At 52.1% G+C, this 68,311-nt stretch overlaps 5 protein-coding genes across 15 annotated transcripts in view; 2 read left to right on the forward strand and 3 right to left on the reverse strand.

Annotated features, from left to right (window-relative positions):
* The window catches only part of AOC1 (amine oxidase copper containing 1), a gene marked incomplete at both ends in the record, with an annotated part of 5,603 nt that extends 3,573 nt beyond the window's left edge, over positions 1–2,030 (reverse strand). Inside the window, one exon of the mRNA XM_081346295.1 lies at positions 494–2,030. Within this exon, the coding sequence (XP_081202421.1) occupies positions 494–2,030 (1,537 nt within the window). The remainder of the gene's footprint in view (positions 1–493) is intronic.
* A 21,102-nt stretch (positions 2,031–23,132) lies between these two features.
* Positions 23,133–27,107, reverse strand: LOC308679062 (protein HEG homolog 1-like; the record flags this gene model as incomplete). The annotated part of the gene is made up of 7 exons (XM_081346297.1): positions 23,133–23,201; positions 24,163–24,205; positions 24,986–25,114; positions 25,294–25,454; positions 26,522–26,580; positions 26,872–26,960; positions 27,101–27,107. The coding sequence occupies 7 exons, from the start codon at positions 27,105–27,107 to the stop codon at positions 23,189–23,191; spliced, it is 501 nt and encodes a 166-aa protein (XP_081202423.1). The 3' UTR covers positions 23,133–23,188.
* A 5,785-nt stretch (positions 27,108–32,892) lies between these two features.
* On the forward strand, positions 32,893–46,685 carry LOC308678100 (uncharacterized protein). 4 transcript variants are annotated; one of them, XM_081344948.1, is made up of 15 exons: positions 32,893–32,961; positions 33,122–33,228; positions 33,954–34,191; positions 35,288–35,425; positions 36,467–36,830; positions 37,186–37,534; positions 37,630–37,829; positions 37,962–38,204; positions 38,378–38,476; positions 39,697–39,890; positions 40,025–40,199; positions 41,890–42,046; positions 43,479–43,632; positions 45,164–45,275; positions 45,406–46,685. In XM_081344948.1, exons 1-15 carry the CDS (start codon positions 32,950–32,952, stop codon positions 45,582–45,584), a joined length of 2,721 nt encoding a protein of 906 aa, XP_081201074.1. In that variant the 5' UTR covers positions 32,893–32,949; the 3' UTR covers positions 45,585–46,685. The 4 variants fall into 4 exon arrangements, with proteins under 4 accessions (XP_081201074.1, XP_081201076.1, XP_081201073.1 ...); XM_081344949.1 differs by lacking the exons at positions 32,893–32,961; positions 33,122–33,228; positions 33,954–34,191 and adding an exon at positions 34,230–35,145 and having other exon boundaries at positions 37,186–37,269; positions 37,462–37,534; XM_081344947.1 differs by lacking the exons at positions 32,893–32,961; positions 33,122–33,228; positions 33,954–34,191 and adding an exon at positions 34,229–35,145.
* A 310-nt stretch (positions 46,686–46,995) lies between these two features.
* LOC308678111 (GTPase IMAP family member 2-like) lies at positions 46,996–58,796 on the forward strand. 6 transcript variants are annotated; one of them, XM_081344971.1, is made up of 5 exons: positions 46,996–49,296; positions 54,698–54,808; positions 55,234–55,303; positions 55,943–55,970; positions 56,904–58,796. In XM_081344971.1, the coding sequence occupies exons 3-5, from the start codon at positions 55,271–55,273 to the stop codon at positions 57,662–57,664; spliced, it is 822 nt and encodes a 273-aa protein (XP_081201097.1). In that variant the 5' UTR covers positions 46,996–49,296; positions 54,698–54,808; positions 55,234–55,270; the 3' UTR covers positions 57,665–58,796. The 6 variants fall into 6 exon arrangements, with proteins under 6 accessions (XP_081201097.1, XP_081201093.1, XP_081201096.1 ...); XM_081344967.1 differs by lacking the exon at positions 46,996–49,296 and adding an exon at positions 51,915–52,321; XM_081344970.1 differs by lacking the exon at positions 46,996–49,296 and adding an exon at positions 52,347–52,475.
* Positions 58,797–65,418: 6,622 nt separating this feature from the next.
* Positions 65,419–68,311, reverse strand: part of LOC308677646 (GTPase IMAP family member 9-like) — an 8,353-nt gene continuing 5,460 nt past the window's right edge. For all 3 annotated transcript variants that reach the window (XM_081344250.1, XM_081344249.1, XM_081344248.1), the window contains one exon: positions 65,419–67,436. In XM_081344250.1, coding sequence (XP_081200376.1) covers positions 66,775–67,436 — 662 coding nt within the window. In that variant the 3' untranslated portion in view covers positions 65,419–66,774. The remainder of the gene's footprint in view (positions 67,437–68,311) is intronic.

Here is a 68,311-nt window from a genome sequence, read left to right on the forward strand (position 1 = left end):
CCTCCTTCTGCCAGAGACCCTCAGATCTGTCTCACTCCTGCCCAGGCCCCCATAGGCACCCTTGATGCAAACGATGTAGAGCTGGCCACGCCCACCCAGTAGGCCACGCCCACCCTGGCCATACCCACCTGGCTCCCTGAGGGCAACCGCAATGCTGATGCGGCCCTCAATGAAATTGAGTTTGACACCCCTGCTCTATTCCATTCCATTCCATTCCATTCCATTCCATTCCATTCCATTCCATTCCATTCTATTCCATTCCATTCCATTCCATTCCATTCCATTCCATTCCATTCCATTCCATTCTATTCTATTCTATTCTATTCTATTCTATTCTATTCTATTCTATTCTATTCTATTCTATTCTATTCTATTCTATTCTATTCTATTCTATTCTATTCTATCCCGAAGGGTTTGGCCCCAACAGTGGAAATTCGGACTGGGCAGAATCCCCACCACCCCGTTGGTCTCCCCCACGGCTGAGCGAACCCACCTGCTACATCCAGGTCAACCTTGTAGTGCACCAGGTGGGTGTGGATGTTGCCCAGCAAGTGGGTGTGGAGACGGGTGCCATAAGCGAGCCCCTCCGGCGTGTAGAAGGAGGCGTGGACGTAGCCCGTGGCATGGACCTTGGTCTCCAGGACGCCGTTCGGGAAGAGCAGAAAGTCCCAAATGTAGTCATAGTTGTACACGGTGGAGGTGGCCCGGATTACCAGGGCATGGCCCTCCAGCCCGGCGTAGAAGGTGGACCCCCCCTGGAAGTTGCTGTCAAAGTGGCGCCGCAGAGGCACGCCGGTGGGTAGCTCAAAGATGCAGACGGCCCGGGGGTAGCGCACCGGCCCGTCGGCGTCGTAGTGGTGGTAAGCATCCAGGAAGGTGGCCGACTCCGGACAGTCAATGCCCGGGGCCAGTTCATGGGTGACGCTGCCCATGCCCCAGCCCACGTCAATGTACTTGGTCTGCATGGCGGCGGGCGAGCTGCCGCCGTAGAAGGCGACGGCCTCCTGCACGCTCAGCTCGTAGGCCACCCGCTCGCCGTTGAACCGCACGTCGAAGAGCTGCAAGCCGGTGGAGCTGCGCAGCCGGAAAGCCAGGCTCCAGCCGGCGTACTTCACCAGGTTGCCGTCCACCGAGTACTGGCGCCCCTGCGGCTCGCACACCTTGGCGCCGTGGTCGTGGGACGGGGGCTCCGTGCCGAACTGCCCGTGCGGCACGAAGCTGGAGAAGAGGGTCTCCTCCGGGTGGTGGACCAGCCGGACGGCGGTCACCTGGCCCCACGTGTACTCCTGCGCCAGCTCCTGCGGCGTGCCGAAATACCTCCCGTTGTACCACACCTTCTCGATGGACCACCGGGCCGGGTCCAGGTCCCGGTGGTTGATGAGGACTTCCAGGCCCACCGGGTGGAGGAAGAAGCCCTCGATGGCCCGCTGCAGCATGATCCAGGTCCGCCGCTCCCCGGAGGCCAGGCCCCGCGGGGCGATGTCGGTGAAGGTCAGGCAGCGGTCGCCGCAGTCCCCGAAGCCGAAGCCCGAGACGTCAGTCAGCAGCTGCTTCAAGGGGGCCAGGAGCTCCACCAACTTGTCGTAGAGCAGCTTGTACTCCAGCTGAGTCATGGGCCGGGTGGAGAAGGCCACCGGCTGGCCGGTCGGGCGGTAGAAGGTGGGCACGGGCAGCGGACCCACCACGTACTCGGTGACGTTGGGGCTGGGCCCGGTGCCGAAGAAGACCACCGCTCGGGCCCGTCGCCGGGGGGGCTGCACGCCGGAGGCCAGGTGGCACAAGGCCTGGCTTTTCTTGGGGGTCAGCATTTCGATCAGGAAGAGGCTGTTCTTGGCCAGGGAGCCCCCCTTGCTGGGCTGGAGACCCAGCTCGGGGCGGCTCATCAGGAACTTCCGGACGGCCCGGAGCTCCGTGGGGCTCAAGTCAGCGAAGATGGAGGCTTTCTCTCGACTCAAGGGCGGCAACGGGCCCCGGCCGGCCTGGACCAGGAGGCAGAGTGTCGCCACCGCACAGGCGAAGCGCATCGACATCGTGACGGGTCTGTTCGAAGGATAGAAAGGCAGTCAGCAGGGGCCAGACGGAAGGGACACACAGAGAGAAACACACACACACACACACACACAGAGAGAGACAGACATGCACAACAAGTGTTCCTCTATGGGCTGTGAACTGCCCGGGCTCTGAGGGATCTGGGCTGCTCCATCCACCTGGAGGGCTGAGTGGGGAGGGGAAAAATAGGGAGAGGGGAAGGAGGGAGGAAGGGGGAGAAGGAAGGAAGGAGGGAAAGAAGAAAGCAGAAGGAAGGAAGGAAGGAAGGAAGGAAGGAAGGAAGGAAGGAAGGAAGGAAGAGAGAGAGAAAGGGGAGAGGGAGGAAGGGAAGAAGAAGGAAAGAAGCAAGGAGATAGAAGGAGGAGAAGGAGGGAACGTGGGAGTGAGGGAGGGAGCAAGGAAGGAAATAAAGGAGAGAGGGAAGGAAGAAAGGGAAGGAGGGAGGGAGGGAGGTGAGGAAGGGAGGAGGGGAGGAAAGAAGGAGGAAGGGAGGCAGGTGAGCAGGAAGGAGGGAAGGAGAGAGGGAAGGAAGGAGAGAGGGAAGGAGGGAGGGAGGCCTTTCCGAGGGAGGGGGGGAGATCCACGGGGGAGGGGCTACTCAGGGACTGCCACCGACTCCTCCCCCCCTCCCCCCTCCCCCGGGGCTCCCAGCCCACTCTCGCCCCCCCCTGCACAACTCCTTTCAAGGGGAGGGGGCGTCTCAGCCGCTTGCCACTTTAGGGTGCTGACCCCCCCCCCAGCCAGGAAGGGCCAAGACCGCGACCCCCCCACACACGCACACACAACCCGCCCCTTCCCTCTCCGCCTGCCAGGCCTTTGCCCTAGGCTTGTTTTGCAATCCCCCCCCACACACACACACACAGAGACACACACACGCACATACACACACACACAAAGACACACAAACACACACACACAAACAGAGAGAGAGAGAGAGAGAGACGCTGTGATTCCTGCCAGGGGAGCAGCCCAGATTTATCAGAGGTGAAAGGGGGGGGCGCTCCCTCCCTCCCTCCCTCCCTCCTTCTCTCCTTCAATCCTTCCTTCGGTTCTTCTCTCCCCCAGTCTCCTTCCTTCCTTCCTTCCTCCCTCCCTCCTCCTTCTCTTCCTTCCTTCTTTCCTTGCCTACCCCTTCCTTGTTTCCTCTCTTACTTACTTCCCTCCTTCCTTCCTTCCCTCCTTCTCCTTCCTTCCTTCTTCCCTCCTTCTCTCCTTCCTTTCTGCCTTCCTTCCTCCTTCTCTCCTTCCCTCCTTCTCCTTCCTTTCCTCCTTCCCTCCTTCTCTCCTTCCTTCCTCCCTCCCTCCTCCTTCTCTCCTTCCCTCCTTCTCCTTCCTTTCCTCCTTCCCTCCTCTCCTTCCTTCCTCCCTCCCTCCTCCTTCTCTCCTTCCCTCCTTCTCCTTCCTTTCCTCCTTCCCTCCTTCTCTCCTTCCTTCCTTCCCTCCTTCTCTCCTTCCTCCCTCCCTCCCTCCTCCTCTCCTTCCTTCTTTCCCTCCTCCTTCTTTCCTTCTTCCCTCCTTCTCTCCTTCCTTCCTCCCTCCCTCCTCCTTCTCTCCTTCCCTCCTTCTCCTTCCTTTCCTCCTTTCCTCCTTCTCTCCTTCCTTCCTTCCCTCCTTCTCCTTCCTTCCTTCCTTCCCTCCTTCTCTCCTTCCTCCCTCCCTCCCTCCTTCTCTCCTTCCTTCCTTCCCTCCTTCTCTCCTTCCTCCCTCCCTCCTCCTCCTCTCCTTCCTTCCCTCCTTCCTTCCTCCTTCCCTCCTTCTCTCCTCCCTCCCTCCCTCCCTCCCTCTCTTCCAGGGGGGCCCGGCAGGGCCACCCCACTCACTTCTGGCTCTGGCTGGGGCGCCGTGCCTGCCGGGCGGGTGGGTGGGTGGGTGGGTGCGCTTCCAGGCACCCTCCCTGGGGGCTGCCCCTATTTATCTCCCCCCACGGGTGCAGGTGGAGGAAGGGGCCGGTCCCGGGAGAGCAGAGCGGTTGGCTGGCCCTGGGCACGGGGCGGGGGGGGGTGGCGCCTGGTGGGTGCCAGGCCTGGCAGGGCGGAGGGGCCGGGCCCGGCCTGGGCAGGCCCAAGTGGGGCAAAGTCCCTTCTTCCAGCCCGGCCTTGCCCAACTCCTAGTGTAGCCAGAGGAAGGGGGGAGGGGAGGGGAGGGGAGGGCAGGAGGGGGCTCCCACTCCCCCCACCCGCCCACCCAAGCCACCCCTCTCCTCACACTGGGGCAAAAGCAGAGGCTTGGGGGTCCCCGGCAGGCCGGGAGTTGGGCAAGCTGGGTTTGCCCCAAGTCACGCGTTCGGATCCTGCCCGGCCGGTGGGAACAAGCCGGCTTTGCCCTCCCTCCGGTGGCTGGCTGCAAGCCACGTTTGGGAGAGAGGTGGCGAGGGGGGGAAACCACCTGGGGACAGTGAAATCAGGGGCCGGAGCCCCCCCTGGACGGCACGCTTGGACTCCCTCGGATGGAGGAGGAAGAGGAAGAGGAAGAGGAGGAAGAAGCTGCAGGGAGGGAGGGGACAGGAGATCTATTTGCTATCTATCCATCTATCTATCATCTGTCTATCTATCTATCATCTGTCTATCTATCTATCTATCTATCATCTGTCTATCTATCTATCTATCTATCTATCTATCTATCATCTGTCTATCTATCTATCTATCTATCTATCTATCTATCATCTGTATCTATCTATCTATCTATCATCTGTCTATCTATCTATCTATCTATCATCTGTCTATCTATCTATCTATCTATCTATCTATCTATCTATCATCTGTATCTATCTATCTATCTATCATCTGTCTATCTATCTATCTATCTATCATCTGTCTATCTATCTATCTATCTATCATCTGTCTATCTATCTATCTATCTATCTATCTATCATCTGTATCTATCTATCTATCTATCATCTGTCTATCTATCTATCTATCTATCATCTGTCTATCTATCTATCTATCTATCTATCTATCTATCTATCTATCTATCTATCTATCTATCTATCTATCTATCTATCATCTCTATTTATCTATCCATATCTCTCATCCCTCTACCTGTCTATCATCCATCTATCATCCATCTATTTATCTATTTATGGATCTAAATCTATCATCTATCAATATCTATCACCTGTCTATCTATCTATCTATCTATCATCTCTGTCTATTTATCTATCCATATCTGTCATCTCTCTACCTGTCTATCATCCATCTATCATCAATCTATTTATCTATTTATCCATCTATATCTATCATCTATCTATCAATATCTATCTATCAATATCTATCTATCATCCATCATCTCTCTATCTATTTATCTCTATCTATCATCTATCATCTAACTATTTGTTTATCTATCATCTATCAATATCTATCTATCATCTATCATCTCTGTCTTTATTTTTATTTGTATCTTTCTATCATCTATCTATCATCTTTGTCTCTCTGTCTATCATCCCTCTATCATCTATCTCTCTATCTATTTATCTATTTCCATCTATCATCTATCTATCATCTATCAATATCTATCATCTATCATCTGTCTTTATCTATTTATTTATCTATCTATATCTATACCTATCTATCATCCATCTATCATCTATTTATCTATTATCTATCAATATCTATCTCAATATCTATCTATCCATCCATCTCTATCTATCTATCCCTCCATATCTCTCTCTGTCTATCTATCTATATCTATCTATGATATCTATCTATCCATCCATATTTCTATCTATATCCCTCCATTATCTCTCTGTCTATATCTCTCTATCAATATCTATCTATCCATCCATCCATCTCTCTCTCTCTCTCTTTATCTGACTCTATTTTTCTATCAATATCTATCTTATCTATCCATCCATCTCTCTCTCTCTCTCTCTCTCTCTTCCCTCCGTTTAGACTTTTTCCCGCAATCTCTCCCGTGGTAAGACGGATCGTTGGGCCCACCGGATTCGGACCGGACGTGTCCTGGCGCCGGTCGGAAGGCCACCCAAGCCCATCGGAGTCGTTGAAGCCATACAGGAGATTATCCATATATATATCCATATATATCCATATATATCCATATATATCCATATATATACATACATATACATATACATATACATATACATACATATATACATATATACATATATACATATACATATACATATACATATACATATACATATACATATACATATACATATACATATACATATACATATATATATATATATATATATATATATATATATATATATATTTTCTCCCACCGCAGGGAAGCGGATTCAATGGGGCGTCCATCGCTCGGCTGAGCAAATGGACCGAACGGCCGTTAAGCAGAACAATAAGGAAGAGCCGCAGGAGGGACTGGGGGGGGGAGGTCAAAATCGCCAGGCCTTGACGGAGCCTTCGCCACAAACGGGGTGGGGGGGGATTTCTGCGCTCCCTCAGGCTCACTGGGGTCGCTCCCAGCAGTCCTCAACTTACGACGCTTTGTTTAGTGACCGTTCGGGGAAAAAAGGAGACTTGTTTACAATTTAGGACCGTCGCACTGCCTTGGGGTTCCCGTGATCCAAATTCGGACGCTCGGCAACCGACCCGGACTTACGACGGTCGCAGCGTCAAGGACTGTTTGTCCGTCTCGAATCGGGAAGCGGAAACGAATCGTGCCATTTGTCTTAGGGAGGGGGGGAGCTCCCAAAGTTTAAAGAGAGTCCTCGACTTAAGACCGAGTCAAAAAAAAAAAAACCCAAACCCTGACGTCGCTAAGGGAGGGGAAGCGAGCCCTGCCCCGCTTTACGACCTTTCTCACCGCAGTCGGAAAGGGAACCGTGGCAGTTGGGGAGCTCGTCGCCCGGGCGCAAAGCGAGTCGGGCTCCCCCCCCGCTCCCCCGCGTTTGACTTTGCCCGTCAGAAGACGGGGAAAACTGATCACTGCGACCGTCATAACTGCGGGTCAGTCGCCGAGCGTCCAAATTTGGACCGCCTGATCGCGTGGGGATGCGGCGACGGTCGTAAGTGTCAAAAAAGGTTGTTCCTTTTTTTTTCCCCCCGGGGTGTCGGAACTTTGAACGGACACTAAACGAATTGTCGTAAGTCGAGGACTCTCTGAACTTACTACAGGGTGATTCTCTGATGTCGTTTCTTGGCTTAGTGATCGGTTACCTGGCTCTGGAGGGTTGAAGGAGAAAGAGAGAGACAGAGAGAGAGGGGGGGGATGGCTCAAAGTCTCCCCACCGGCTTGAATGCCGAAGTCAGGATTAGAACTCGCAGCCTTCCTGTTTCTCGCTGGGCTTCTCGGCTGCAAGAACCTGCCGGAAAAATACTCTTAACCTGCCTGGGTGGAGGATAAGATTGAACGGCAGTCCACACAAGGCAGCCACCTGCCTGAAATGGTCTCTAGGCCGGTCTCCTGTTCGAGCAGGGGGCTGGACTAGATGACCTCCGAGGTCCCTTCCAGCTCTGTCATTCTGTGATTCTGCAAGTGTCTCCCGCTCGAGCAGGGGGTCCGACTAGATGACCTCCAAGGTCCCTTCCAGCTGTTATTCTATGATTGTAAGGATCTTCTGCTCGAGCAGGGGGTCGGACTAGATGACCTCCGAGGTCCCTTCCAGCTCTGTCATTCTGTGATTCTGCAAGGGTCTCCCGCTCGAGCGGGGGGTCGGACTAGATGACCTCCGAGGTCCCGGCTCTGTCATTCTGTGATTCTGCAAGGGTCTCCTGCTCGAGAAGGAGGTCAGACTAGATGACCTCCAAGGTCCCTTCCAGCTGTTATTCTATGATTGTAAGGATCTTCTGCTCAAGCAGGGGGTCGGACTAGATGACCTCCGAGGTCCCTTCCAGCTGTGTCCTTCTGTGATTCTGCAAGGGTCTCCCGCTCGAGCAGGGGGTCAGACTAGATGACCTCCGAGGTCCCTTCCAGCTCTGTCATTCTGTGATTCTGCAAGGGTCTCCTGCTGGAGCAGAGGGTTGGACTAGATGACCTCCGAGATCCCCTCCGGCTCCCTTCTTTCATGTATTCCCAGGGGCTTCCCCCCCCAGGGGACCACAGCCACCCTCTTTCCTTCCTGGATCCTCTGCAAGGCCGGCTGCATCGCACACACACAAACACACAATAAAACCCCAGAAGAGTTACTCATTAATAATAAAGGTTTATTTATTATTATTATTATTATGTATTTATTCATTAACCACAAAAAACATCCCGCAATGTACACCAGGAAGGAGAGATCAAACTCCGGAGGACAATAAAATTGGGAAGCGAAAAATAGATGGAGAAGGAGATAGATCAGCTTCCCAGGGTGTGTTTTGTGTGTGTGTGTGTGTGTGTGTGTGTGACTTTGTTTGCCTGCATCTGTCACGTTTCACACGGGATTCCTGACCTGGAAGTTCACCCAGGGGCGCACCGTCTCCCGAGGAAATGCCCAGGGCTTATTCGGCGATCCATCGATTCGAACAGGATCGATCGATCCTTTGCGGGGGGCGGGGGGAAGCGGGGAGCAGAGATCCCCAGAGACCTTGGGGTGGAGAGCTGAGAGATCTGGGGATCTGGTCGGCCAGCAGGACGATGAAAAAGGCGCGGAGAGTAAAACGTGTGAAGGGCGGTTGCAGGAATTGGGGACGGCTCCTGGGGACGGAGGCGGGGTGGGTGGGTGGCGGACATGACAGCGGCATTCCCGAATTTGGGGGGGGCTGCCCCAAAGAAGAGTGTGTGAAACTTCCTAAGAGCGGGGAAGATTAGCCCGCGGAACCGCTTGCCACTAGAAGCCGTGGGCGCTCCGTCCCCGGGAGGGTTTGGAAGAAGAGATTGGACAACCTTCTCTCCGGAATGGCCTAGGGGTCTCCTGCTCGAGCAAAGGGGGTTGGACTGGATGACCTCCGAGTTCCCTTTCAACTCTGTTTTGCCAGGATTGTGTAAAAGGGGGGCTGGGGCTGGACTAGATGACCTCGGAGGTCCCTTCTAGCTTTGTCATTCTACAATTCTGGAAGGGTCTCCAGCTGTGAGCAACGGGCTGGACTGGATGACCTCCGAGGTGCCTTCCAACTCTGTTTTGCCAGGATTGTGTAAAAGGGGGGCTGGGGCTGGACTAGATGACCTCAGAGGTCCCTTCTAGCTTTGTCATTCTACAATTCTGGAAGGGTCTCCAGCTGTGAGCAACGGGCTGGACTGGATGACCTCCGAGGTGCCTTCCAACTCTGTTTTGCCAGGATTGTGTAAAAGGGGGGCTGGGGCTGGACTAGATGACCTCCGAGGTCCCTTCCAGCTGTGTCATTCTGCGATTCCGCAAGGGTCTCCTGCTCGAGCACGGGGTCGGACTAGATGACCTCCGAGGTCCCTTCCAGCTGTGTCATTCTGTGATTCTGGAAGGGTCTCCTGCTCGAGCACGGGGTCGGACTAGATGACCCCCGAGGTCCTTTCTGACTTTGTCATTCTACAATTCTGGAAGGGTCTCCAGCTTCAGCAGCGGGCTGGACTAGATGACCTCCGAGGTCCCTTCTCACTCTCACTCTCCAATTCTGGAAGGGTCAGCTGCTCGAGCGGGGGGGGGGGGGTTGGACTAGCTGACCTTCAAGGTCCCTTTCAAATCTGTTATGCTATGATTGTGTAAGGGTCAGCTGCTTGAGCAGGGGGCTGGACTAGATGACCTCCGAGGTCCCTTCTGACTCTCACTCTCCAATTCTGGAAGGGTCAGCTGCTCGAGGGGGGGTTGGACTAGCTGACCTTCAAGGTCCCTTTCAAATCTGTTATGCTATGATTGTGTAAGGGTCAGCTGCTTGAGCAGGGGGCTGGACTAGATGACCTCCGAGGTCCCTTCTGACTCTCACTCTCCAATTCTGGAAAGGTCAGCTGCTCGAGCAGGGGGTTGGACTAGATGACCTCCAGGGTCCCTTTCAACTCTGGCATCCTATCATTCTCTATGAGTCAGCTGCTCGAGCAGGGGGTTGGACTAGATGACCTCCAGGGTCCCTTTCAACTCTGGCATTCTATCATTCTCTATGGGTCAGCTGCTCGAGCAGGGGGTTGGACTAGATGACCTCCAGGTTCCCTTTCAACTCTGGCATTCTATCATTCTCTATGGGTCAGCTGCTTGAGCAGGGGGTTGGACTAGATGACCTCCAGGGTCCCTTTCAACTCTGCCATTCTATCATTCTCTATGGGTCAGCTGCTTGAGCAGGGGGTTGGACTAGATGACCTCCAGGGTCCCTTTCAACTCTGCCATTCTATCATTCTCTATGGGTCTGCTGCTTGAGCAGGGGGCTGGACTAGATGACCTCCAGGGTCCCTTTCAACTCTGCCATTCTATCATTCTCTATGGGTCTGCTGCTTGAGCAGGGGGTTGGACTAGATGACCTCCGAGTTCCTTTTCAACTCTGTTATACTATCATTGTGTAAGGGTCTCCTGCTCGAGCAGTGGGCTGGACTAGACGACCTTTGTGACCCCTTCCTACTACGTCGTTCCCTTGCTAGCCAGGCCAGCATTTGCTTGGCCTTCGGTTGCGTTAAGTTAGACAACCCAACGGGCTTTCCGTTGCTTCATCCTTCGACGAGGTCGCACAACGTGGGTCCAGAGTGTCCCGGACACGCAATCTTTTCATCAGACGCAGCCCGTCAGTTGTGTCCCGGACCCGTCGCCGACGCAACTCTGCTGACTTCGGAATTTGGTGTTCCCGTCGGGAGCCAAGTCCGCAGCCGGCCTCTTCCCCTTTTTTTTGTGACTTTGCCCCTTTGGGGGCTGTCAAAGCGTAAAAAATGTGACATGTGTGTGTGTGTGTGTGTGTTTCCCCAGGCTGTGCATCTGGCCACATCTGGCTGCCGTCAACATGGAATTGTCTCCGGATTACCCAAATTTGATCACCACCTTGCCTTCGGCTTTACTATTCCAACCTTCTAGGGTGTGTGTGTCTGTGTGTGTGTGTGTGTGTGTGTGTTTGTGTTTCCCCAGGCTGTGCATCTGGCCACATCTGCCTGCCATCAACATGGAATTCTCTCCGGATTACTTTCGTACGCCAAGGCGCCCAAATTTGATCGCCACCTTGCCTTCGGCTTTACTATTCCAACCTTCTAGGGTGTATGCTTGTGAGTTTGTGTGTGTGTGTGTGTGTGTGTGTGTGTGTGTGTGTCTGTGTTTGTGTTTCCCCAGGCTGTGCATCTGGCCACATCTGCCTGCCGTCAACATGGAATTCTCTCCGGATTGCCCAAATTTGATCGCCACCTTGCCTTCGGCTTTACTATTCCAACCTTCTAGGGTGTATGCTTGTGAGTTTTGTGTGTGTGTGTGTGTGTGTGTGTGTTTGTGTTTGTGTTTCCCCAGGCTGTGCATCTGGCCACATCCGCCTGTCGTCAACATGGAATTCTCTCCGGATTACCCAAATTTGATCATCACCTTGCCTTTGGCTTTACTATTCCAACCTTCTAGGGTGTATGCTTGTGAGTTTGTGTGTGTGTGTGTGTGTGTGTGTGTTTCCCCAGGCTGTGCATCTGGCCACATCTGCCTGCCGTCCACATGGAATTGTCTCCGGATTACCCAAATTTGATCGCCACCTTGCCTTTGGCTTTACTATTCCAACCTTCTAGGGTGTATGCTTGTGAGTTTGTGTGTGTGTGTGTGTGTGTGTGTGTGTGTGTGTTTCCCCAGGCTGTGCATCTGGCCACATCTGCCTACCGTCAACATGGAATTCTCTCCGGATTACCCAAATTTGACCGCCACCTTGCCTTCGGCTTTACTATTCCAACCTTCTAGGGTGTATGCTTGTGAGTTTGTGTGTGTGTGTGTGTGTGTGTGTGTGTGTTTGTGTTTCCCCAGGCTGTGCATCTGGCCACCTCTGCCTGCCGTCAACATGGAATTCTCTCCGGATTACTTTCGTACGCCAAGGCGCCCAAATTTGATCGCCACCTTGCCTTCGGCTTTACTATTCCAACCTTCTAGGGTGTATGCTTGTGAGTTTTGTGTGTGTGTGTGTGTGTGTGTGTTTGTGTTTGTGTTTCCCCAGGCTGTGCATCTGGCCACATCCGCCTGCCGTCAACATGGAATTCTCTCCGGATTACCCAAATTTGATCGCCACCTTGCCTTCGGCTTTACTATTCCAACCTTCTATGGTGTGTGTGTGTGTGTGTGTGTGTGTGTGTGTGTGTGTGTGTGTTTGTGTTTCCCCAGGCTGTGCATCTGGCCACATCCGCCTGCCGTCAACATGGAATTCTCTCCAGATTACCCAAATTTGACCGCCCCCTTGCCTTCGGCTTTACTATTCCAACCTTCTAGGGTGTATGCTTGTGAGTTTGTGTGTGTGTGTGTGTGTGTGTGTGTGTGTTTCCCCAGGCTGTGCATCTGGCCACATCTGCCTACCGTCAACATGGAATTCTCTCCGGATTACCCAAATTTGACCGCCACCTTGCCTTCGGCTTTACTATTCCAACCTTCTAGGGTGTATGCTTGTGAGTTTGTGTGTGTGTGTGTGTGTGTGTTTCCCCAGGCTGTGCATCTGGCCACATCTGCCTACCGTCAACATGGAATTCTCTCCGGATTACCCAAATTTGATCACCACCTTGCCTTCGGCTTTACTATTCCAACCTTCTAGGGTGTGTGTGTGTGTGTGTGTGTGTCTGTGAGTGTGTGTCTGTGTGCGCGGTCCTGAATGGCGTTGACCCATAAAAGAGAATATTGGCAGGTCCGGTTTGAAAGCGGCGCGCGGGGGGTGGGCGTTCCTTAGTGCTCGCCGAGATTAGAATGAAAGAGCGGTAAGGGACCCCGGGAGGTCATCTAGCCCAACCCCGCACCACCCGCTGCAGCCAAGCCTGGTGGTTTCCTTGCAGACGTTTCATGACCCAACTAGGGAACGTCATCAGTACTAAAAAGGTAGTTAAGTGGAGTACTGATTACCAGCCCTCGTTGAGTAGGGTCGATCAGCCGGTTACTAAACGAATCCACCCCGGTGGGGATGTCATCTGTTCCCACATTTTTTTTTCCACCAAGAAGGAGCTTGCGGCCTCCTGCGCGGACGTCCCGAGTACATTACACCCCGTAGTATCCTTTCAACTCTTCCTGCAACTCCCCCTCCTCCTCCTCCTCCTCCTTGATGGGGGGAGGGGTCTGGTCTGCTTGGGGGGGGCCTTGCTCAGCGGCCCCAGGGAGGACGATAATTAATTTAATTGACCGTTTATAATGGGAGAGAACCGGGAAGCGGAAGAAAGCGGGAATTTAATGGGGACACCGGAGTCTTTCTCCAGACTTCCTCACCGCCATTCGTTGAGTAATTTCCTCCGGCTCAGCCAGGCCGGAGAGGCTCCCGCTGCCCCCTGGTGGCGATCTGGAGTTTTGCAACCCACACCTGGATGTGTCAATCGCTGATAGGAGAATAGAATAGAATAGAATAGAATAGAATAGAATAGAATAGAATAGAATAGAATAGAATAGAATAGAATAGAATAGAATAGAATAGAATAGAATAGAATATAGAAGTACAGAATAGAATAGAATTATAGAATAGAATATAGAATTGTAGAATTATAGAATAGAATAAAATAGAATACAATATAGAATTATAGAATAGAATAGAATATAGAATTATAGAATAGAATATAGAATTATAGAATAGAATATAGAATAATAGAATAGAATAGAATAGAATAGAATAGAATAGAATAGAATAGAATAGAATAGAATAGAATAGAATATAGAATTATAGAATAGATAGAATATAGAATTATAGAATGGAAAATAGAATAGAATAGAATAGAATAGAATAGAATAATAGAATAGAATAGAATAGAATAGAATAGAATAGAATAGAATAGAATAGAATTATAGAATTACAGAATAGAATAGAATTATAGAATAGAATATAGAATTGTAGAATTATAGAATAGAATAAAATAGAATACAATATAGAATTATAGAATAGAATAGAATATAGAATTATAGAATAGAATATAGAATTATAGAATAGAATATAGAATTATAGAATAGAATAGAATAGAATAGAATAGAATAGAATAGAATAGAATAGAATATAGAATATAGAATTATAGAATAGATAGAATATAGAATTATAGAATGGAAAATAGAATAGAATAGAATAGAATAGAATAGAATAGAATAGAATAGAATAGAATAGAATAGAATAGAATAGAATAGAATAGAATTATAGAATTACAGAATAGAATAGAATTATAGAATAGAATATAGAATTGTAGAATTATAGAATAGAATAAAATAGAATAGAATATAGAATTATAGAATAGAATAGAATAGAATATAGAATTATAGAATAGAATATAGAATTATAGAATAGAATAGAATAGAATAGAATACAGAATTATAGAATAGAATAGAATAGAATATAGAATTATAGAATAGAATATAGAATTACAGAATAGAATAGAATATAATTATACAATAGAATATAGAATTATAGAATAAAATAAAATAGAATTTAGAATTATAGAATAAAACATAGAATATAGAATACAGAATTATAGAATAGAATAGAATATAGAATTATAGAATTAGAATAGAATAGAATATAGAATTATAGAATAGAATATAGAATTACAGAATAGAATAGAATTATACAATAGAATTTAGAATTATAGAATAAAATAAAATAGAATTTAGAATTATAGAATAAAATATAGAATATAGAATACAGAATTATAGAAATAGAATAGAATAGAATAGAATAGAATAGAATAGAATAGAATAGAATAGAATTATAGTATAGAATATTGAATCGAAGCTGGAAGGGACCCTGGAGGTCTTCTAGTCCAGCCCCCTGCTGGAGCAGGAGAACCTCCACCATCTCAGACAAGTTGGATAAGCCCTTTATGGAGACACACACAGAGACACACAAACACCCCACAATCGCAGCAAAGGATCTCTGAGCAGCCTCCTTTGAGGATTCAGAGGCCGCTAACAAACCCTCTGTGTGTGTGTGTGTGTGTGTGTGTGTAGTGGGGGAGTATCCCAAGATGTGCAACTCAGGTTCAGCCTGGGGGGGGGGCTGGATTGTGGGTGACAAGCAGGGGGGACAGGGAAATGCCGCTTCTGTGCCCACCCCCCCAAAAAAGCCACGTCCGAAAACCGAGCCGTCGGTCGCTGGGCTTTCTTATGACAAGTTGGGGTGGGGGGGGAGACCGGGAACGTCGCAAAGCGAGGCAAAGCTCACTCCATCCACGTCTCGCTTTGCGACCGAAATCTTAAAAAAAACACAAAAAAACCCGGTGGCCGGAAGACGAGGACTGCCCGTCTTTTTTCCAGGAATATTTAAAACTGAAAAATTTAAAAAACCAAGAAAACCTAGAAGGTTTTGTATTTGAAAGGCAGGAAAAGCTGCTTTTGTGTGTACCTCTGTGTGTGCGTCTGTGCGTGCGTGTGTGTTTGTGTGTGTGTGTCTGTGTGTGCTGGCTGGTCGATGAGTAACTCGGAAGGATTCGTCTGCGGTCAGACTTTGCCCCGGCGGAGAGGATCACCGAGCGAGGCTGCCAAGGACCTCGACCGAAGGGACCCGGGGAGTGTGTGGTGTGTGTGTGTGGAAAGGGTTGCCAGATCCAAAAGGTTGCGTGACTTGCTCCTGATCCCGGTTACAAGGTCAACACTGAAGGGTGGATTGTGCAAAAACCCGACAATAATCCACCTGCCGGAGGGATGGCAGGGCCCGGCCCTCGGATATCGGGAGGGGGGGACCCTCGGATTTGTCTGAATTTCAACACAGACACACAGACACACACACACACGCACGCACACACATAAACACACGCACACCATAATAGGACACAGGGTGTCCCCGACTCAGTTTGACGGAGCAGGAAGCCAGGGATTCAACCAGATCCAAGAATCTGGACTTGGGCCTTTATCTCTCTCTCTCTCTCTCTCTCTCTCTCTCTCTCTCTCTCTCTCTCTCTCTCTCTCTCTCTCTCTCTCTATCTATCTATCTATCTATCTATCTATCTCTATCATGTATCTATCTATCTATCTATCTATCTATCTATCTATCTATCTATCTATCTATCTATCTATCTATCTATCTATCTATCTATCTCTATCATGTATCTATCTATCTATCTATCTATCTATCTATCTATCTATCTATCTATCTATCTATCTATCTATCTATCTATCTATCTATAAAAAGACATTTCAGCGGAGAGAAGGGACGGCCGTAAAGCAGGACAGCCCAAGTGAGGCCCCCGTTAAGATTGGCGGGGATTTCTGTTCCCAGAATTCCCTGGAAGGAAGACAGGCAGAGATGGATGGGTGGATGGATGGATGGATGATAGATACATAGATGGCTGGCAGGTAGATAGATGGATGGATGGATAGATAGATAGAAAGATAGATAGGATAGATATAGGATGGATGGATATAGTAGATAGATGATAGATAGATAGATAGATAGATAGATAGATAGATAGATAGATAGATAGATAGATAGATAGATAGATAGATAGATAGATAGATAGATAGATAGATAATGGATTGACAGATAGATAATGAATGGATGGATGGATAGATAGATAGATAGATAGATAGATAGATAGATAGATAGATAGATAGATAATGGATGGATGGATAGATAGATAGATAGATAGATAGATAGATAGATAGATAGATAGATAGATAGATAGATAGATAGAGGATGGATGGATAGATAGAGAGAATGGATGCATGGATGGATGGATAGATAGACAGACACAGAGATAATGGATGGATGGATGGATGGATGGATAGATAGACAGATAATGGATGGATGGATAGATAGAGACAGAAAGACGGACGAACTGCTAGAGAGAGAGAGAGAGAGAGAGAGAGAGAGAGAGAGAGAGAGAGATGATAGACAGATTGATAGATGTTAGATGATAGATAGATAGATAGATGAAATAGACAATATACATAGATATACATCCATGATAAGATAGATAGATGCTTGAGCAGGGGGGTTGGGCTGGATGACCTCCAGGGGCCCTTCCATCTCCCATCAGATTGACAGGGGGGGCCCTCCCAGCTCCTCAGAGGCGATCCTGCTTGGCCGGCTGATCCGCTTCGCCGACGAAGACCAGGTTGCGGCAGCCCCCCGCTGTTGGCGGGTCGGAGGGAGGGGGACCCCGCGACCCCAGAAACGTCTTCATCCGGGGCTCTCCGGCTGCGGGTGGACCCTCCCTCTGCTGCAAAGCCAAGGGGGGAGAGCGATTGGACTCGGGAGGCGGGGATGGGGTCCCTCACGGGGGGGTGAGGGGTCTGAGACCCAAACCCCCCAAGCTGAAGGGGGGACCCCCCTCCCTCCAACACTCACTGGGTCAAAGGTCAAAGGGGGGTGGTCTTCCGGCTCCGGCAGGGCCCACGGCGGTCGCACCCGAGGGAGGCTGAGGACCCTCGAGCGGAGAGGGAGGGGCAGAGCCCCAGGGGTCTCCCGGCTGGGGGGAGCCCTTCTGTGGAGAGAGGGGGGCAGTGAGGGGCAGCCTGGAAGAGAGCCCCACCCACAGCAGGCCTCCTCCCACCATTTCCCACCCACCCATGCCGGGGGTTGGACTAGATGACCTCCGAGGTCCCTTTCAACTCTCTGATTCTAAAATTCGGGAAGTGCCTCCTGCTCGAGCAGAGGGTCAGACTAGATGACCTCCGAGGTCCCTTTCAACTCTCTCCTTCTATGATTTTGGAAGGGCCTGCTGCTCGAGCTTGGGGTTGGACTAGATGACCTCCGAGGTCCCTTCCAACTCTGTGATTCTTAAATTCGGGAAGTGCCTCCTGCTCGAGCAGAGGGTCAGACTAGATGACCTCCGAGGTCCCTTCCAACTCTCTAAAATTCTGGAAGGGCCTCCTGCTCAAGCAGGGGGTTGGAATAGATGACCTCCGAGGGTCCTTCCAACTCTCTGATTCTAAAATTCCGGAAGGGCCTTCTGCTCGAGCATGGGGTCGGACTAGATGACCTCCGAGGTCCCTTCCAACTCTCTAAAATTCCGGAACGGCCTCCTGCTCAAGCAGGGAGTCGGACTAGATGACCTCTGAGGGTCCTTCCAACTCTCTGATTCTAAAATTCAGGATGTGCCTCCTGCTCGAGCAGAGGGTCAGACTAGATGACCTCCGAGGTCTCTTCGAACTCTCTAAAATTCCGGAAGGGCCTCCTGCTTAAGCAGGGGGTCGGACTAGATGAACTCCGAGGTCCCTTTCTACTCCCTCCTTCTGCAATTCCGGAAGGGCCTCCTGCTCCAGCAGGGGGTCAGACTAGATGACCTCCGAGGTCCCTTCCAACTCTGTGATTCTAAAATTCGGGAAGTGCCTCCTGCTCGAGCAGAGGGTCAGACTAGATGACCTCTGAGGGTCCTTCCAACTCTCTGATTCTAAAATTCGGGAAGTGCCTCCTGCTTGAGCAGAGGGTCAGACTAGATGACCTCCGAGGTCCCTTCCAACTCTCTAAAATTCCGGAAGGGCCTCCTGCTTAAGCAGAGGATCGTACTAGATGACCTCCGAGGTCCCTTTCTACTCCCTCCTTCTGCAATTCCGGAAGGGCCTCCTGCTCCAGCAGGGGGTCAGACTAGATGACCTCTGAGGTCCCTTCCAACTCTCTAAAATTCCAGAAGGGCCTCCTCGAGCAGGGGGTCGGACTAGATGACCTCCGAGGTCCCTTCCAACTCTCTAAAATTCCGGAAGGACCTCCTGCTCAAGCAGGGGGTCAGACTAGATGACCTCTGAGGGTCCTTCCAACTCTGTGATTCTAAAATTCGGGAAGTGCCTCCTGCTCGAGCAGAGGGTCAGACTAGATGACCTCCGAGGTCTCTTCCAACTCTCTAAAATTCCGGAAGGGCCTCCTGCTTAAGCAGGGGGTCGGACTAGATGAACTCCGAGGTCCCTTTCTACTCCCTCCTTCTGCAATTCCGGAAGGGCCTCCTGCTCCAGCAGGGGGTCAGACTAGATGACCTCCGAGGTCCCTTCCAACTCTCTAAAATTCCGGAAGGGCCTCCTGCTCATGCAGGGGGTCAGACTAGATGACCTCTGAGGGTCCTTCCAACTCTGTGATTCTAAAATTCGGGAAGTGCCTCCTGCTCGAGCAGAGGGTCAGACTAGATGACCTCTGAGGGTCCTTCCAACTCTCTGATTCTAAAATTCGGGAAGTGCCTCCTGCTTGAGCAGAGGGTCAGACTAGATGACCTCCGAGGTCCCTTCCAACTCTGTGATTCTAAAATTCGGGAAGTGCCTCCCGCTCGAGCAGAAGGTCAGACTAGATGACCTCCGAGGTCTCTTCCAACTCTGTGATTCTAAAATTCGGGAAGTGCCTCCTGCTCGAGCAGAGGGTCAGACTAGATGACCTCTGAGGGTCCTTCCAACTCTCTGATTCTAAAATTCGGGAAGTGCCTCCTGCTTGAGCAGAGGGTCAGACTAGATGACCTCCGAGGTCCCTTCCAACTCTCTAAAATTCCGGAAGGGCCTCCTGCTTAAGCAGAGGATCGTACTAGATGACCTCCGAGGTCCCTTTCTACTCCCTCCTTCTGCAATTCCGGAAGGGCCTCCTGCTCCAGCAGGGGGTCAGACTAGATGACCTCCGAGGTCCCTTCCAACTCTCTAAAATTCCGGAAGGGCCTCCTGCTCATGCAGGGGGTCAGACTAGATGACCTCTGAGGGTCCTTCCAACTCTGTGATTCTAAAATTCGGGAAGTGCCTCCTGCTTGAGCAGAGGGTCAGACTAGATGACCTCCGAGGTCCCTTCCAACTCTGTGATTCTAAAATTCGGGAAGTGCCTCCTGCTCGAGCAGAGGGTCAGACTAGATGACCTCCGACGTCCCTTCCAACTCTGTGATTCTAAAATTCGGGAACTGCCTCCTGCTCGAGCAGAGGGTCAGACTAGATGACCTCTGAGGGTCCTTCCAACTCTCTGATTCTAAAATTCGGGAAGTGCCTCCTGCTTGAGCAGAGGGTCAGACTAGATGACCTCCGAGGTCCCTTCCAACTCTCTAAAATTCCGGAAGGGCCTCCTGCTTAAGCAGAGGATCGTACTAGATGACCTCCGAGGTCCCTTTCTACTCCCTCCTTCTGCAATTCCGGAAGGGCCTCCTGCTCCAGCAGGGGGTCAGACTAGATGACCTCCGAGGTCCCTTCCAACTCTCTAAAATTCTGGAAGGGCCTCCTGCTCAAGCAGGGGGTTGGAATAGATGACCTCCGAGGGTCCTTCCAACTCTCTGATTCTAAAATTCCGGAAGGGCCTTCTGCTCCAGCAGGGGGTCAGACTGGATGAACTCCGAGGGTCCTTCCAACTCTCTGATTCTAAAATTCAGGAAGGGCCTTGAGCTCGAGCAGGGGGTCGGACTAGATGACCTCCGAGGTCCCTACCAACTCTCTAAAATTCCGGAAGGGCCTCCTGCTCAAGCAGGGGGTCGGACTAGATGACCTCCGAGGTCCCTTTCTACTCCCTCCTTCTGCAATTCCGGAAGGGCCTCCTGCTCCAGCAGGGGGTCAGACTAGATGACCTCTGAGGTCACTTCCAACTCTCTAAAATTCCAGAAGGGCCTCCTCGAGCAGGGGGTCGGACTAGATGACCTCCGAGCGTCCTTCCAACTCTCTGATTCTAAAATTCCGGAAGGGCCTGCTGCTCCAGCAGGGGGTCAGACTAGATGACCTCTGAGGGTCCTTCCAACTCTGTGATTCTAAAATTCGGGAAGTGCCTCCTGCTCGAGCAGAGGGTCAGACTAGATGACCTCCGAGGTCTCTTCCAACTCTCTAAAATTCCGGAAGGGCCTCCTGCTTAAGCAGGGGGTCGGACTAGATGACCTCCGAGGTCCCTTTCTACTCCCTCCTTCTGCAATTCCGGAAGGGCCTCCTGCTCCAGCAGGGGGTCAGACTAGATGACCTCCGAGGTCCCTTCCAACTCTCTAAAATTCCGGAAGGGCCTCCTGCTCAAGCAGGGGGTCAGACTAGATGACCTCTGAGGGTCCTTCCAACTCTGTGATTCTAAAATTCGGGAAGTGCCTCCTGCTTGAGCAGAGGGTCAGACTAGATGACCTCCAAGGTCCCTTCCAACTCTCTAAAATTCCGGAAGGGCCTCCTCGAGCAGATGACCTCCGAGGTCCCTTCCAACTCTGTGATTCTAAAATTCGGGAAGTGCCTCCCGCTTGAGCAGAGGGTCAGACTAGATGACCTCCGAGGTCCCTTTCAACTCTCTAAAATTCCGGAAGGGCCTCCTGCTCCAGCAGGGGGTCGGACTAGATGACCTCCGAGCGTCCTTCCAACTCTCTGATTCTAAAATTCCGGAAGGGCCTGCTGCTGCAGCAGGGGGTCGGACTAGATGACCTCCGAGGTCCCTTTCTACTCCCTCCTTCTGCAATTCCAGAAGGGCCTCCTGCTCCAGCAGGGGGGTCAGACTAGATGACCTCTGAGGTCCCTTCCAACTCTCTAAAATTCCAGAAGGGCCTCCTCGAGCAGGGGGTCGGACTAGATGACCTCCGAGCGTCCTTCCAACTCTCTGATTCTAAAATTCCGGAAGGGCCTGCTGCTCCAGCAGGGGGTCGGACTGGATGACCTCCGAGGTCCCTTTCCACTCCCTCATTCTGTGATCCCACCCCCCCACCCCGGGTCCTCTTACCGGCGGAGCGCCAAGGCCAGCAGCGACCCCAGCAGGAGACCCCCGAAGCAGGAGACCGCCACCAGGGCCAGGAGGAGAGCTGCGGGGGGGGGAGACAGGGGGAGGGGGGGTCAAAGGTCAGCACGGGGAGCCCCCTCCCCAACTCCCATCTAGGGTATTCCCCTGCTCAGCGCCCCCCCACCGGTAGGCCAGTTTCCCCCCACACACACACACTAGGCGCCAAGTGTCCCCCGATTGGCCTTGGGGGGGAGAGGGAAATTTCGGGGTGGGGGGGTCCGGATCCTTGCCAGAGGGACCCCAAGTCAAGGATCGAGCCCAATGGGAGGCAGGGGGGAAAAAAAAGACCCCCCCTCGCGTTTCGAACCCAAGACCTTGTGGCAGGGAGTTCCCCAGGTCGCTTGCGCCCCCCCCCCCGCAAACTCCAGCCCAGGTAGTAGACCAGGGGTCTTCAAACTTGGCCCTTTTGTGACTTGTGGACTTCAACTCCCAGAATTCCTCAGCCAGCATGGCTGGCTGAGGAATTCTGGGAGTTGAAGTCCACAAGTCACAAAAGGGCCAAGTTTGAAGACCCCTGTAGTAGACTGTTACACACAGACACACACACACACACCGGGCTCTTCTCAGCCCCCCCAAGTTATCCCACAGGTTCTATGGGGGTCGGGCACGGGGGGGGCGAGGAAAGACACCCCCCCATCCAGAAAGGTCGGGGTGGGGGGGAGACTTACGCTCCTGGCAGGCGACACCACCGAAGCCGAAGGGACACCTGGAAGGGAAGGGAGAGGGGGGGTGTCACAGAGCAGGGGGGGCGTCCTCCCCCCAAACCTCCTGCTCCCCTCCGCTTGGCCAAGCGCCTTGGGGGGGGGAGAGGCACTGCCGCCCCCTGGTGGCCTGGAGCGCCCGGGCTTCCCGTGCTCTTGCTTCCTTCACCCCACCCCACCCCCATCCCCCTTGGAGGACTAGATGACCTCCAGGTTCCCTTCCAACTTATTATTATTATTATTATTATTATTATTATTATTATTATTATTGTTGTTGTTGTTGTTGTTGTTGTTGTTGTTGTTGTTGTTATTATTATTGTTGTTGTTATCTCTGAGGCCCCTTCCAATTCGGTTATTCTATAATTCTGTAAATTATTATTATTACTATTATTATTATTATTATTATTATTATTATTATTATTATTAGCCACCCAAGGGTCCCTCGATCCACTTCCTTGCAGACGGACTCCAAGTCCCATCATCCTGGGAGTTGCTACCTGGTGCTCTGCTGATTCTGGGTTAGATGACCTCCAAGTTCCCTTCTAACTTTATGTTGTTGTTGTTGTTGTTGTTATTGTTCTTGTTGTTGTTGTTGTTGTTGTTATTATTATTATTATTATTATTATTATTATTATTATTATTATTATTATTATTATTATTATTATTATTATTATTATTATTATCTCTGAGGCCCCTTCCAATTCGGTTATTCTATAATTCTGTAAATTATTATTATTATTATTATTATTATTATTATTATTATTATTATTGTTGTTGTTGTTGTTGTTGTTATTGTTCTTGTTGTTGTTGTTGTTATCTCTGAGGCCCCTTCCAATTCGGTTATTCTATAATTCTGTAAATAATAATAATAATAAGAATAAGAATAAGAATAAGAATAAGAATAATAGTTGTTGTTGTTGTTATTGTTATTGTTGTTGTTGTTGTTATCTCTGAGGCCCCTTCCAATTCAGTTATTCTATAATTCTGTAAATTATTATTATTACTATTATTATTACTATTATTATTACTATTATTATTATTATTATTATTATTATTATTATTATTATTATTATTATTAGCCACCCAAGGGTCCCTCGATCCACTTCCTTGCAGACGGACTGCAGGTCCCATCATCCTGGGAGCTGCTACCTGGTGCTCTGCTGATTCTGGGTTAGATGACCTCCAAGCTCCCTTCTAATTTTATGTTGTTGTTGTTGTTGTTATTATTATTATTGTTGTTGTTGTTGTTATTATTATTATTATTATTATTATTATTATTATTATTATTATTATTATTATTATTATTATTATTATTATTATTATTATTATTATTATTATTATTATTATTATTATTATTATCCCTGAGGCCCCTTCCAACTCTGTTAGTCTATGATTCTGTAAGGGTCTCTGGCTTGAACAGGGGGTTGGACTAGATGACCTCCAAGGTCCTTTCCAACTTTATTATTGTTGTTGTTGTTCTTGTTGTTGCTGATCATCGCACAGTCAGCAGATATGGACATTTGACAGTATTAATAGATCTCGGCGCAGGATGGAAGCAGCTCCTAGTAAGGCCGCCTTTTGCAACTGACTTTATGGCGCATTTGAATCCGAAGGGGCTGGAAGGGACCTCGGAGGTCATCTAGTCCAACCCCCAGGGTCCCAAGGCAGGAGTCTCTATTCCATCCGAGACGAATGGGTTGTCCGGTCTTTTCTTCAAAAATCCCTGCAACTCCCGGCCTGGGGTTCAGACAGTAGCCGGACTCTGGATCAGGATCCCCTGGGACCCGATTCTGCCGGACATCAGCGAAACTCACCTGGTGCAGACGCCATTTTCCAGCCAGAATCCACTCTCACAAGCTGGATAGGAGAGAGGGAGAGAGAGAGAGAGAATGAGAGAGAACGAGAGAATGAGAAGAGGCAGAGAGAGAATGAGAGAAAATGAGGAGAGAGAGAGGGAGAGAATGAGAGAGAGAGGGACAGAGAAGGAGAGAGAGGAGAGAAAGAAAGAGACAATCAGAGAGAATGAGAGAACAACAGTGAGAGAATGAGAGGAGAGAGAAAGAATGAGAGGGGGAGAGGAGAGAGAGAAGGGAAGAGAGAGAATGGGAAGAGAGGGAGAAAGAGGGAGACGAGAGAGAGAGAGAGAGAGAGAGAGAGAGAGAGAGAGGGACAGAGAATGAGAGAGAAAATGAGAGACAGAATGTAGGAGAAAGAGAAAGAATAAGAGGCGGAGAATGAGAAGAGAAAGAAAGAGAGAATGCGAAAGAGAGAAAAACAGCCAGAGAATGAGAGAGAGAATGAGGAGAGAAAGAATGAGAGAGAGGAAGAGAGAGAGAAAAATGAGAGAAAGAGAGGGGGGAAGAGAGAGAAAGAATGAGAGAGAGCAAGGGGGGACACAGAATGAGAGAGAGAAGGAGAGAAAGAATGTGGGAGAAAGAAAGAACGAGAGACAGAGAATGAGAAGAGAAAGAAAGAGAGAACGAGAAACAGCGAGTGAACGAGAATGAGAGGAGAGAGAAAGAACGAGAGAGGAAGAGAGAGACAGAGGACAACGTCTGAGACCCTGGGAGGAAAAAAGGGGCGCCCCACCCGCAGTGGGGAGCAGGGATCCCCCGAGGCCAGACCCAGGGAGCCCACCTGTGCAGGTGCGGTCCAGGGCATGTGCCCGGAAAAAGCCGGAATGGCAGCTGCAGCTGACTAGCCCATCTTGGGACGAGCAGCTCGTCGAGAAGGGTTCGCAGACGTCCAGACGGCAGAGGTCGAAGGCTGCACAGGGAGGGCTCCGATCAGTGACGGCCCTTTTGGGAGGGTGGGGGTTGCCAACCATGCGGCCGGGCCTTCTGGAACCCTCCAGGAGGGGCCCCTTGCCATCTCGACAGCCCTCTCCTGCCCTCCCCTTCCTTGCCAGGGGAGGGGCCGTGGCTTGAGTTCCTGAGGCACATTACCCTGGTAGGCGCCTACGTGGTCGCAAAACGTTGCGGCGCCCAGCAGGCTGCCGTTGCGGCACTGTGCTCGGAAGGTGTCCACCGCAGCGTCGACCTCGTGCTCGGTGACCGGCCCCCAGGCAGAGAAGTGGTGCAGGATGGTCACTTCTCCAGAAGACCAGCTGTGGGGGACAGGGACCGGGGTCAGCTGGGAACCGGTGGTGCCCCTCCCTCCCAGGACTCCCCTTACTGGTTCCCGCAGAGATGTTCGGGGCGCGGAGGGGACTCCATTGTCCTCCATGTAGGAGACAAGAGATGGAGGGGCTTCCGTCACAAGGGAGCAGAGTCGGCAGGGCAGTGGGACCGAATTCCTCCCCAGGAGAGGTTGTCCCCGGTGGAACAAAGTGGAAGTTGCGGACTTGAAAGGGTTAAGCAGAAGCTGTGAAGCCATCTGTTGGAGAGCCTCAGGGAAGTGGGCTACTGGATCACGTGTCCCCAACCCTTGATCCGTGGCCTCCTTCAGAACCGGGCCATGTAAAGTCCGGCGTTGACTCACACGAGTTGTGGGACGGAATACACATGCATGCACAGGCAGATTGAGTTGCGCGAGGGGTGGGCTGGTCCCCTCACACATGCGCGCACAGCTCGACTTGCAGTGGAGCATTTCTGTGCATGCATGCGTGCCCGGCCTGCCACTCGTGTGGCCCGGTTCCCCTTTCCCTCGCCTCACCGGGCCAAGTTGCAAAGGTTGGGGACCACAGGTCCCCAATCCCCAGGCCACAGCCCACGATTGAGCCGTGGCCCGTTTGGCACCAGGCTGTGCGAGTGACGGGCGAGCGTGCCCAGCTCCACTCGCACAAGTGGTACGCGGCTCCACTCACCCGGAACCATCGCCTCTCCCTCCCCTCTGCCGGGCCGTCAAGCAAGGAAGGTTGGGGACCGCTGGACTAGACAGTCTCCAAGGTTCTTCCCGTCCCCAATCCCCAGTCCCTTGGCCGGAACCGGTCCGCAGCCAACCAGGACCCAGTCCACGCAAGCAGGTGAAGCCCCATCCACGGACATGTGAAACCACGCCCCCACCTGGTCCGTGGGAAAACCGCTCTGGTCCACGGCGCCCAAACGTTTGAGTGGGTGCTGTCCTAGGAGACTGTGGGGGAGGCCCAGAAACATATGCCCTCTCTCCCTTCTTCCCTCCCTCCATCTTTCCCTCCTTCCTTCCCTCCCTCCCTCCCGCACTCCACAGGCTCACTTGAGCGCGTAAACCGGGGAGTCGAGGTATCCGTCCAAACGGGCCAGGATGTGCTGGAACTACGGAAACAGACAGACAGGCGTGGCAAGGGGGGCCGTGACACGCATGCTGCCCCCGGGACTCTCCTGTGAGTCTCTGACCCACCAGGCAGGGCTCTCTGTCTCTCTCTTGCACGCGTGCGCTCTCTCTCTCTCTCCTTTCCCAGCCTCGCCGGGGACCAGCCAGGGTACAGGTGTTGGGGCACTCCAACGGGACCCCCCCAACCCAACAGCCCCACCCCCTCCCAAATCCCAGGGGTGGAGCAGTTTGCCCCTGCCCTGGCCCCACTCCTTTGAGGGAGGGGCCCTTACCAAGCGCCAGACCTGCCTGGTGACCACCGATTGGGACGACTCTTCGGTCTCCGGGTTGCGTAGTTTCAGCAGGGCAGGGAAGACCTTCGCTGCAAGATGGCGGGGATGGGGGGGGCGTGCCAGTCAATCTAGGGCTCTGGGGGAGGGGGCGGCCGGACCCCTGCCCGCCCTCCCACCCACATTTCGGATCAGGTTGAGACCTGGCTGTGGGGAGGGGGCAGGTCCCAACCCGGCATTTTATGTGGGGAGGGGGAAGACCCCCCCCAGTGGGGTGAAGGAGGGGCGAAGCTGCACTGCCCAAAAGCCCATCCACCCCACTGCCCAGGCACCCCCTCCCTCCCCCTTCAGCCTGGACCATTCCAGAAAAGAGGGGCAGCCAAGGGTCTCTGGTCTGACCCTCGTCTGCCTTCAGGCCTTCCCGGGGAAGCTACGGAATGAGTCCGCCACCACCCCCACTTCCTTTAGATAAGGGGTCCACAATCCCTGGGCTGTGCACTGGTGCCGGGCCTTGGTCTGTTTGGGAAGCCGGTCGCAAAAGCCACGGGCGACCGAGCGAAGCTTTCTCTGGCCCGCGGAAAACTCGTTTCCGACAAAAGTGGTCCCCGGGACCAGGAAGGTTGGGGACCCCTGTAATTTACATCCCGGGGAACGGGCTGCCCCTTCCTCTTACCTGGCACACAGCCCAAACTGGAGTGAAGATGATAGCCCAGCCCGCAGCGGCAAACCCGGCGCCCCACGTGGTCCTCGCAGGAGCTCCACGGGGGGCAGTCCTCGTCTCCACGACAGGACGGGGGCCCTGCAAGGAAGGGGCCACGCAGGCTGCGACACTGGACTTTCCCCCACCCCACCCCAGCGTTGAGCTTGGAATTTTGGTCGCTAAGCGAGACGCGGGTTTTACTCCGTTCGGCGACATTCCTCGTGGCATTAAGTTAACGAGTCACAGTGAATCTGGCTTTGTCCACCCCCCCCCACCTCTTGACTTTGCTCGTCCAAAGGTCGCAAAAGGAGAGCAGGCGACTAGATGACCTCCAGGGTCCCTTCCAACTCTTGTGATTCTACGGTTTTGTAAGGGGCTCCTGCTCGAGGAGGGGGTTGGACTAGATGACCTCCAGGGTCCCTTCCGACCCTATTTGATTTTAAGTTGGGTGTTTTGAGTGGGAGGGATACAACGCAAGGCCCAGCCTTGAGAACGAGGCCGGTGAGTCTCAAGGGGAACCGGGCAGTAAGGGAGGGGGAAGGGGGGGGTCCTCCTGCCCGCCCCCCCCAGCCATGCCCAGATGATGCTCAATGGTTCATGCCAATATTTTGGGCGACTTATTTGGGGCAGCCCTGTTACCTCCCCCCCAAAATCTGCATCGGTCTGCTAGCACAAAAGGGTCCCAGCCCCAAAACACACACACACACACACCTGGTTCGGCTGCATCAAGGGTCCAGTTGTCGGTTGCGCGAGGGAGGGGCTCCTTCCAGACGATGGCGGGGGGGTCCACCTCGGCCGGCCGGCTGAGCCCGCTTTGCCCTGAAACAGGAAAAGGGGGTCTTTCGTTTCCATTTGTCTCCAATGGTAGGGGGTTGGACTAGATGACCCCCAGGGTCCCTTCCAAGCCCATGAGTCTATAAGGGTCACCTACGGGAGAAAGGGGCTGGACTAGATGACCTCCCAGGTCCCTTCTGACTGCAATTGTGTAAGGGGCTCCTGCTCGAGGAGGGGGTTGGACTAGATGACCTCCCAGGTCCCTTCCAGCTCTGTCCTCCTTTGATTCTCTACGGGTCTCCTGCTTGAGCTGGGGGGGTTGGACTAGATGACCTCCGAGGTCCCTTCCAACGCTGCAATTCTGTAAGGGGCTCCTGTTCAACCTGAGGTTGGACTAGATGACCTCCAGGGTCTCTTCCGACTGTGATTGCGTCAGGCTCTCCTGCTCGAGCAGGGGGCTGGACTAGATGACCTCCAACGCGGTCAGCGCCCGAACGCCTCCTCTCCATGGTTGTTCCCCCCACCCCTCCTCCCGACCTCCGGGAGCCAATCAGAGCGCTGCCTTTTCTGCCTGCTGGGGGTGGGGCTCAGAGCCCGGTCAAGGGACCGGTCCCCATGGGGGAAAGCTGTGGCAAGGGCTCGCACTCAGGGGAAGGAGGAGGAGGAGGAGGAGAAGAAGAAAGAGAAGAAGAGGAAGAGAAGAAGAGAAAAGAGGAGGAGGAGGAGAATGAGAAAGAGGAGAAAGATAAGAGAAAGAAGGAGAAAGAGAAGGAGAGAAAGAAAAGAGAAGGAGAAAGAGGAGGAGGAAGAGGAGGAGGAGGAAGAGGAAGAGGAGAAAGAGAAAGAGGAGAAAGAGAAGGAGGAGAAAGAAAAGAGAAGGAGAAAGAGAAAGAGAAGGAGAAAGAGGAGGAGAAAGAGAAGAAGAGAAAGAGGAAGAGGAGAAAGAGGAGAAAGAGGAAGAGGAGAAAAAGAAAGAGGAGAAAGAGAAGGAGAAAGAGGAAGAGGAGGAAGAGGAGGAGGAAGAGGAGGAGGAAGAGGAGAAAGAGAAAGAGGAGAAAGAGGAATTGGAGAAAGAGGAAGAGGAAAAAGAGGAAGAGGAAAAAGAGGAAGAGGAAGAGGAGAAAAAGAAAGAGGAGAAAGAGGAAGAGGAGAAAAAGAAAGAGGAGAAAGAGGAAGAGGAGAAAGAGGAAGAGGAAGAGGAGAGCTCCGGGAGACTCACCTCGGCCGCCCAGGCACAGCGCCCCCTGCAGGAAGGCAGCCAGGGCCCAGCAGAAGCGCCCCCACATTGCGGCAGCCCAAGAGAGCGCCGTTCAGTGGGGCCGGGGGCCGGGGGAGGGGGAGGGCTGGGAAAGAGGGAGGGGGGAGGAGAGGAGGAAGGGACGGGTCCTCGCCCCCCCACCCCCCCTACCCCTCCCCCCTGCCACTCATTAACCCAGCCGCCTCCCACCGCCAGCCAGCTGCCAGGGCAAAGGGCAGGCAGCACCAGCCAGCCCGGCTCACCGGGTGTGTGTGTGTGTGTGTGTGTGTGTGTGTGTGTGTGTGTGTGTGTGTGTCTCCCCTCCGTGAAAGGGTCCTCGGAGGTCATCTAGTCCGACCCCCTGCCCGAGCAGGAGACCCTGACCGAAGCACAGACATAGAGAGAAGGAAGGGGCCTCGGAGGTCATCTAGACCGACCCCCTGCCCGAGCAGGAGACCCTGACGGAAGCACAGACGTAGAGAGAAGGAAGGGGCCTCGGAGGTCATCTAGTCCAACCCCCTGCCCGAGCAGGAGACCCTGACGGAAGCACAGACGTAGAGAGAAGGAAGGGGCCTCGGAGGTCATCTAGACCGACCCCCTGCCCGAGCAGGAGACCCTGACCGAAGCACAGACGTAGAGAGAAGGAAGGGGCCTCGGAGGTCATCTAGTCCAACCCCCTGCCCGAGCAGGAGACCCTGACCGAAGCACAGACGTAGAGAGAAGGAAGGGGCCTCGGAGGTCATCTAGTCCAACCCCCTGCCCGAGCAGGAGACCCTGACCGAAGCACAGACGTAGAGAGAAGGAAGGGGCCTCGGAGGTCATCTAGACCGACCCCCTGCCCGAGCAGGAGACCCTGACCGAAGCACAGACGTAGAGAGAAGGAAGGGGCCTCGGAGGTCATCTAGTCCAACCCCCTGCCCGAGCAGGAGACCCTGACCGAAGCACAGACGTAGAGAGAAGGAAGGGGCCTCGGAGGTCATCTAGTCCAACCCCCTGCCCGAGCAGGAGACCCTGACCGAAGCACAGACGTAGAGAGAAGGAAGGGGCCTCGGAGGTCATCTAGTCCAACCCCCTGCCCGAGCAGGAGACCCTGACCGGAGCACAGACGTAGAGAGAAGGAAGGGGCCTCGGAGGTCATCTAGTCCAACCCCCTGCCCGAGCAGGAGACCCTGACCAAAGCACAGACGTAGAGAGAAGGAAGGGGCCTCGGAGGTCATCTAGTCCAACCCCCTGCCCGAGCAGGAGACCCTGACCGAAGCACAGACGTAGAGAGAAGGAAGGGGCCTCGGAGGTCATCTAGACCGACCCCCTGCCCGAGCAGGAGACCCTGACCGAAGCACAGACGTAGAGAGAAGGAAGGGGCCTCGGAGGTCATCTAGTCCAACCCCCTGCCCGAGCAGGAGACCCTGACCGAAGCACAGACGTAGAGAGAAGGAAGGGGCCTCGGAGGTCATCTAGTCCAACCCCCTGCCCGAGCAGGAGACCCTGACCGAAGCACAGACGTAGAGAGAAGGAAGGGGCCTCGGAGGTCATCTAGACCGACCCCCTGCCCGAGCAGGAGACCCTGACCGAAGCACAGACGTAGAGAGAAGGAAGGGGCCTCGGAGGTCATCTAGTCCGACCCCCTGCCCGAGCAGGAGACCCTGACCGAAGCACAGACGTAGAGAGAAGGAAGGGGCCTCGGAGGTCATCTAGACCGACCCCCTGCCCGAGCAGGAGACCCTGACCGAAGCACAGACGTAGAGAGAAGGAAGGGGCCTCGGAGGTCATCTAGTCCAACCCCCTGCCCGAGCAGGAGACCCTGACCGAAGCACAGACGTAGAGAGAAGGAAGGGGCCTCGGAGGTCATCTAGTCCAACCCCCTGCCCGAGCAGGAGACCCTGACCGAAGCACAGACGTAGAGAGAAGGAAGGGGCCTCGGAGGTCATCTAGTCCAACCCCCTGCCCGAGCAGGAGACCCTGACCGGAGCACAGACGTAGAGAGAAGGAAGGGGCCTCGGAGGTCATCTAGTCCAACCCCCTGCCCGAGCAGGAGACCCTGACCGAAGCACAGACGTAGAGAGAAGGAAGGGGCCTCGGAGGTCATCTAGTCCAACCCCCTGCCCGAGCAGGAGACCCTGACTGAAGCACAGACGTAGAGAGAAGGAAGGGGCCTCGGAGGTCATCTAGTCCAACCCCCTGCCCGAGCAGGAGACCCTGACCGAACCACAGACGGTCAGAGATGGAAAGGGGCCTCGGAGGTCATCTAGACCAGAAGTTATGGGCGCTCCATCGCTGGAGGTGTTGAAGAGCAGGGGGTTGGGCTAGATGACCTCCGAGGTCCCTTCCAACTCTCTCATTCTGTGATTCTGAAAGGGCCTCCTGCTCGAGCAGGGGGGCTGGACTAGATGACCTCCAGGCTCCCTTCCAACTCTGCAATTCTGTAAGGGGCTCTGCTCGAGGAGGGGGGGGGTTGGACTAGATGACCTCCAAGGTCCTTTCCAACTGTCATTCTTGGATTCTGTAAAGGTCTCCTGCTTCAGGAGGGGGTTGGACTACATGACCTCTAAGGTCCCTTCCAAACTGTCATACTGTCATTTTGTAAAGGTCTCCTGCTTGCGGCGGGGGTTGGACTAGATGACCTCCAAGGTCCCTTCCAACTCTCTCATTGTGTGATTCTGTAAGGGTCTCCTGCTCGAGCGGGTGGTTGGGCTAGATGACCTCCGAGCTGCCTTCCAGCTCTGTCATTCTGTGATTCGGTAAGGGGCTCCTGCTCGAGCGGGGTGGGGGTGGGGTTGGGCTAGATGACCTCCAAGGGCCCTTCCAACTCTCGCATTCTGTGATTTGGTAAGGGGCTCCTGCTCGAGCGGGGGGTTGGACTAGATGACCTCCGAGGTCCCTTCCAGCTCTATCATTCTGTGATTCTGTAAGGGGCTCCTGCTCGAGCGGGGGGTTGGGCTAGATGACCTCCGAGGTCCCTTCCAGCTCTGTCATTCTGTGATTCTGTAAGGGTCTCCTGTTCGAGTGGGGGGTTGGGCTAGATGACCTCTGAGGTCCCTTCCAGCTCTGTCATTCTGTGATTTGGTAAGGGGCTCCTGCTCGAGCTGGGGGGGGGGTTGGGCTAGATGACCTCCGAGGTCCCTGCCCCCTTCCCCACTGGAAGTTCACAAGAAGAAACCGGGACAGCTCTTCGTCTGAAACGGTATCGGGGGTCCTGCCAAAGCAGCCTCGGGAAGCAGCTCCCCCCTCCCACCGCTCTTGGGGGTGGGCGGGGCCGGAGGGGCGGGGCCGGAGGGGCGGGGGCGGGGCGGGGGCGGGGCCGGAGGGGCGGAGCCCGGTTTAGGCCACCAAGAGGCGGCGGCGCTTCCTCTTCCGCATCGCTTGCCCGAGCATGGAGCCCTCGGTGGGTAAAGGCGACAGCGGCTGCTGGGGGGGAAAGCGGAGATCGGGGAGGGACGGGCCGCCCTTCCACCGGTCGAGCTGCCTGCCGGCTGCGCTGTCGGCCCCCTCGACACGCGCACGCACGCACACACGCACACGCATCCCTGCTTCTCCCTTCGCAGACGGTCGGGGAGCTGCTGCGGACCCTCCGCGCCATGGGCTTCAGCGACGGGCAGGCGGGGGACGCCCTCCGCGCCGGCTGCCTGAGCGCCCCGGAGGCGGCCGACTGGTAAGTGGGGGGTGGGGGGGACCTCGGAGGTCATCTAGTCCAACCCCCCTGCTCGAAGAGGAGCCCCTTACCGAATCACAGAATGACAGAGCTGGAAGGGGCCTCGGAGGTCATCTAGCCCAACCCCCCTGCTCGAGCAGGAGACCCTTTCAGAATCACAGAATGAGGGTGTCGGAAGGGACCCTGGAAGTCATCTAGTCCAACCCCCTGCTCGAGCAGGAGACCCTTACCGAATCACAGAATGACAAAGCTGGAAGAATCTCGGAGGTCATCTAGCCCAACGCCCCCCCCCCCCGCTCAAGCAGGAGCCCCTTACCGAATCACAGAATGAGGGTGTCGGAAGGGACCCTGGAAGTCATCTAGTCCAACCCCCTGCTCGAACAGGAGCCCCTTACCAAATCACAGAATGACAGAGCTGGAAGGGACCTCGGAGGTCATCTAGTCCAACCCCCTGCTCGAACAGGAGCCCCTTACCAAATCACAGAATGACAGAGCTGGAAGGGACCCTGGAAGTCATCTAGTCCAACCCCCTGCTCGAGCAGGAGACCCTTACCGAATCACAGAATGACAGAGCTGGAAGGGACCTCGGAGGTCATCTAGCCCAACCCCCCCCCCCGCTCGAGCAGGAGCCCCTTACCGAATCACAGAATGACAGAGCTGGAAGGGACCTCGGAGGTCATCTAGCCCAACCCCGCTGACCCTCTCCCCCCCTTTCCCCTCCCCAGGCTGCTGCGCCAGCCCGTCGACCGGCAGCCCCCTTCGCCCCGGCTGCGGCTTCTCCCGCCCGTCTCCGGCGACGGATTTCAGCCCCGCCGGCAGCCCCAGGAGGACGGGAGGCGGGCCGGGCAGCCCCTCTCGGGCGTCCCGGAGGGGCCGTCGGCCGACGGCCAGGATTCCGCCGAGCGGCGGCGGCGGGAGCTGTTGATGCAGCAGCTGAAAGCCGAACGGAGCGGACGGCAGCGGGTGAGCTCCGCCCGGGGGGGCGGGGTTTGGGTGGTGTGTGTCTGTGTGTGGGGGGGTTGTGGACCGATCCAACCCCGACGCCCCTATGGACGGGGGGGTAGGTGAGCTCCCCCCAGCCCGGGCGCCCCAGATGTGCCGGTGGGCGGGGGGACCGGCGGCGGAGGCTGTCGCTCGCAGCGGCTGAAATCCCCACGGAGGAACCGGCAGCGGGAGAGCTCCGCCCGGGGAGGGGATGCGGGTGGGGGGGAAGGATGTGTGGGGACCGATCCAACCTGGCCGCCCCCGAGGACGGGTTCAGGTGAGCCACCCCAACCCCCCGCCCTCCCCCGGGCGTCCCAGATGTGCGGGTGGGGGACCGGCAGCAGCTGAAATCCCCACGGAGGAACCGGCAGCGGGAGAGCTCTGCCTAGGGAGGGGATGTGGGGGGGGAAGGGTGTGTGGGGACCGATCCAACCCGGCCGCCCCCGAGGACGGGTTCAGGTGAGCTACCCCACCCCCCCCCTCCGCCCTCCCCCGGGCATCCCAGATGTGCGGGTGGGGGACCGGCAGCACCTGAAATCCCCACGGAGAAACCGAGAAACCGGCAGCGGGAGAGCTCCACCTAGGGAGGGGATGCGGGGGGGGGGAAGGGTGTGTGGGGACCGATTCAACCCGGCCGCCCCCCAGGACGGGTTCAGGTGGGCCACCCCAACCCCCCTCCCTCCCCCGGGCGTCCCAGATGTGCGGGTGGGGGACCGGCAGCCGCTGAAATCCCCACGGAGAAACCGAGAAACCAGCAGCGGGAGAGCTCCACCTAGGGAGGGGATGCGGGGGGGGGAAGGGTGTGTGGGGACCGATTCAACCCCCCCCCCGAGGACGGGTTCAGGTAAGCCATCCCACCCTCCCCCGGGCGTCCCAGATGTGCGGGTGGGGGACCGGCAGCCGCTGAAATCCCCACGGAGGAACCGGCAGCGGGTGAGCTCAGCCTGGAGGAGGGGGGTGGGCGGGGGTGTCGACCGATCCAACCCCTGGCTGGACGGGTGTGTGTGTGTGTGTGTGATGGGGGGGCGACAGACCCGGGCCGCCCGGCAACCTGCTCCCGACTGCCTTCCCCCAGGAGCGCGAGTTGGCCCTGCAGAGGATCGCTGACGACCGCCGGCAGCACCGGGCTGGGACGACCACCCCTCGGCCTGTCCCGGGCCATTCGCCGCCAGACGGGACGGAGACTCCCGGAGAGGCGCAGTGCCTGCTCGTGGTGAGGAGACGCAACGGGGGACACCCACACCCACACCCACACCCACAGACACACACCCCTCGGTAGCCCGCAAAAGAGTAACAATGGGAGGGGGAAGGGCTGCCGGCGGCCACCAAGCTGCGGCGGCGAGTGGGAGAGTAGAGGACGACGAGTGGGTGGCGGGATGGGGGGGACAAACAAGTTCTGGGCACGGCTCAGCGATCTCTCCCTCTTTTCTCTTTCTTTTTCTCCTCCTGTTTTTCTCTTTCCGTTCTTTCTCTCTCTCTTCTTTCATTCTTTTTCTCGTTCTTTCCCTCTTTTTCTCGTTCTTTTCTCTGTTTTCCCTTTCGCGGTTTCTTTTTCTCCTTCTCCTTTTCTCTCTCTCTTTCCCTTCCTCTTTTTCTCACTCTTTTTCTCATTCTCTTTCCTTTTCCCTTTTTCTCGTTCATATTCTTTTTTCTTTTTCTCTGTTTTCCCTTTCGCTGTTTCTCTTTCTCCTTCTCCTTCTTTTTTCTCTTCCTGTTTCCCTTCCCTTTCTCGTTCTCTTTTTCTCGTTCTCTCTTTTTCCTCTTTCTTTTATCTCTGTTTTCCCTTTCACTGTTTTTTTTCTCACTTTCATTCTTTTTTCTCTTCCTTTCCCTTCCCTTTCTTTCTCTCATTCAATTTCTTTTTCTCGCTCTTTTTCTCATTCTTTCCTTTTCCCTTTTTCTCGTTCATATTCCTTCTTTCTTTCCTTTTTTTCTCTCTGTCTTTCTCATTCCCTTTTTCTCATTTTTCTTTCATTTTTCCATTCTTTTTTTCCTCCTTTCCCTCTTTTTCTCTTTCCTCTTTTTCCCTTTTGCTTTTTTTCATTCCTTTTTCTCTCCCTTTTCCTTCTCTCTCTTTTCCTTTTCTCTTCTTTCGTTCTCTTTCTCATTCTCTTTCCCTCTCCTTTTCTCCCTCTTTTTTTCTTTTTCCTCATTCTTTTTTTCTCTCTCATTCTCTTTTTTCCTCTTTCTCATTCTTTTTCTCTCATTCTCATTCTCCTTTTTTTCCCCCTCTTTCTCTCTTTCTCCCCCCCAGATCCGCCTGCCCAGCGGGGAGTCACTCCGCAGGAGCTTCCCGGCCGACGCTGCCCTGCAGAGCGTCCAGCGGTTCCTCTTGTCCCGCTGCCCGGAGCTCTCGCCCGCCTGCTGCTTCCTGCAGGGCATCCCCAAGCGGCGCTTCGGGCCGGCCGACTTGCCCCGCTCGCTGCTGGCGCTGGGCCTGGCCCCGGGGGCCACCCTCTGCGTCGTCGAGCCGGCCCCGGAGGCCGCTTCACCCTGCCCGGCCCAACCGGAGCCTCTCACCGGGCAGCCGGCGGAACTCACCCCGGCCCCCCTGCCGGAGGGTCTCCCAGGCCGGCCCCAAGGCGGTCAGCCTGCCACCCTGGCCCCCCATCGCTGGGGTGAGCGAGCCGCCAGCTTCCGGTCGAGCCTAGTAAACGCGGAGGACCCTTTGCCCCTTGTCTGACTGGGCAGAGGAGGGTCGCTGGGGTGTGTGTGTGTGTGTCTTTCACCTGTTGCAGGAAGGACGGTGTTGGGGGGGTTGCAAGGGTCTCCCACAGTGTGGGCGTGCAGCCGTGGGAGGCGTTTGGATTAGATCTGGCTGTGTGTGTGTGTTTGTGTATGTGTGTGTGTCTGCCTTCCCGTACTCCCGCTCCCCCTTGCAGTTGTAGGACCCTCGTCTCTGCGGCTTAAGGACAGAGGGTGCGGCTGACTCTCGTAACCTGTGCTTTTTTGGGGGGGGGTTTTCCCCGACAGGCCGGGGGCAGAAGCTGGACTCAGAGGAGCCCATGGAGCAGGACCAGCCGGCAGCCATCGGGGGTCAAGAGCGGGCAGCCCCAGGTCAGTCCGGGGGTCCTGGGAGGAGAAATGGGTCCCCGCCAGGCCCCGGCAAAGCTGGACAAAGAGAGGAAGCCCCACAACCTCCCCCCCCTTCCCGGCAATGGCAGCCTTGGGACCCTGGCCCAGAGAGAGGGGCAGTGAGGCCGCTTGGGGGGGGGGTCTCTCACCCGCTCCTCTCCTTCCTGTCCGAAGGGGTGCTGCCCGCCAGTCCGGACGACACTGCGGGTCATCGACATCCCTGGCCGCAGGAAGGCAACCGGCTGCGGTAGGGATTTTCAGCCGCGGGGCGGGGCCGGGCTACCAGCCAGGGTGGGCTGCCCGAAGGACCCATTTTTTTCTCTTCTGCCGCCCCCCCCCCAGGGAAAGCATGGGAAGCAACCCAGGATCCCCGGAGTTGCCCCTGGCGGTCGCCCAGGCGGCCGAGCAGCGCCACCGCCTCCAAGTGGCCACCTGGGGAGAGAGCAAAGATCTTGGATCAGCCGCCCCCGTGGCCGTCGTGACCCCCTCGGTGCCGTCGCTGTTCCGGCTGTGCCTGCGGGGCGCCGCCGCCCTCCTCTCAGGTAGAGGGCTCCCCCTCCCTCTGCTCGAGCCGGGGGCTGGACTAGAAGACCTCTGGGGTCCCTTCCAGCTCTGTTCTATTCTACAAGCCACCCAAGATTCTGAGTTGCCCACCTGCCCCTCTGCTCCTCCAGCCCCCAGCAAGCAGTACTGTGGCAGCCTGGCTTCGCTGCCCCCCGGGCTGGCCCAGCTCCTGCTGGAGCACCTGGTGCGAAAGGCGCTGCTCCACCCGCGCAGCCTGCGGCTCTTCTCCGGCTGCCCGCTGCAGGCCCTCTGCCTGGACTGCTACCCGTACGCCACCAACCAGCTGCTGGCAGGGCTGCCGGCCTTTCCCGGCCTGCGACGGCTGAGCTTGTTCTCCTGCGTCCTCATCACAGGTGAGGCCACTGACCGGGAGGCGGTCTGCGCTGCCTTTCTGGGGCCTCGTGGGAGGAAAATTGAGGAGGGGAAGCGGAAGGGTTGGGGGGCTTTACAGGGCCCTCGCCTCCCCCAAGGGATGGGGGTGCGCAGGCTTGAGTTGAGCAGCCCCCTTCCCTTTCCCTTCTCCCAGACCAGGGCCTCTCCGTCGTGCAGCGTCTCCCACACCTGCAGCACCTCAATCTCTCGGCCTGCGTTAAGCTGACCGACAACTGCCTACGGTTCCTGAAAGGTTTGTCCGATGCGCGCGTGCACACACACACGCACACACACACACACACACAGAGTGAGTCTCAATCGGTCAATCAGAATAGAGTTGGAAGGGACCCTGGAGGTCATCTAGTCCAACCCCCTGCTCCGGCAGGAGACCCTTACAGAATCATTTGGGAGGGACCTCGGAAGTCATCTAGTCCAACCCCCTGCTCAAGCAGGAGACCCTTGCAGAATCGTAAAAGGGCAGAGTTGGAAGGGACCTCGGAGGTCCTCTAGTCCAACCCCCTGCTCAAGCAAGAGTCCCTATGCCATTTCAGACAAGTGGCTGTCTGCTCTCTTCTGGATGAATGAAGCAGCCACAACCTCCAGTGGGAAGTAGTTCCACTGGTTCATTGTCCTGACCGTTCGGAAGTTTCTCCTTAATTCCAGGTTGCTCTTCTCCCTTGATTGGTTTCCACTCGTTGTTTCTCGCCTTGCCTTCTGGTGGTTTGGAAAATAAGGCAACCCCCCCCCTCCTCGTCTTCGGGGCGGCCCCTCAAATACTGGAGGACTACTACTATCCTGTCCCCCCCTAGTCCTTCTTGTCTCCAGACTGGCCATTCCCAAATCCCGCGACCGTTCTTCATGTGTTTTAGTCCCCAGGGCTTTAATCATCTTACTTGCTCTTCTCTGCACTTTTTCCAATGTCTCTTGTCGAGTTTCCGACGTATGTGGGAACCAAAACTGGATGCAGGTATCGCGGGTGTGGCCTTCCGAAGGCTTTCTAAAGCGGTACTAATACTTGACCTGGTTTCGATTCGATGCCTCTGTTTGTACCACCAAGGATTGTGTGAGCCTTTTTTGGCTGCTGCCGCACACGGCCGGCTCACGTTTTAAGTAATCGTCCACTGGGACTCCGAGGTCCCTCTCTCAGTGATTTGTTTTCGAGCGAGGTTTGGCCTAGACTCTACTCGAGCCTTTTTTTTCCTGCCCAGGGGTAAAACACGCTTTTCTCCACCTTAAATGTCATTTTTGTTGGGAAGGGTCTTCTCCGTAAGGATGACGGAGCCTCCCCTTTCTCTCCAGTCCAGAGATTTGGGCTTTCGGTGGGACCATCTCTTGCGGGGTGGTGACGTTGTACCCTGCGCAACGGGACAAAATCCGGAAACTGCAGATAGGAGAGGAGGAGGAGGGGGGAGGGCTTGTGAAGGAGAAAGGGGGGGTACCTCCCACCCCATCCAGCCCCTCCCCTTTCCACAGGGCTGCTGGAGTTGTCTCACCTGGCACTGGACCAGACCCACGTCTCCGACTCCGGCCTGGCGGAGTTCCTCCTGGGGAATCCCCCTGCCCTCACCCACCTGAGTCTCGACTGGACGGGGGTCACGGAGCAGACCCTCCAACTCCTGCCCCGGTGCGCCCCCCAGCTCTGCGAGCTGAGCCTGAAGCAGACGGGCGTAAGTAGGGAGCTGGGCGGCTGCCCCCGGGGCAGCCTTGGGGTGGGTGGTTGGGGCTGGAGTCGGGGGGAGCTTCAGGAGGGGGGAGCGTGATGGGGCGATGCCTTTCCAACAGCATCAGGTGGTGTCCCCAGATCAGCGATGTGTCTCCCCTGCGGCACTCGGAGGCCCTCCAGAGGCTGTTCTTGGACGGCACCCGCGTGAGCGAAGCCTCCCTCCAGGCCCTCTCCTCCCATCCGGCCCTCGGCTGCTTGACCCTCTCTGGCGTCCACTCGGTCGACGGCAACCGGGCTCTGGAGCTGGTCTCAGGTACAAGACCGGAGCTGGTCTTAGCCGGCCAGCAGAGGGCAGCAGCTTTCATCTGTTGTGTCTGCCAAGTGGCCAGCAGAGGGCAGCGGCTTCCATTATTTATTGTTTATTTATTTATTTATTTATTTATTTTAATTCCATTTATATCCCGCCTTTCTCCGAAGACTCAGGGCGGCTTACAAGCTTAGCAGTGTTGTGACACTGGCAGACACATTATGTTGTGTCTGCCAAGTGGCCAGCAGAGGGCAGTGGCTTCCATTATGTTGTGTCTGCCAAGTGGCCACCAGAGGGCAGCGGCTTCCATTATGTTGCGTCTGCCAAGTGGCCAGCAGAGGGCAGCAGCTTCCATTATGTTGCGTCTGCCAAGTGGCCAGCAGAGGGCAGCGGCTTCCATTATGTTGCCTCTACCAAGTGGCCAGCAGAGGGCAGCAGCTTCCATTATGTTGCATCTGCCAAGTGGCCACCAGAGGGCAGCGGCTTCCATTATGTTGCGTCTACCAAGTGGCCAGCAGAGGGCAGCGGCTTCCATTATGTTGCGTCTACCAAGTGGCCAGCAGAGGGCAGCAGCTTCCATTATGTTGCGTCTGCCAAGTGGCCACCAGAGGGCGGCGGCTTCCATTATGTTGCGTCTGCCAAGTGGCCACCAGAGGGCGGCGGCTTCCATTATATTGTGTCTGCCAAGTGGCCACCAGAGGGCGGCGGCTTCCATCTGTTGTGTCTGCCAAGTAGCCACCAGAGGGCGGCGGCTTCCATCTGTTGTGTCTGCCAAGTGGCCACCAGAGGGCAGCAGCTGGCAGCCGCCTGACCTCCCCAAGCGCAGAATAGTTGCTCATTTGAAGGTGTGGGAGCCATTGCACAGCCCTGAGGCGCTTCAACAGTGAGGCGGGAGAAAGGATGAGAAGGGAAGGAAGGGAAAAAAGAAAAAAAGAAGAGGGAGGGAAGGATAGATTGGAGGGAGGGAGGAAAGGAAGGAGGAGAGGGAGGGAGAAGGAAGGAAGGACGGGGAAAGAAAGGAGGGAGAAAGGAAGAAGATTGGAGAGAAAGAGGGAGAAAGGAATGAAGGCGATGGGAGGGAAATAAGGGATAGGTTGGAGGAAGAAAGGAAAGAGGGAGAAAAGGAAGGAGGGGAGGGAGAAGGAAGGAAGGAAAGAAGGGAAGGGAGGAAGGAGTAAATGTGAGAAAGGGAGAAAGGAAGGGAGGAGATAGATTGGAGGAAAGATGGGAGGAAGGTAATGAAAGAAAAGAGGGAGGGATAAAAGAAGGGAAGGGAGGGAGAAAGGAAAGAGTGGAGAAGGGGAAAGAAAGGAAAGCAGGCGACGGGAGGGAGGGAAAGGAGGAAGAGATAGGTTGGAGGAAGGAAGGAAAGGAGGGGGACGAAGAAGGAAGGAAGGGAAGGGAGGGAGGAAGGAGATAAGATTGGAGGAAAGAAGGAAGGAAGGAAGGAAAGTAATGAAAGAAAAGAGAAAAGAGAGAGGGAGGGAGGAAGGAAGGGAAGAAGCAATTGAAAGAAAAGAGGAAGGAGAGGAGGTCTGCCCAGGTCTGCTAAAGTGCCACGGAAACTGTCCGGAGGCTGCCCGTCCTCTCTGCCCGAGCAGGGTTTGTGTGTGTGGGGGGGGGGTGTCACGAATGAGGGGGTGGGGGAAAACGGGTCTGGGGCAGCTGAGGCATCTGGGCGCCCCTTTTTTTCCAGCCCTCCCCCTGACCCGGCTGGGGCTGCCCGGTCGGCACACGGTCACCGACGTCGGCCTGGCCGCCGTCTGCCGCCTGGCCGGCCTCCAGGAGCTGGACCTGACCGACTACATCCACATCAGTGACGAGGGGCTGCGGCCGCTGGCTGGGCTGTGCAGGTGAGCCCTCCCCTGCTCCAGCCACCCCCTCCCCCCCGCCCCACCCAGGGAGCTCCTTAAAGGAGGCCCACTGGAGAAAGGGGGAGGGGTCTCCTCCGAAGACCACTGCAGGGGGGGCAGCGAGACGAAGCCGCCCTTGTCCAGGGCCCGGAGTGACTGGTCCTCCTCTGTCCCCCCCTCCCCCAAAATGGATGCCGGTGATTGGAACACAGAACCCACCCCCAGGGCCAGAACGGCATCCTTTACCTTCTCCAGGCGGTAGCAGAGAAGGGAGGGGAGAGGAGAGGGAGGGAGGGAGGGAGGGAGGCAAAGAAGAGAAAGGAAAAGAAAGGAAAGAGGAGGAAGAAAAGAAAGAAGAGGGAGAAAGGAAGGGGGGAAAGAAAAAGAAAAGAAAGAAAAACGGGAGCGAGGGGAAGAGAGAAAGAGGGAGGAAAAGAGAAAAAAGGGAGGAAGGAAGGGAGAGAAAAGAAGAAAAAAAAGGGAGGGAGGGAGGGAGGGAAAGAAGAGAAAGGAAAGAGGAGGAAGGAAAGATGAAAGGTAGAAAGGAAGGGGAGGAAAGAAAAGAAAAAAGATGGAGCAAGGACAAGATAGAAAGAAAAAAAGGAAGAGAAAGGGAAAGAAAGAACAAAAAACGGGAACAAGGAAAAGAGAAAGAAAGGGAGGGAAAGAGAAAAAGGAGGGAGGAAGGGAGAGAAAAGAAGGGAGGAGAAAGAGGGAGGGAGGAAGGGAAAGAAGAGAAAGGGAAAGAAAGGAAAGGAGGAATAAAAGGAAAGGAAGAAGATGTAAAGAAAGGAAACAAGAAAGAGAGGAAGGAAGGAAGGGAAAAAAGCAAAAAAGAAAAGGAGCAAGGGAAAGAAAGAGAAAAATAGAAAAAGAAAAAGAACGGACGGAGCAAGGAAAAGGTAGAGAGGAAGGGAATGGGAAAGAAAACGAAAGAAAGAAAAACGGGAGCAAGGGGAAGAGAAAAAGGGAGGGAAAGAAGGGAGGGAGAGAACAGGAGGAAGGAGAAAAGGGAGGGAGGGAGGGAAAGAAGAGAAAGGAGAAGAAAGGAAGAGGGAGGGAGGAAAGAGAGAAGGAAAGAGGAAGAAAGAAAGGAAGAAAGAAAGGGAAAGTGAGGGAGCAAGGGAAAGAGGGAAAGAAGAAGAAGAAAAAAAAGGAAGGGAAAGAGGAAAGGAGGAAGGAAAGAAGAAAGGAAGGGGGGAAGAAGCAAGAAAGAAAAGAACGCAAAAGGGAGGGAGCGAGGGAAAGGAAGAAAGGAAAAAAGCGAGGGAAAGAAAGGAAGGAAGGCAGCAAGGAAAAGAGAGAAAGAAAAGAGAAGAGAAAGAGAAAGAACAGTCCTTCCAAGAGCCCCCTCCCACCATTGAGGGTAGCCCACCACCCGCCCGATTTCCCCACCCGCCTCTGAGGGTCTGGGGTCCTGGCTCTTTTCCAGGCTGCGGCGCCTCTCGCTGGCGCACACGCGGGTGACGGACGAGGGCCTGCCCCACCTCCGGGCCCTGCGGCATCTGGAGGAGCTCCGCCTGGACCGCCTGGCCATCTCCAGCGCCCGCGTGGCCCACTGCCTGGCCGGCCTCCCTCACCTGCAGGTACGGCCGGGGTGGGGGGGTGGGGAGGTCCGTCGCGGCCGGCCCTCCGGGGGGGAGGGGCAGTCTTCGCTTAGTGGCCGTGCGAAGTTAGAACGGCACCGGGAAAAAAAGAGGGACTCGGGACCCTTTTCCCACACTCGTCTTTAGGACGCTCTGGCGGCGTCCTCGCCTCACGGGATCGAAATTCGGACGCTCGGCAACCGGCTCATATTTGCGAACGGTCGCGGCGTTCCCCGGGCTCCCGGGATCAAAATTCGGACCGCTCGGCAACCAAATTCGGACGCTCGGCAACCGACTCGTATTTACGACGGTCGCGGCATCACGGGATCAAAATTCAGACGCTCGGCAACCAAATTCGGACGCTCGGCAACCAACTTGTATTTACGACGGTCGCGGCGTCCCGGGATCAAAATTCGGACATTCGGCAACAAAATTCGGACGCTCGGCAACCAGCTCGTATTTACGATGGTCGCAGCATTCCCCGGACTCCCGGGATCAAAATTCGGACGCTCGGCAACCAAATTCAGACGCTCGGCAACCGACTCGTATTTACAACGGTCGCAGCGTCCCGGGATCAAAATTTGGACGCTTGGTAACCGACTCGTATTTAGACGGTCACAGCGTCACGGGATCAAAATTCGGACATTCGGCAACAAAATTCAGACACTCGGCAACCGACTCGCATTTACGACGGTCGCAGCATCCCCGGAGTCACGGGATTAAAATTCGGACACTTGGCAACAACATTTGGACACTCAGCAACCGACTTGTAGTTACGACGGTTGCAGCGTCCCAGGGTCACGGGATCAAAATTCGGACATTCAGCAACCGCCTCATATTTATGACGGTCGCAGCGTCTCTGGGGTCACAGGATCAAAATTCGGACGCTCAGTAACAAAATTCGGACGCTCGGCAACTGACTCGTATTTACAACGGTTACAGCATCCTGGAGTCACACGATCAAAATTCAGACGCTTGGCAACAAAATTTGGATGCTCGGCAACTGGCTCGTATTTACAACGGTCGCAGCGTCCCGAGGTCACGTGATCCAAATTCAGACGTTCGGCAACCGACTCATATTTATGATGGTCGCAGTGTTCCCGGGGTCACGGGATTAAAATTCGGATACTTGGCAACGAAATTCGGACGCTCGGCAACCGACTTGTACTTACGACGGTCGCAGCGTCCCAGGGTCACGGGATCAAAATTCAGACATTCAGCAACCGGCTCATATTTATGACAGTCGCAGCGTCCCTGGGGTCACGGGATCAAAATTCGGACGCTCGGTAACAAAATTCGGATGCTTGGCAACTGGCTCGTATTTACGACGGTCGTGGCGTCCCCGGGGTCACGGGATCAAAATTCGGATGCTCGGCAACCGACTCGTATTTATGACGGTTGCAGCCTCCCGGGGCTACCTCCGTCGGTCTCTGGGCCAGCCGGTCTGGAGGAGATGCCCGGGGGGGGCCTACGGAGCAACGAAGGGGGTTTTGGGCCCGCTAACACAGTGATTTTGCCCGCTCTTTCCTAGGTGCTGAGTCTTGCCGGCACGGCCGTCGGAGACTCCGTGGCCAGGCTGGGCCTCGCCAGTTGCCGGCATCTGCTGAAGCTCAACCTGAGCAACACCCGCCTGACTGACCGAGGTAAGGCCTGGGGGTGGGACACCCCCTTCCACCATCCATTTAGGGTGCCCCCCCATATCTCCAGCCAGGCCCCGCCTCCTTCCTTCGGCCTGCCTCTCTTACCCGCCCCCCCCCCTTTTGTCTTCGGCAGGGCTCCGCTTCCTGGCCCATCTGCCCCTCGTCCAGCTCAACCTGGACGGCTCGGGGGTGTCGGCTGCCGGCGTGGCTGAGCTCCTGGCCGCCTGCCCCACCCTCGCCCACATCCGGAGCAGCTGCCTGCGGGTCTTGTCCCAGGAAGAGTTGCCGGACGAGGAAGAGCCCGGCAACTAGGCGGCGCAGGTCAGTCCTGGCGCCCACCGGGGAGGTCTTTGGCGCCCGGCCAGCTTCTCCAGGAACGAAAGCCGGAAGGGAGCCCGGAGGTCATCCAGCCCGACCCCCTGCTCGAGCAGGAGACCCTTCCTGAATTACACACCTGGAAAGGGACCTCGAAGGTCATCTAGTCCAGCCCCCAGCTCGAGTAGGAGACCCTTCCAGAATCACAGAATGACAGAGTGTGAAGGGACCTCGAAGGTCATCTAGTCCAACCCACTGCTCGAGGAGGAGACCCTTCCAGAATCACGGAATGACACAGCTGGACCTCGGAGGTCATCTAGTCCAACCTTCTGCTCGACCAGGAGACCCTTCCAGAATGGTAGAGCTGGAAGGGACCTCAGAGGTCACCTAGTCCAACCCCCTGCTCGAGCAAGGAGACCCTTAACGGAATCGTAGAATATCAGAGGCGGGAGGGACCTCAGAGGTCATCTAGTCCAACCCCCTGCTCCAGCAGGACACCCTTACATGATCATGGAATAATAGAGCTGGAAGGGAGCTCAGAGGTCATCTAGCCCAACCCCCTGCTCGAGCAAGGAGACCCTTAACGGAATCGTAGAATATCAGGCGGGAGGGACCTCGGAGGTCATCTAGTCCAGCCCCCTGCTCCAGCAGGACACCCTTACATGATCATGGAATAATAGAGCTGGAAGGGAGCTCAGAGGTCACCTAGTCCAACCCCCTGCTCGAGCAAGGAGACCCTTAACGGAATCGTAGAATAACAGAGGCAGGAGGGACCTCGGAGGTCATCTAGTCCAGCCCCCCCTGCTCGAGCGGGCTTTTCTCGGAAGAAATTGCCAAGGGGGGTGTTGGGGGGGGGCTGCCTTGTTACAGACACCCGCTCGGTCTTTTGAGGATCATCAGAAAAGAGGGGGGGGTTGGCAGCTGGGAGTAGGGGATAGGAAGGAAGCTGCTGGAAAGCCCCACCCCACCCCCTCACATCCCCCCCCCCGAGTTCAGGGTTGCTGGGTGTGTGCAGGGGGGGGAAACCACAACCTTTGTGCCTTAACCTTTTGTGGTGTCCAATAAAACGGTGCCTTTTTTTTTACTCTTGGGGGTGAACTGGATGTGGCCTTTCTTTTTTTGCCCGGTGGGGGGGGGCGGCAATGGGGTCGGTGGGGGGTTTCTATGGAGGTCAGCAAGGACAGGATCCACTCTGCTCTCTCCCGCCCCCTCAGAGCCACACGCCCTGGCCCTCCAGGAGGAATGGAGGGAGGGGAGGACAGCAACCCCCCCCAAAAAAAACCTTAGCCCTGCTCTGGTCACCCGCCTTGGGGCTCTCATCCTTGGCAGGCCCCAGGATGTGCCAGGCTGGCCCCATGAGAGCCGGGCGTTGCTCCTGGTTTAGGGCTGGGTGCCAGGAGGAGGAGGAGGAGGAGGAGGAGGAGGAGGAGGAGGAGGAGGAAGCACTGTGGGATCCCTGGTGCTCTCTGAGCCGGGTGGTTTCCTTGCAGACATCTGGAGGAGATGCCCGGGTGCCTACTAGGGGACATCATCAGTGCTACAATGGGGGAGGAGGAGGAGGTGAAGAGGAAGGAAGGAAGGAGGGAGGGAGGGAAGGAAGGAAGGAAGGAAGGAAGGAAGGAAGGGAGAAAGAGAAAAAGAAAAAGAAAAAAGATTGGACTGTGGGGTCCTTAGTGCTCTCCAAGCTGGGTGGTTTCCTTGCAGACGTTTCATGACCCAACTAGGGGACATCATCAGTGCTACAATGGGGGAGGAGGAGGAGGTGAAGAGAAAGGAAGGAAGGAAGGAAGAAAGAAAGGAAGGAAGGAAGGAAGGAAAGAAAAGGAAAGAAAGAAAGAAAGAGAAAAGAAAGAAAGAAAGAAAGAAAGAAAGAAAGAAAGAAAGAAAGAAAGAAAGAAAGAAAAAGAAAGAAAGGATTGTGGGGTCCCTGATGCTCTCTGAGCTGGGTGGTTTCCTTGCAGACGTTTCACGACCCAACTAGGGAACATCATCAATGCTAGAAGGAGGAGGAGGGGAGGGAGAAGAGAAAGAAAGAAAGAAAGAAAGGAAAGAAAGAAAGAAAGAAAGAAAGAAAGAAAGAAAGAAAGAAAGAAAGAAAGAAAGAAAGAAAGAAAGAGACTTTGGGGTCCCTGATGCTCTCTGAGCTGGGGGGTTTCCTTGCAGACGTTTCACGACCCAACTAGGGGACATCATCAGTGCTAGAAGGGGGGAGGAGGAGGAGGAGGAGGAGGAGAAGAGAAAGAAAGAAAAAGAAAGATAAAAGAAAGAAAGAGAAAGAAAGAAAGAAAGAAAAAGAAAGGAAGAAAGAAAGAAAGAAAGAAAGAAAGAAAGAAAGAAAGAAAGAAAGAAAGAAAGAAAGAAAGAAAGAAAGGATTGTGGGGTCCCTGGTGCTCTCTGAGCTGGGGGGTTTCCTTGCAGACGTTTCATGACCCAACTAGGGAACATCATCAGTGCTAGAAGGGAGGAGGAGAAGGAGAAGGAGAAGGAGAAGGAGAAGAGAAAGAAAGAAAGAAAGAAAGAAAGAAAGAAAGAAAGGAAAGAAAGAAAGAAAGAAAGAAAGAAAGAAAGAAAGAAAGAAAGAAAGAAAGAAAGAAAGAAAGAAAGAAAGAAAAAGGATTGTGGGGTCCCTGGTGCTCTCCAAGCTGGGTGGTTTCCTTGCAGACGTTTCATGACCCAAGTAGGGAACATCATCAGTGCTAGAAGGGAGGAGAAGAAGGAGAAGGAGAAGGAGAAGGAGAAGGAGAAGGAGAAGAGAAAGAAAGAAAGAAAGAAAGAAAGAAAGAAAGAAAGAAAGAAAGAAAGAAAGAAAGAAAGAAAGAAAGAAAGAAAGAAAGAAAGAAAAAGGATTGTGGGGTCCCTGGTGCTCTCCAAGCTGGGTGGTTTCCTTGCAGACGTTTCATGACCCAAGTAGGGAACATCATCAGTGCTAGAAGGGAGGAGAAGAAGGAGAAGGAGAAGGAGAAGGAGAAGGAGAAGAGAAAGAAAGAAAGAAAGAAAGAAAGAAAGAAAGAAAGAAAGAAAGAAAGAAAGAAAGAAAGAAAGAAAGAAAGAAAGAAAGAAAGAAAGAAAGAAAGAAAGAGGATTGTGGGGTCCCTGGTGCTCTCCAAGCTGGGTGGTTTCCTTGCAGACGTTTCATGACCCAAGTAGGGAACATCATCAGTGCTACAACGGGGGGAGGAAGAGGAGAAGAGAGAGAAAGAAAAAGAAAGAGAAAAGAAAGAAAGAAAGAAAAGAAAAAGAAAGAAAGAAAGAAAGAAAAGGAAGATTGCTCTGTGGGGTCCTTGGTGCTCTCTGACCTGGGGGGGGGTTTCCCTTGCAGACGTTTCACGACCCAGCTGGGTGACCTCATCAGTGCAAGAAGGGGGCGGCGGGGGGGGGGGGGAAGAGAGAGGACGAGGGAAGAGAGGGGGGAGCAGGAGGGGACACGCACACAGCCACACACACACACAAACACACAAACACACACACGCAAACGCATGCAAAAACACACACACGTGTAACTCTCGTCTCGTCCGAGCCAGCCGCTCCCTGCCTTGCTCGGCCACCGCGCATTTCCGCGCCGCTCCCTTCGGCCTCGCCCTGCGGACGAACCGCCGACGAAACCCGAAGTTCCCGAAGCGTCCCGGGGCCGAACTTTCTCCTTCCTCCTCCTCCTCCGTCACCCCCCACCACCCCCGCGGGCGCAAACGGGCCCCGAAACCTCCGCCAGGTTTGTCTTGCCCCCCCTCCCACCCAGCCCTTGACACGCGTTCCTTTGCTCGTTAGAAAGGCTTCGTAGTAACAACTACTACTACAAGGTTTTTTAATTCCGGGAGTAAGAGAGAGAGCGAGAGAGGGCGGCCGGAGCGAAAATAATTAACTCGGTTTGTTTGCTTGGTGGGAGTGGGGTGGGGGGGTCGGTTGGCTAAAAAGGGGGGGCTGCTCGGAGGTTTTTTTGGGGGGGGGCTTCTCCCCTCCCCTTTCGCTGCCCCCCCACACACACCGGTGCAAACCGCAGGTAAGACCCCCCACCCTCCCTTCCTCTTCCTCTTCCTCCTCCTCCTCCGCCACCGGGCGGGAGAAGTAAGTTCCGAGTAATTTGGGGAGGGGGCGGAGGGAAACGGAGGAGGCTTGGAAAGCCCCCTCCCCGCCCGCGGAGGGGCTTCGGGGGTGGGGTGGGGGGGAGGGTCGCCCGTCTCCCCCCCCAGGGAGGGCCCTGGAAGCGCTTTGGACATGGGCAGGGGGCTTGGCCTGAAGAGCCCGGAGGAGGGAGGGGGTGGGGGGAGGGGGGGAGGGAGGGGGGGGTCAAGGGCGAGACCCCCTCGCGGAGTCTCCGCCCCCTTTCCAGGGCGGCCTCGGAGAGCGGGGGGGGGGCCGTCAGAGGAAGAGGAGGAGGAGGAGGAGGAAGAAGACGGCGCGGGGGCTGAGAGCCCCCCCCGCTTTTTGGGTGGGGAGGGGGCGCGCCCCCTTTACTACGAGGGGGCCGCTTCGCTGCAAAAAAAAACAACCCAAAAAACTCCTTTCTCTCTCCCTTACTCCGAGCGGGCGGGGGCGGCCGGCGGAGCGCCGCTTTCGCTTTCGCTTTCGCTTTCTCCCGGCCCGCCACGTTCGTTGGCGATCCAGGGCGCGGACGGATCGGCCAGGTCGGAAAGCGAGACGGCGCAGGGGAGGAGGGTCTCCCGGGGGGGAGGGTCTCCCGGGGGGGGCCCCGGGAGGATTCCCCCCCTCCAGATCTGGGTCAAGCCCCCTCCTCCACCCGCCCCACTCTGAGCTCTCAGACTCCCCCCCTTTACCCCAATATCCCTCCCTGCCCCCCCCTCTCCTAGGAGGAGGAGGAAGGGGCAGCCTACCCACCCCCACCCCTGGATCGGAGGGCCCATGTGGCGCAGCTCTTTTGCCTTCCCGTGGGGCAGGGAAGGGGAGAGTGCGTGTGTGTGTGGGGGGGGGTGGCACCGCCCTTCCTTTTCTGGGAGGGGGGGCTGCAAGGGGTCCCCGAGTTTTTAAAAAGCCTCGGGGGAGGGGGTTTCTCGTAAATGTGGGGAGAGCGGCGCAGCCTGCCCCCCACCCACCCGTGTTTGGGTTTTTTCCCCCCCCCTCCCGGGGTGGGTCAGCCGGGGGCCGAGTCCTGGGTTCAAAAGATGACTTCAATCTCTCTTTTTTTAAAAAAAAATGGGAATTTTTTTCTTTTCAAGGTGGGAGGGGCGGCGCTCCCGTTCCCCCCCTCCCCTTCCCCTCTCCCCCCAAAAAGGCACCTTGGCCTAACGGCCCTCCCCCTCTCCTCTCGGGAAGGTGGGTGGGGTGTCTCCCCCATCCTGAACCTGCAAGTAAGAAGGAACTTTCTAACGAGTGAGCCCGATGAACCGGTTTAATTGTTAATTAATTAATTAATTAATTTGAAGCTTGCCTCTAGGCGGTTTTTTTCGGGAGGGAGGGGCTGCGATGCGGGAGGTTTGGAAGAAACTTGTCTGGAAGGGTCGAGGGTGGTCTCCTCTTCGAGCCGGGGGCTGGACTAGATGACCTCCGAGGTCCCTTCCAACTCTGTCCTCCTGGGATTCTGTCAGGGTCTCCTGCTTGAGGTGGGGGCTGGACTGGATGACCTCCGAGGTCCCTTCCAACTCTGTCCTTCTGCGATTCTGTAAGGGTCTCCTGCTTGAGCAGGGGGTTGGACTAGATGACCTCCGAGGTCCCTTCTAGCTTGTCATTCTGTGATTCTGTCAGGGTCTCCTGCTTGAGGTGAGGGCTGGACTAGATGACCTCCAAGGTCCCTTCCAACTCTGTCCTGTGATTCTGGAAGGGTCTCCTCCTTGAGCAGGGGGTTGGACTAGATGACCTCCAAGGTTTAAGTTTAAGTTTATTAAATTTTTATACCGCCCTTCTCCCGCAGGACTCAGGGCGGTGAACAGGGCATATAAATAGAAATACAAATGTTAAAAAAGGATTAAATTATTGCCCGATTAAAACAATCAAAATATAAAAAAACATTAAAACCCTAACATTCCCCCATCAGGCCAGGCCAGCTTGTTCGAATAGATGGGTCTTTAACCCGCGCCGGAAGGAGCGAAGATCCGGTGCCATCCGGAGCTCAACCGGCAGTTGGTTCCATAAAGCCGGGGCGCCCACAGAGAAGGCCCTCCCCCTGGGGGCCACCAGCCGGCATTCTCTGACCGGAGGCACCCTGAGGAGGCCCTCTCTGTGGGAACGCACAGGGCGGAGGGGAGTCAACGCCGGCAGCAGGTGGTCCCCGAGGTATTCCGTACCCATGCCATGTAAGGACTTAAAAACCATCACCAAGATGCCTTGAAAAACTGTCATTCTATGATTCTGTAAGGGTTTCCTGCTTGAGGTGGGGGCTGGACTGGATGACCTCCGTGGTGCCTTCCAACTCTGTCCTGTGATTCTGCAAGGGTCTTCTGCTTGAGCAGGGGGCTGGACTTGATGACCTCCGAGGTTCCTTTTAGCTTGTCATTCTGTGATTCTTTCAGGGTCTCCTGCTTGAGGTGAGGGCTGGACTAGATGACCTCCAAGGTGCCTTCCAACTCTGTCCTATGATTCTGGAAGGGTCTCCTGCTTGAGCAGGGGGCTGGACTAGATGACCTCCAAGGTCCCTTCTAGCTTGTCATTCTGTGATTCTTTCAGGTTCTCCTGCTTGAGGTGAGGGCTGGACTAGATGACCTCCAAGGTGCCTTCCAGCTCTGTCCTGTGATTCTGCAAGGGTCTCCTGCTTGAGCAGGGGGTTGGACTAGATGACCTCCAAGGTCCCTTCTAGCTTGTCATTCTGTGATTCTTTCAGGTTCTCCTGCTTGAGGTGAGGGCTGGACTAGATGACCTCCAAGGTGCCTTCCAGCTCTGTCCTGTGATTCTGGAAGGGTCTCCTGCTTGAGCAGGGGGCTGGACTAGATGACCTCCAAGGTGCCTTGAAAAACTGTCATTCTATGATTCTGTAAGGGTTTCCTGCTTGAGGTGGGGGCTGGGCTAGATGACCTCCGAGGTCCCTTTTAACTTTGTCATTCTGCGATTCTGTAAGGGTTTCCTGCTTGAGGTGGGGGTTGGGCTAGATGACCTCCGAGGTCCCTTCCAACTCTTTTGTTCTGTAATTCTTTTTTTGTAGTAGTAGTTTATTAATTTTCCAATTTTACATTTAAACGTTTAGAAAGCAATGTGGTGGCTGGGTTAATCGATAATTCAATAGCATACAGAAATCTTTAGCGCAAACCTCAAGGGACCCCGTCAAATATCTCTTTTTCCTTTAATATCTACTGTCTCCAGTGCTTTTTTTGTAAAAGAAAAAGGTGCCGGAACTCACACATGTCATACAACCCGCCTTGCCTACCCTACAAGGTTCCATCCAAAAAAGGTGCCGGAACTCCGTTCTGAGCGTTCTGTGAGAAAAAAAACCCTTGACTGTCTCCTATCTGAACTAGTTCAGTTCTTATTATATCAAGTGAGCCAAAAAAAAAGCATTCTTACATGTTTAGCTTATACATATCCTAGTTTGCTTTTACATTCAATCTTTACAGACCATCCATGCCCTGCTGTTAAGTTTTTCCCAAGTTTTAGTTTCCCATCAATGTTTGACCTGAACATTTGATATTTATAAATTTCCAAGTTTTAGCTAACCAAAGTTTCCATAATCTCAATGCATGGGAAAGTCTTTAATGTTCAAGATACACGTCTTACCTATTTAATTGTATTCTACTTCCCACCATCTTGCACCATTCTAGATAATAAAACAATGTAACCTCTTTATGTTCAACTCATTTCCAAATGCCTTAAATGGAATGACCAAAATTTCCTTATTTCAACATCAAATTCTTCCTCTCTTTTCCCTTAACGTCTACTGCCTCATGTTTAAGCTGATACAGTTCTTACTATATCGAGGAAGTAAAAACGTGCTTCTTACCTTTATCAAATGTTTAGCTTGTACATATCTTAATTACTTTTACATTCAGTCTTTATAGACAATCAATATCCCTGTTTGTTTGTTTTCCCCAATTTTTAATTTCCCATCAGTATTCAAATGTAACTTTTAATATTTATTACTTCCAAGTTTCAAGTGACCAAAAGTTTTCTTTTATCTCAATTTGTAACAAAATCTAGTATTCAAAAGACTCATCTTGTCTCTTTGGCTATATTCTATTTTAATTTAAGAATATAAAATCCTCTCTAATAAATCAAAACCCCAATTTTGTTCAGCCTTATTCTGGCTTTCTTCCTTTGCCAGGTCACCTTCCCTGTCAGTGCTTTTCAGGCATCAAATAGATCTCCCTCTGTTGTTATATATATATTATTTGAAATAACAGAGACCAGTCGCCTTTTTTTTTTTTTTGGGAAGGGCTAACGAATCCTCTTTCTATTATTCCGAATCCCCATAATTGAACTGGTATACTTAGCTTCTCTGTTTTTCTTCTTGCTCCTTAAATTTATTCTGATTTATATGGAGAAAGCCTTTTCCATTTTCAATGTTTTCAGTCCCTTTTCTGGATTTTCCATTGACTGTATTTGTCAGTCGGTTGAATCCTCTGTCATAGTATTTAATTGTCTCGCTTCTTCTTGTTATCTTCTCCATAGCTGATTCTTTAATTGTGGTCAAAATCTGGGTTCGTATATCTAGGCCGATCTGCTCCTGGTCTTCATCCATATTCTCTTGGCAGGTATGTTAAGCGGAGGGCTTTAAAGTCAGAGAGAATGAAAATAATTTTTATAACTGGATATAGGTCACAGTTGAGCTTCTCACAGCTGGTATTTGTCAAGGGGGTTGGACTAGATGGCCTCCAAGGTCCCTTCCAACTTGTTATTAAAGTCGAAGAAGTCTTATCTGTAGTCTGGGCTTCCAGCCAAATCTCCTTAGACAATAATAAGATGTAATATCACACGTGGCCACAAGATGTCACCAGATGCCGTTTAAGGGTGTTTTTTTTAAAGACCAACATTGTTCTCATCCCTTTTTCCAATTTTATTTCTTTTTTTTGGTAAATAAAAACCCAGGTCTTCTGTAAAGGTAAGAAATCTTTGGGTTCCCAAATTTTAGAAGCATACAAATCCAGTTAGATTAAGGTTATTCTCCCCTGGATAGTCAGTCGCCGCTGTTCTTAGAGGGTGGGATAAAAGTTCGCTTCCTTCTCTCCTCACAGGGGTGGGGAGAGATTTTCTGCGGCTTTTACAGGAAAAAGAACATACTTGGGATTGAAGAGAGGTTCAGATCTCGCCCAGTCTCACCCGCACTGCTTTAGAAGTGCCTGACGGTAAGTTTGACTTCGGCTGTCTGTAGCCGAGTGACGAGCTGTATTTCTGTGGCCGGTCTTTCGTCCGCCGGTTTGGAGGGCTGCCCCGGATCAAGCGGAACGGTTACCGCCCTCCTACAATCAAGCGGGGGTCCCCTCCTTCCTTGTCGCCACTATGGGGCGACTTTTGACCCTTTCCGGGGTCCCCCAACAGAGAGAAACCAAACACGGAAGACGGAGCTCGCCTTCCAACGGTCGTAGCGGCCGCAATGGCCTGTTATTCTGTAAGGGTCTCCTGTTTGAGCAGGGGGGTGGTATAGGAGACCTCCAAGGTGCCTCCCAACTCGGCAATTCTGTAAGGGTCTCCTGCTTGAGCTGGGGATTGGACTAGATGACCTCTGAGGTCCCTCGCAACTCTGTTTTGGTTCTCTCTCGTTTCCACTCAGGCTGAGGGAATCGCTCTGCAACCACCAGCAGCTCAGAATGACCTACCAATCGATTTCGCAGACACCCCTGGTAGGTCTGAGTGGGGAGAGTCTTGAAAAGGGTGGAGTGGGGTGGAGGTTTTAGAAAAGGGGAGATGCTCAGAATAGAATAGAATAGAATAGAATAGAATAGAATAGAGCCGGAAGGGGCCTTGGAGGTCTTCTAGTCCACCCCCCTGCTCTAGCAGGAGGACTTATACCATCTCAGACAGGGCCCATCCAAGCATCCGGGGCCATCCAGCTCCAGACCAGCCCCGTACACTTCAGGTAACGATAGGCAGCAAGGGAGGGGCTGCTGCCAAACTATGCAATTTCCCCACACACACACAAAGAAAGGGTGTACCCCCCCACCCCACTCCCCACTCCTCCCTTTTCTCCACCGGGATCCCTTCCTTCTCCCCCCTCCTTCCTTGCCACTCCTTTCCTTCCTGTCTTCCTTCCTGGATCCCCTTCCGAGCATCGCAGCCCCTCCTTAGCTTGGGGGAGGGGCTTCAGAGCAGCTTCAGGGTGGAGCCTTGAATGGGGTGGCAATTTCTGTGCACGAAGAGGGGGGCGCAGTTCTGGGCCAGCTGACCAAGTGATTTTGACGAGTACAGGGATTTTTATATACCGTTGGGGGGTGGGGTTGCGAGAGTCACGACTGACCGGTTTTTCCTTTCCACTCTCCCAGGCAGCTACGGATGAGGAGGCCGCAGTGGGTAAGTGAGGAGGCCACGGCTGGCGTTTGGGTGGGACGAGCGAGCGAGCGAGCTGATGCCAGTGCAGAGGAAGAGATGCGCTGGATGGGTCTCTCCCCATAGCGGACAGCCAGAGCCTTGCTGGCCGGCCCAGAGGAGGGGCGCGCTGGCCCCTCTGCGGAGGACACCCCTTCCCCCACTCCTCAGCATGGCTGCCCTCCCTCCCTCTCTCTGAGGGTCTCTCCGGCCTCCTTCCACAGTCCCTGCCGGCCTTTCGGCTCTCGGAGACCCACCTCGGACGGGGTTCTGGAGATGGGGGAAAACGCAGGATAGCCGGGGAAGGACGGCGGCAGACTCGCTGGTGGGCTGGGAGGAACAGGCAGGCCGGAGGAAGGGGCTGGTGTGGGGCACTTGTTGGGGGGGGTTAGGGGAATTAGGCCTTGGATGACCCTCAGGACTGATTTCGGTAACCCCGGCTTGTCGGAAAGGCGCCTGGGGATTGCTTTGCAGGGATCCTCCTCCCGACAGGTTTAATCTCCCTCTCTCCGAAAGAAAACCGAGTGGGAAGCCGGTTTGCAAACTTTGGGGGCCAGGGAGGCAGGATGGTCGTTCCTGGTTGGTCAAGCCTACCTCTTGTGTCCTGCCACCCGCTGAAGCGGGGTTCAAAGGGCCGCTGGGAGCCAGGTTGTCCTCCGAATGCGGAGAGTAATTCCTTGTTTCACCAGCGGAGTTTGGCTTCAAAGTGGGCTGTGCACGTTGTGGGGATCTGCGCGACTGAGCAGAGCCCAATTTAGCAATTCTGGGAGGGAGAGTCCCCGAAAAAGCATTCCCGGAAGCACTTTACTTCCCGGAGTCTTTTCCAAAGTTGTCCCCGTTTCCAACCTGCTCGGTGAGAAATAGCTGGATTCCTTTTTAAAAAATTTTTATTTGTAACGTCGTCTTCTGAACTCGCAGGAGGGGAGGACAGCGAACTCCGGCTAATCCTGGTGGGGAAGTCCGGAGGTGGCAAGAGCGCCACGGGCAACACCATCCTCGGCCGGAGAGAGTTCGAGTCCGTGCTAGGAGTAAAGGCCACCACTTTGAGGTGCCAAAGGGCGGAGGGAAGCTGGCAAGGCAGGAAGATCTACATGGTAGACACGCCCGACATTTTCGATCCAAAGGCCTGCAGTGAGATTGTTCAACGGGAGATCGCGTCTTGTGTCGAACTCTCCCGGCCCGGCCCCCACGCCCTGATCTTGGTGACCCAGGTGGGGCGCTTCACCACAGAAGACGTGGCTGCTGCCAAGCGGGTCTGGGATATCTTTGGGGCCAAGGCCGCCAGGCGCACCGTCGTCCTCTTCACCTGCCTGGAGGATTTGGGAGGGGCCTCCCTGCAGGAGTACGTCCGAAAGTCCGACAACCACAATCTGAAGAAGCTGATCCGGCAGTGCAGGAACCGCTTCTGCGGCTTCAACAACAAGGCCACGGGCGCCGAGCGGCGGAGGCAAGTCTCGGAGCTGATGGAGATGGTGGAGAGAATCTGTTCGGAGAACCAGGGGAGACACTACGTCATCCGGCTGTACGAGGCACCCGACGTACCGGCCAAGGAGAACACGGTCCAGGAAAGGCTCTTACCGAGGCCTTTGACCTGCCCAGAAATTGTGGCCCTGGCTGTGTTGACGTCCTTCTTGCTGGCGATTGTGATTGGGATTGTTCTCATGTTCTACTTTGTATGAGTTGGACTTTTTCGTTCGTACCTGGGTGACGACGGTCTGGTTTGGCGAATGAGACGGACGGCCAACTTCAACGGAGAGTTAGGACTGCAGAAAGGGAAAAAAAACGATTGCAACCAGCCGGACTTCCACGGAGCTCCTGTATATTGCAGGGGTGGGGTGGGGTCAGAAAGAGGCCTGTGAAAATATTGGTGGATCCCTGCACGCTGAAACAACTAGACGCAAGGACAGTTTCCCCCCCCCCCCATGCCATCACTCCGCTAAACAACTAATTCCCACTGTCCAATCACTGAGTAGGGCTGTATTATTATTATTATCTGAATCTTTTTTCATTTTCAATGTCAGTCTATCCATTTCTCCACGCTCTTTAAGGTTTTTTTAATTACTAGGAAATAAGAATGTTATACTCTTATTATCAATTAGTTAATGTAAGATAGTGAGAAAGGGAATATATCTAAATAGATAAAAGATGTGTATTCTGAATATTAGACTTTGGGGTGACTTGTGAAAGTGGGAACTTTGGTTGCTCAAAACGTGGAAATTACAAGTACTATAAAATTATACATACGAAATGTTAAAGTTAAATATTAACAGGAAATTAAAAATTGGGGGAAAGTAATTAGAGGACTATAAAGACTGAATGTTAAAATAGTAAGGATAGGTATAAGCCAAACATTATTGATAAATCTAAGAATGTCATTTTTCTTTAATTGATTTAATAAGAATTGTATTTAAAGAGAAGACAGTAAAGGTTAAGGGGGAAAGAGAGGAAAAATTTAATGAAGTAGCCTGAGACTTGTACTGACAATTACTTACTTGTATGTTACTGCTTTTTAAATAATGAAATGTACAACTAGAAAATCAACAAAACTTTTTTTAAAAAAAAATTAATTCTTTCTCCGTTGGTAAATCTTTTTTCCAACGTTGAGCAAATGCAAGTCTTGCTGCAGTTAATATCTGTAAAATTAAATATATACACTCTTTCTCATAATTTCCTATAATTATGCATAAGAAAAATAATTCTGGCTTAAAATCGCTGTGTTTTTTAATCCTTTTCTCTAACTGTATGTGTATTCTTTTAGCTTTGGGGCACGTCCACCAAAGGTGGTAATAAATGCATGTTTTTTGTCTTACATTTCCAACCGTTGCTTGATGTATTTTTAAACATTTCTGCTAACCTCACTGGTGCTGAATGCGATCTAGAAAACGTTTTATATACATTTTCTTTGTACGCTCTTGTTATTTTGGAATTTCTTTCCCAAAAGTTTTGCCAGTTTTCTAGTTCTATGATATCTTCAAAATTCTTTACCCATTTTATCATTCTTTCTTTTAACTGGTTCCTCTTCCACCTTGAAACTTGGCGTATATTTAACAAAGTTTCTTCATCGAGTTTTCGTCCCACATCTCGGTAATATCCTATCACTCTTTTGTCTCTTCTTTATAAAATCCAGATGTTTTTAACATCTGTTTCATATCTGGTTTGAACGTGCAGGGGTGGCCACCGGTATACATCCGTACTCTTGTTCTTCTAATTCTTGTCTGTGTTTTTAATTTTCCTTCACGATTCAAAATGTCTTTTCTGAGTCGCCATTTTCTCAAGAGTTTATAAAGCTTGGGTGAACAAACGCTTCCGTGGTTTTGAGATAGATTTTCGCTTTCATTTTTTCCCGTTTTAGCAAAAGTGCATTTCTTATATAATGATATTGAAAGTAGCTTGTGTAATTGCAAGCTGAGGGGGTTGCACGCTTCGGGTTTCTTTGCAAAATGGCTGAAGCTCTCTGCAGAGTTGGTTTGCCCCTTCTCTTTCATTCTCTCATTCTTTCTTATTCTCTTTCTCTCCTCTCATTCTATCTCTCATTCTTTCGCTTTCCCCCTTCACATTTCCTCTCATTTCCTCTCATTCTCTTTCTTTAATCTCTCTCCCTCTAATCTCTCTCATTCGTTCTTCTCATTCTCTCATCTTTCTCTTATTCTCTCAACTTTCTCTTTCATTCTTATATTCTTTCCTCTTATTCTTTTTCTCATTCTCTCCATCTTATTGTCTCCCTCTTTCTCTCTAATCCTCTCATTCTCTTCTCATTCTTTTTTATTCTTTCCCCTCTCTCCCTCCCTCTAATTTCATTCTTTCTTCTCATTCTCTCATCTTTCTCTTTCTCTTTCATGGGCCTTTGGCTGGTTTTGCTGGAGGGCTGTTAAGCACCGTCTCTTCTTCCACACTTCCCCATTTCTCAGAAAGAAAATGTCACGGGGTGGGGGAACTTGGAAGGGAAATGGCCTGCTGACCCATTGAAAAATGGAGATTTATGCTTCTTTCTTTCTGCTTCCCTCCCAACCCACACACAAAACCCCTTTTTCCCAGGCCCCCTCAAATTTACAAGAACAAAACTCAGGAAAAGAGATAAAGAAGCAACGTTTCACTCACGAAGCCCCTGAAACGTTGAAACAGGCCTGTGGATTCACAAAAGGGAGCTCAGTGGAGGTAAGGGGGTAAAAAAATAATTAGGTTTGTTGTGACCGGATTGAAACCCAAGGAAGTCGGTCTTTTAGATACATTTGCTGGCCTTTGGGAAACACGCCACCCCAGCCTCCAAATGACGAAAGGCCGACCAACGGTAGAAAAATCCCTGGACTCGTCAAAATCACTCGGTCAGCTGGCCCAGAACTGCACCCTCTTCCACTCTTCAATAAACGAGACACTTCTTCCAAAAGCAGCCTCTGTTTTTATTCCCAGCTTGGAACTGGACCTGATTTTTTTTCCCTTTCAACATCTGGGTCTTCGATGGGGGGGGGATTTCCCTCTGCAGAGTTGGTTTGCCCCTTCTCTCTCTTTCATTCTCTCATTCTTTCTTATTCTCTTTCTTTCTCTCCTCTCTCATTCTTTCGCTTTCCCCCTTCTCATTTCCTCTCATTTCCTCTCATTCTTTCTTTAATCTCTCTCCCTCTAATATCTCTCATTCGTTCTTCTCATTCTCTCATCTTTCTCTTATTCTATCAACTTTCTCTTTCATTCTTATATTCTTTCCTCTTATTCTTTTTCTCATTCTCTCCATCTTATTGTCTCCCTCTTTCTCTCTAATCCTCTCATTCTCTTCTCATTCTTTTTTTTCTTTCCCCTCTCTCTCTCCCTCCCTCTAATCTCATTCTTTCTTCTCATTCTCTCATCTTTCTCTTTCTCTTTCATGGGCCTTTGGCTGGTTTTGCTGGAGGGCTGTTAAGCACCGTCTCTTCTTCCACACTTCCCCATTTCTCAGAAAGAAAATGTCACGGGGTGGGGGATCTTGGAAGGGAAATGGCCTGCTGACCCATTGAAAAATGGAGATTTATGCTTCTTTCTTTCTGCTTCCCTCCCAACCCACACACAAAACCCCTTTTTCCCAGGCCCCCTCAAATTTACAAGAACAAAACCCAGGAAAAGAGATACAGAAGCAACGTTTCACTCACGAAGCCCCTGAAACATTGAAACAGGCCTGTGGATTCACAAAAGGGAGCTCAGTGGAGGTAAGGGGGTAAAAAAATAATTAGGTTTGTTGTGACCGGATTAAAACCCAAGGAAGTTGGTCTTTTAGACCCATTTGCTGGCCTTTGGGAAACACGCCACCCCAGCCTCGAATCACGAAAACACACGAAGCCAGCCTCCAAATGACGAAAGGCCGACCAACGGTAGAAAAATCCCTGGACTCGTCAAAATCACTCGGTCAGCTGGCCCAGAACTGCACCCTCTTCCACTCTTCAATAAACGAGAGACTTCTTCCAAGAGCAGCCTCCGTTTTTATTCCCGGCTTGGAACTGGACCTGATTTTTTTTTTCCTTTCAACATCTGGGTCTTTGATGGGGGGGGATTTCCCTCTGGAGCAGAAGCACAGAGCATCTTCGAGCGAAGGCTTCTCCCTGTCTTCTGAATTTCCCGCTGAAGCAAAAGAAAGCTCCTAGGGAAGGATTCTTCCCTGTATGCCGTTCCCACCCCACGCCCCGGACCGTGGGAAAGTTGTCTTCCGTGAAAGCAGTCCCAGGTGCTTAAAAAGGCTGGGGGGTCCACTGGGTCTCCTGCTCGAGCGGGGGGGGGGGTTGGACTAGAAGACCTGCAGGGTCCCTTCCAGCTGCTGTTCTGTTCTGTTCTATTCTGTTTCATCCCATCCCATCCTATTCCATTCTCTTCCATCCAAGATTCTCAGGGATGACTCACACCCTGGACGGTATCTCTTTACTCTCCTGCCATCCGGTAGGAGATATAGGAGTATAGCCAGCCGTACCAACAGGCTGAAAAATAGCTTTTATCCGTGGGCTGTTAGGATTTTAAATGGGACATAATCTCTGTGAACTTATGCAGAATTGACTTGGGAGGCCGGTGTGTGGTGTAGTTGGTTCACATAGTGTGGTGGGATGGAGGGTTTGTTGTCACTGTGTGTTGGGGGGAGAGAGCACGGGGGGAGGCTCAGCTAATCTCAATGTACACATGTTGTACTTTGACAATAAAGGTTGTTTATTATTATTATTATTATTATTATTATTATTATTATTATTATTATTATTATTATTACGTTCTATATTCTATTCCTGTTCTGTTCTGTTCTGTTCTATTCTATTCTTATCCCATTCCATATTTTCTATTCTGTTCTGTTCATTCCATTCCATCTCTCTTTATTCTATTCTATCCTCTCCTTTTCTTTCCTCTCCTATTATTTTATTCCATTCCATTCCATCTCTTTATTCTATTCTATTCTGTTCATTCCATTCCATCTATTCTATTCTATTCTATTCTATTCTATTCTATTCTATTCTATTCTATTCTATTCTATTCTATTCTATTCTATTCTATTCTTATTTCTTATTCTATTCCATTCTATTCTATTCTTTCCATATTCTATTCTATTCTAATTCTAATTCTAATAATTCTAATTCTATTGTATTCTATTCTATTCTGCGTTCATTTCGCCGGGACCTGAAAACCTGGCTTTTCGATTTATCAGGCCTGGACTGAACGGGTTTTAGCTTTTTAAATATTGTTTTAATTGTTGGGCTTAATTAATTTATTTTAATTTTATATTATCTTTTATGTTGTATTTTATGCTGCCCTGTAAACCGCCCTGAGTCCTTTGGGAATAGGGCGGTATAGAAATCTAATTAAATAAATAATTAAATAAATATTCTATTATTCTATTCTATTCTATTCTATTCTATTCTATTCTATTCTATTCTATTCTATTCTATTCTATTCTATTAATTCCATATTTTCTATTCTATTCTATTCTATTCTATTCTATTCTATTCTATTCTATTCCATTCCATTCCATTCCATTCCATTCCATTCCATATTTTCTATTCTATTCTATTCTACTCTTTCCATATTCTATTCTATTCTAATTTTATTCTATTCTATTAATTCCATTCCATATTTTCTATTCTATTCTATTCTATTCTATTCTATTCTATTCTATTCTATTCTATTCTATTCTATTCTATTCTATTCCATTTCATATTTTCTATTCCATTCCATTCCATTCCATTCCATTCCATTCCATTCCATTCCATTCCATTCCATTCTATTCTATTCTATTCTATTCTATTCTATTCTATTCTATTCTAATCTAATTCTATTCATTCCATTCCATATTTTCTATTCTATTCTATTCTATTCTATTCTATTCTATTCTATTCTATTCTATTCTATTCTATTCTATTCTATTCTATTCTATTCTATTCTATTCTATTCTATTCTATTCTATTCTATTCTAATCTAATCTAATTCTATTCATTCCATTCCATATTTTCTATCCTATCCTATCCTATCCTATCCTATCCTATCCTATCCTATCCTATCCTATCCTATCCTATTCCATTCCATTCCATATTTTCTATTCTATTCCATTCCATTCCATTCCATATTTTCTATTCTATTCTATTCTATTCTATTCTATTCTATTCTATTCTATTCTATTCTATTCTATTCTATTCTATTCTATTCTATTCTATTCTATTCCATATTTTCTAGTTAGTCTATTCTATTCCATAATTCCATATTTTCTAGTTAGTCTAGTCTAGTCTAGTCTATTGTATATTCTGTTCTATCTTTGCTGTTCTGTAAGGTTCTGCTGCTTAATCTCCTCAGAGCCTTCCTCTGACTCTTGATGCCATTCCAGGCCCTTCCTCTTCCTCCTCCTCCTCCGATTCGTCAGATGCAGCTGCCGGGTCCACCGGCTGGCCAGGAGTCACAACACGCAGACAGCCCACGCCGGTCTTCAACAGCCGAGGGACCCGGGGCAGGAAAACATCTTGCCGAAATCAGGCCATGCTGGACACCCGCCCAGGATCCAGCCCTGGAATAGTGCTGAAGAAATAGTAATAATAGAATTAATAGAAATAGAATATGGGTGTCCTGCCTGAGCAGGGGGTTGGACTAGATGACCTCCAAGGTCCCTTCCAACTTTATTATTAGTATGATTAGTATGAAATAGAAATAGAAATAAAATAGAGATAGAATATAGGTCTCCTGCCTGAGCAGGGGGTTGGACTAGATGACCTCCAAGGTCCCTTCCAACTTTATGATTAGTATGATTAGTATTAAATAGAAATAGAAATAATAGAAATAGAAATAAAATAGAGATAGGTCTCCTGCCTGAGCAGGGGGTTGGACTAGATGACCTCCAAGGTCCCTTCCAACTTTATGATTAGTATGAGTCGTATTAAATAGAAATAGAAATAATAGAAATAAAATAGAGATACAATATAAGTCTCCTTCCTGAGCAGGGGCTTGGACTAGATGACCTCCCAGGTCCCTTCCAACTTTATTATTATCTTTGCTATTATTACTATTGTTGTTATTATTATTATTATTATTATTATTTAGAAATAGGAAATAGAAATAAATAGAAACAAAAGAGAGATAGAATGTGGATGTCCTGCCTGAGCAGGGGGTTGGACTAGATGACCTGCAAGGTCCCTTCCAATTATTGTTGTTGTTCTTGTCATTATTATTTAGAAACAATAGAAATAGAAATAGAAATAGAATATGGGTGTCCTGCCTGAGCAGGGGATTGGACTAGATGACCTCCAAGATCCCTTCCAACTCTATTATTATTATAAAACTTTTTATTCATGAAACGGAAAACTCAGTCAACTGAACACTCAAACTGACTGGCACTAACGGCTGACACGGGTTGCTGCCAGCATCCTAGATATCAACCAGGTATCTCCTTAAAATGTGAGATGTTCCGTGTAGCGCAGTTTTTTGTAGCTTTGCTGGAGTTATTATTGCAGGAAGCTGCAATTTCTTGATGTGTTTTGCAAAGATTTTGGACACCGTTCCCAGTGCCCCGATGACAATGGGTATCACCGTTACGCGTTTCACCCATAATCGCGCAGTTTCGATGGCCAGGTCGCGGTATTTCATAATTTTTTTCGGTTCTTTTTCTTCGACTCTGGCATCTCGCTGGTACAGTTGTGATATCTGGAGTGTTGTGTTCCTAATGGAGATCTGTCTGTATTCGGAAGTCCCACCAGATCTTCACCCTCTCATTCTCCACAACTTTTTCCACCCTATGTTCCCACGACTTTTTAGACACAGGCAAGTTGTATTTTTTTTACACAATGCCCAGTGGATTAGTTTAGCAACTCGGTCATGTCTAGCTTTTTAATCGGTTTGCGCGATTTTGCTGCACTCACATATTAAATGTGAAACAGTTTCAACTTTGTTGTTGCAAAGTCCGCAATTTGGATTGTCAGTAGATTTTTGCATCTTCACTTTCATGGCATTAGTTTGTAGTGCTTGTTCTTGAGCACTATTATTATTATAATTATTATTACTACTACTACTACTACTACTATTATTATTATTAAAGAGAAATAATAGAAATAATGCAAATAGAAATAGAAATAAAAAGAAATAATAAAAATACAAAGAAATAGAAATAAATGGAAACAGAAATAATAGAATTCTTTATTGGCCAAGTGTTGATTGGACATACAAGGAAATTGTCTCCGGTGCTTAAGCTCTCGCTGTGCATGCAAGCAAGCCGTGGTAACTCATGATCGTAATCATAAAATGCCATCATCCTAACTCATAAGATACATTTAGTGATAGCCACAGGATACTAAATAAGTGATCGACATAAATCATGATAGGATACTAAATAAAAGCGAGCGATATAAATCATAGTAGGATACTAAATAAAACAAGCCATATAAATCATAACAGGATACTAAAAAAAAGCGAGCGATATAAATCACAACAGGATACTAAAAAAAGCGAGCGATATAAATCACAACAGGATACTAAAAAAAGCAAGCGATATCAATCATAATAGGATACTAAATAAAAGCGAGCGATATAAATCACAACAGGATACTAAATAAAAGCGAGCGATATAAATCGTAATAGGATACTAAATAAAAGCGAGCGACGGTTATAAGAAGCTAAGGAAATCGGTAACAGCAAAGAGGGGCTGCCCCAAAGAAATGGGGGTCAACTTAATTTAATTTTAATTTATTAATATTTCTATACCGCCCTTCTCCCGAAGGACTCAGGGCGTCCAAAGGGCCTGAAGGCAGGGGAAGAAGCAACGGATGGAAACGGATCAAGGAGAGAAGCAACCTGGAATTAAGCAGAAATTTCCTAACTGTGAGGACAATTCACCACTGGAACTGCTTGCCACCGGACGTTGTGGGTGCTCCATCACTGGAGGTTTTGAAGAAGAAACCGGACAGCCACCTGTCTCAAATTGTACGGGGGTCTCCTTGCCTGAGCAAGGGGCTGGACTAGATGACCTCCAAGGTCCCTTCCAGTTCCATTCTGACTGAACCTACGGAGAGCCTCAGTCCCAAAGGCGCTTTTCCCAAAGGCCTCGGGAATTTCTTGGCTTTCTTTCCTCAGAAGACCATTTCGCTTCTCGGCCCGGAAGCTTCTTTGGTCGGAAGAGAAGTCCAGTCCGAACGGAAGAAGCTTCCGGGCCGTGAAGCGAAACCTCTTCAGGGGAAAATGAAGTCCGGTGACCTTTGAGGTGGGGTGGGGGGAACAAAGAAAAGCACAGCTTTGGGATGACACAGCCAAAGGGATCCGTGGCCCCCTTCTCCAAACCAGATGGGCCAGAAGGGGCCCGTGTCCATCCGGAGCTCCTGGATCACAGGATGTTGCACAGCCATGCCGGGGCGCTCTTCTTGTCCTCCTCCATCATATCCTTGGTGTAAAAGGGGTTGGCTTTGTTCTTGTCCACCAGCTTGTCCACCATCCTGATCAGCTCGTTGACCTGATCCAGCTGTTCCCGCCCTTCCGCCTTGTTGTTGAAGGCCAGGCACCGGTTCCCGCAACTCTGGATCTGCTTCCTCAGCTCCTGCAAGGCGGGGGCGCCCTCCTCGGACAGCATCTCGTGAAGGGAGCGCCCCTCCAGGTCCTCCTTCCGGGTGAACAAGACGATCATGTAACTCTTGGCCCGCAGGGTGAAGATTTTGTTGAGGAGCTCCGCCACCTCTTTCTCCTCCTTGCTGAAATGGCCCAGACGGATGACCTGGATGATGACGTGGGGACCCGGGGAGCAGAACTCCACGCATCTTTTCACTTCCTCAACAGTCACCGGCTGCGGGTATTTCGTATCGAAGAAGCCCGGCGTGTCGATCACAGCCACCGTCCTCCCATCCGGAAGGGTCCCCGTGACATTTCTACATTTGACTGTAACAGACCCGGTCTGCATCTTGGACACGAAGGCTGGCTTCCGTAAAATGGTGTTGCCAACGGCACTTTTCCCGTTGCCCGTTTTGCCGACCAGGACGATCCTCAGGTCTGCAACTGGAAGGGGGAGAAAGAGACAAATCGGTCAGGGGGGGGCGTCCCGTTGCTCGCCTGGGAGAGAATGTAGGGGAGAAAACGGCAAGAAGGCGGCACGCAACAGGGAGAAAGCCCAGCTGCTTAACTCGTGGGGGTTTTTTTGTTTTTGTTTTGCATCCGGCTTCACACAAAAGGAACAAAAGTCCCGCCTCTCAAAAAAGGCACTGTAAAAAACAGATTAGGAATACTAGTCAAAATGGCGAGAATAAACAATCCGGCCTCTCAAAAAGGGCATCATAAAAAACAGATTAGGAATACGAGTCAAAATGGGCAAGAAAAAACAGCCCTGCCTCACAAAAAGGGCCCCGTAAAAAACAGATTAGGAATACGAGTCAAAATGGGCGAGAATAAACAGTCTGGCCTCACAAAAAGGGCCCCGTAAAAAAACAGATTAGGAATACGAGTCAAAATGGGCGAGAAGAAACAGCCCCACCTCACAAAAAGGTCCCCATAAAAAACAGATTTGGAATACGAGTCAAAATGCGAGAATAAACAGCCCCACCTCACAAAAAGGGCCCCGTGAGAAACAGATTAGGAATACGAGTCATGATGGCGAGAATAAACAATCTGGCCTCTCAAAAAGGGCCCCGTAAAAAACAGATTAGGAATACGAGTCAAAATGGGCGAGAAGAAACAGCCCCGCCTCACAAAAAGGGCCCCGTAAAAAACAGATTAGGAATACGAGTCAAAATGGGCGAGAAGAAACAGTCTGGCCTCACAAAAAGGGCCGCGTAAAAAAACAGATTAGGAATACGAGTCAAAATGGGCGAGAAGAAACAGTCTGGCCTCACAAAAAGGGCCGCGTAAAAAAACAGATTAGGAATACGAGTCAAAAT

The sequence above is a fragment of the Vipera berus genome, assembly GCF_964194415.1.
Source record: "Vipera berus genome assembly, chromosome: Z".
In the NCBI taxonomy this organism is placed as follows: Eukaryota; Metazoa; Chordata; class Lepidosauria; order Squamata; family Viperidae; genus Vipera; species Vipera berus.

Bases quoted from the DNA above. Each gene is read 5' to 3' on its own strand.
- LOC308678111 (XM_081344971.1), top strand. From the start codon at position 55,271: ATGACCTACCAATCGATTTCGCAGACACCCCTG. The intron at 55,304-55,942 runs GTAGGTCTGAGT...CCACTCTCCCAG, and splicing joins CGATTTCGCAGACACCCCTG to GCAGCTACGGATGAGGAGGC. The intron at 55,971-56,903 runs GTAAGTGAGGAG...CTGAACTCGCAG, and splicing joins GGATGAGGAGGCCGCAGTGG to GAGGGGAGGACAGCGAACTC.
- LOC308678100 (XM_081344947.1), top strand. From the start codon at position 34,609: ATGTGGGGGGGGAAGGGTGTGTGGGGACCGATCCAACCCGGCCGCCCC. The intron at 38,205-38,377 runs GTGAGGCCACTG...CCCTTCTCCCAG, and splicing joins CTCCTGCGTCCTCATCACAG to ACCAGGGCCTCTCCGTCGTG. The intron at 38,477-39,696 runs GTTTGTCCGATG...CCCTTTCCACAG, and splicing joins CTGCCTACGGTTCCTGAAAG to GGCTGCTGGAGTTGTCTCAC.